The following is a 72,089-nucleotide window of genomic DNA, read 5'->3' as shown; positions in this document are numbered from 1 at the left end:
CAGTCCTCTGTCATGTGTGTCATGTGTTCCCGCCTCTTGTTTCCTTATTTGGTCATGTTCCTGTCCTTGTTAAGTGTGATTATTAGTTAAGTTCTGTCCAGCTGTGTTTAGTAATTATCAGTAATTATCATGTGTATTTAATTCCTGCCTGTTAAGTTAGTTTTCGTCTGGTCTACTCGTTATTCCTGTCTGTGTCAACCTTGCCCTGCCCTGATGTTGTCATTAAAAGACTATTATTTTGAAGTTTATCCTCGTCTCCGTGTTCCTCGTTCCTCCCTGCTGTGTGCACCGTGACAGAAGACCAGACCTAACAAAGCGGCGCCCCCCTTTTTCACCGTTTTGTTTTCCGTTTTTTTTTTTTTTTTTTAAGTCTTTTGATTTGGTTCCTGTTTGTCTGTCTGTCCCGCGGCATGGAAGTCGTTGCTCGTTATCCCGCCGTAGCCCACAGCAAGTGGGCGTGGGAGTTCGGCGGGATCGCCGCGAGTCCATTAGTTGGAGCCCCTCCAGTCTGCCGCCGCCCGCGGCTCTCTTCAGCCCGCCTTTCGCGGGAAAAGCAACGCCGCCGTCCGCGGCTCCCTCTAGCCCGCTGTTCGCGAGGATTTCATTGCCGCCGTCCGCCGGCTGTGGCTGACTCTAGCCCGCCGGTCGCTGCTCACCCTAGCCCGCCTGGAGTGCATGTGGCAGGCCCGCCGGCCGCTGTTCTGACAATTTGTGCTACCCGCTTGGATTGTGCTACATCCCATTAAAAAGATAGGTAGCACAAGTCGATAGCGAAAAATGCTACCTATCAGATTGTGCTACCAGCATCTTATTCATGTGGTTTGAGGCTTTTTTTCGATGTCCATACCTACCCCTACCCTAAACCTACCTGTCCACACCTACCCTTACTCTAAACTTACCCTTAAAACAATGCACATATATTATTGGTAGCACAATCTGATAGGTAGCATGTTTTGTCGGCAAATGTGGCCATGGCCACGAAGACCGTCTGCCATGGCTGCCTGAGCTCCCATGCTCCGCCATGGCCTCCGTGTGTCTGTTCCGCTCTGGAGGTCCCTGTCCTGTGTTCCTGTCCATGTCTGTCCTGAGGGGCCTCCAGAGTGCCCACCCCCTCCCCCCCAATCAGTCCTCTGTCGTGTGTGTCATGTGTTCCTGCCTCTTGTTTCCTTATTTGGTCATGTTCCTGTCCTTGTTGAGTGTGATTTATTAGTTAAGTCTTGTCCAGCTGTGTTTAGTAATTGTCATGTGTATTTAGTTCCTGCCTGTTTACTTTCGTCTGGTCTACTCGTTATTCCCCGGTGTTCCTGTCTGTCAACCTTGCCTTGCCCTGCCCTGATGTCGCCATTAAAAGACTATTATTTTGAAGTTTATCCTCATCTCCGTGTTCCTCGTTCCTCCCTGCTGTGTGCTGTGTGCATCTGCATTTTTAGATCAATAATAAAAAAAAAAAAAACTTCATTCTGTGTGATTTATTAGCTTGTTTACCTGTGGGGACCTCAATTTAGGTCCCCACCGTGACACGAGTCCCCATGAGTCTGTGTGTATTCAGGTTTAAGTCCCCACCTGAATAGAAAAACATGTACACGCACGTTATTTGTCATTTATCTGAATGATCTACATACATTTGTATCGGAGTCAGCGTCGTCTAATATAACTGATAGATTTCAAGTGTGAAAGTGTAAATACAAACATTTAATTACAACACTTAGAACACTAAATGTCTTATTTATTAGACTGTATATTTTAGTAAAACATTTTTATTAGCCAAACTGTAATGGATGATACACCTAAAAGAGATCTAAATATTAGCCGAACTTCTGTCTGTAACATTCTCAGTAACCAAAAGTCAATAACCATAGATAAAATGCTTTACAGATCTTGTAGTGTGTTTATGAAAACAATGTTTTAACACTTCTAACTTTTTTTTAATTTTATTTTATTTTTGAGCATTTTCTGGTGCCAAGTTTTTGTTTTCTTGATGTTTACATTAAAGGGAAGTTTTACTTAAACTGTGCCGGTTTCACTTTATTTTGATGGTCCCTTTAACACATTCTGTTGACTAAGTAACACTGCACCTACATATCTACTAACTCTCATTAGAGTGTTAGTAGAGTATTAGTAGACTGATAGGGTTAGAATAAGTTGACGTACTTGAAAAGTTACTTACAGTCAGTAGAGTGTCTGTTGGGAGACCATCACAAAAACGAGTTAGCAGATATGAAGCAGACAGTCTACTAATACTCTAATGAGAGTTTGTTGACATGTAGTTGCAACATTACTTAGTGTCAACAGAATGTTCAAAAGGGCCAATCAAAATAAAGTGTTACCACTGTGTCTTATTGTCCCTCTAGGTGGAAGTGTACTCAAAGCTGAAAATGTTTAGCTCACTCATGTCATTTGGGTGTTTCTATTCCTTTTCATGCCTCCAAAATGTTTCGTTTGTTTTCTATAATGTTGTCAGAAAAAAAGAGGAAATATGCACTTTGTTAATCAAACTGTGCAACACTGTCAATCACACAATACTGTGTGTAGCTTGCTTTGTTTTCTGAAAAAGAAACACAAGGTGATTTTTGGTCAGAGGCATCTACCTTGTGTGTTTTCATCCACCTACTCATAAAGGAAATAATAAAAAAAAAAGCCGCATCACATTTCACAGTTACTTCACCTGGTCTACAGTAATGATCATAACTTGTTAAATAGTTGTACGGTATATAAAAACCTTTTGAATTTTTTTATTTGTGTATTATGCAAAAGGAATTTTATTTGCAGACATTATTATTGTCTTTACACATTGGTTTGCTAATCTGGGGTGCGTTTCCCAAAAGCAACTATGGTCGCAAGTTTTGTTGTTACCAATGGAGTTCAAAGGAACTTGCGACCATAGTTAGCTAACAATGCTTTTGAATCAAATTCCTGTTCAGCACAATGTAGAGGCCAATTGTTTCCCGATTAACATTGAAGCTGGCCCACATTTGTCTAGATCTGGAAAAAAAAAAAAAAAAAAAAAAAAACATGACCAATTTGTACGTATTGCATGAGGTGGCTTATTCTTTGTACAATTTCTGTGAGGGGTAGGTTTAGGGGTGGTCCTTCATACTAATTCCTACAAGTTTGCCACCTCATAAAATATGTATGATTTTTTCACAAAATGTACATGTAATGTCGTCTTATGAGTTCATATGAATTAGCCACCTCGTAAAATATGTACAACTTATATCTGATATCTTTTTTTGTGTGGATATTGGTTTTATCTTAGGGTTGTGGTGTAAAGTCATAATCAAAATAGCCTGTGTTGTGTCATGTTTGGGGAATTTTGATTTATCTAAGTGAATTAATTCTTGTTAAATCCATTCACCAAAAAAATTCGGTCACTCATTCACTGACCCTTAAGGTTATGCCATTATGCCAGTAGGTAGTCGTGGCCTAATGGTTAGGGGAGTCGGGCTTGTAACCTGAAGGTTGCTGGTTCGATTCTTGTGCCGGCATGAATTGAAGGTGGGGATTGTGAATGAACAGCACTCTCTCCACCTTCGATACCATGACTAAGGTGCCCTTGAGCAAGGCACCGAACCCCTAATTGCTCCCCGGGCGCTTGAGCAAGGCTGCCCACTGCTCCGGGTGTGTGTTCACTGTGTGTGTGTGTGTGTGCACTTGTTCACTACTCACTTGTGCACTTGGATGGGTTAAATGCAGAGCACCATTTTGAGTATGGGTCACCATACTTGACAATACATCACGATTTAACTTAAGTGGCATCATATGGTGAGTCATTTGTTTACAAGACTGAAGAAGATAATCTCCAGAAAGAGCATTTATGCATAACACTGCTGCGTGCAGCCAACTTAAGACACATAAATATTTTTGCATATTTCGCTTCTGAAACATTGACAGTGACTTTTCTAAAAGTAAACAACATATATTATCATATAATATATGGAGAAAGCAATTTTATGGATTGAGGACATGCATTTTAGCCAGAAACAATAATTTCAAGTTTAGAATGTCTTAATTGTGGGTTATTGGGATGTTTTTATCAGCTGTTTGGGCTCATTTTGACAACATCCATTCACTGCAGAGGATCCATTGGTGAGCAAGTGATGTATTTCTCTAAATATGTTCCAATGAAGAAACAAACCCATCTACATTTGATGGCCTGATGACTTGAGTGTGAGTACATTTTCAGAAAATTTTCATTTTAGGTGAACTATTCCTTCAACATAATTTTCACATAACTTTGCAATGTAGCAATGGTTGATAATTCAAGTCTTAGATTCTCAGATGGTCAGTTTGTTTTAAAAATGGTCTCATGCATTTTGTATTCTCAATTCTCTATAACCTATCGCGTGTCATTTTTAAAAGCAGAAGAGGGACAAGCAAAAGTAAATCTTTACTGGTGAATGATTCTCAGGACAACTCAAACCATGTGAAATAAAACCTGTTACAGGGAAATGAGAAATGATTTCTGCTTTCTGTCAGAACTGGAAAGAACTTTCTTAACAGAACTGGAAATGTCATATACAGTGTTCCTAAAAGTTGTCATTGGATTATTTAAAAATAAAAAAGCAAGAGGCATTTATTTTATATACATACATACATACATACTTACATACTGTACATCTATACATACATAAATTTGCACCAAATTATAAAATAATCCATTTATTGTTCAAAATGAAGACAAAAATGGTTGTCAAACTTGTGTTTGTATATGCTAATATGATGAACTACACCTGTGGTTACTCTGCTAGGTGAACTCGTCTTCATACATCCGCTATAAAATCACCTTGACAACAGTTAAAAGGCATTGCAAAAAGGTGAAGAAAGCCTCATAGCATCATTTGTTTGCAGATGCCACTTGGTTTGATATTTTTAATCTAATACAGTTACATCACACTGTGAATTCAATTCACACTTTAAAGTGTAAATCGAAAAGAAGAGAAAAGAAACCCTTTTCTTGGGGTTTATGGTGAATTTATGATGGAAAGTAAGTTATTAACATTTATTATAATGATGGTTGCTTGAATTATTTTTAACGATTACATCAGTTTAGTGATTTACAGACAACTGTCTACAGCAAACATACATATTCACATTTATTCCATTTTTTATTATTTAAAAATATCTTGGAGCAAAGGGCTCCCTTATGAGAAGAGAGTCTTGCATTCTGAAACTGTGCTTCTAGTACGTATTCCAAGAGAAACCATTCTCTAACTGACTCATGTCAAGGTAAATAAAGTGTTGAGATTAAATAAGGAAATATTTTGTGGAAGGTCCCTTCAATAGAATGAGTCACAGTCGTAGGTGAAACCAGTCTAGACACACCAACACAAAAAAATACTACAGCAGCACACTGATTTATACACTTGCACATAAGCATTGAGCTTGATAAGGAATAGGCTGTTGGGTTAGCTTTCTCATTCACACACACACACACGCACGCACACACACACGCATGCACACACGCACACGCACACACACACACACACACATGCACACAAACACTCAGTATGTACAGTATAAATAGAAGGGAGTATGTTACTCATTGATTTTTAATTCATTGACAGTAGGAGGTCATATATGCCTACTATTCTTCATTGTGGGTGTACAGTATAAATAGAAGTGAGTATACTCATTGACCTTTAAGGAGGTCGTATGTATTGTTCTTCATTGTGGGTGGTAAAGAATCCCACCATCATATCTGGTAAGTTGCATTCTCCCCTCTGCTCATACAGGAAATGTGTTTGCATGCTTTTGCTCTTGTGGGCTTCTCAGTTTGTACTCTGAGATACTCTACAAATCATAACTTGAAACATGGAACATTCTTATGCCTGGTGATCTATTAGAAAAATCAGAAAATAATAGGAAAAGAATCCTAAATCATAACATCTTTATTTCTGAGTAGAAAAAAAAAGGATTGTTTGGATATATCATTCTATTTCTAAAGGAATGAAGTAAAATATTACAAATGTTACTGTAAAGGCCCTATGACGATATCTACAACTAAACATTTGGTCCCACTTTATATTAGGTGGCCTTAATTACAGTGTACTTACATTTAAATTAATAATTTGATACAATGCACTTATTGTGTACATACATGTTTTTACATTGTACTTATATTTTAAAAAATACCTATATGTACTTACATCTGTAATTAATTTCTGTAATTACATTTATAATTACACTGTTGACCCATCCCTTACACCTTAACCCACCCTTAAACCTACCCAAACCACCAAACATGTCCCTAACCATACCCATATCCCACCTCAATAGCAGAAAAGTGTTTTGCAATACAATATGAACACAATAAGTACATTGTACTTATTTTTTTTGATGTAAGTACATAGTAGTTAAGGCCACCTAATATAAAGTGTAACCAAACATTTTTATAATTTTATGATAATATGGAAGTTTACACCACCACTATAACTATAACAACCCAAAGGAACAATTATTCTCATTACTCATTTATCTTTTTTTTTTTTTTAAACAGCAGTTCAGATTTTTGTATTTACTATGGTGTTTATCAAACAACACCAACTCATAACAGCACTGGGCAGGTGACCAAAAACACCAAAAACAAACCAAAAAAAAAAAAAAAATCTTATTGGTTTCTTCGCAATGCAATATAAAATATATTAGAACCCCACTCTTAAAAAAAAAAGAAAAAAAAGCTGCACTAATGGCATGCAAATGAAGAGTTCAGATGCAAAAGCCTTGACCTTTAACCCTTTGATACACAACATGGGTCTAAAGTGAGTTTACTTTTTCTATATCTTTGCAAGAAATTAATTTCATCATTCAGAATTCCAGGAATTCCTCAATTAACTTCGTTTTGATCATCATAAATTCTTATTTTATTTTTTCTGTCTTACCTTTTGAACAAAAATCGTTTTTTGTGTCACTACCCTTCTAATGCACAACATGGGTCTAAAATGACCCGTTTTCCTTTCCTATGTTATTTCAGATATGGATGAGTGTTTCTTTGCTGAATCTCTGGAAGAAATGTTTTTCTATCATTTATTAATCCAGATAGTCTTTAAATATGTTGATTTTGACTTCCACAAATCATTTTGTTTATTTTTCCTTCCTTATTTTGTAAACAAACACGGTTTTTGGATTTCTACATCAGTTTTACACACATGGGTCTAAAATGACCCATATTCATTTCCTATGTTATTTCAATCATGCCTGAGTGATTCCTTGACCTTGACCTTGAAATCTATTACTAATGAGACAGAGGCACATGTCCAATACTATATTAACTAGCTTGTTGTTGACATATTTTATTTTAGCGAACTAATGTTAGCTAGGTCAACAAAATAAAAGTCAAAATAATACGTTATTATATACAAGTATATTTCATTGCTGTCAGGCAGAAACCTGATATCTCCACATTTTTTTGTTGTTGTCATAAATCAGTGCTATTGGCCACCCTTTATGTCTGTCAGTGTTCCTGAAAAGTAATGGTTTTGGACATACAAGTTTTCTGTCTGACAGCGACATTATATAATCAGTATATACATGATCGACTGCTTGTTGTGCACTCTTTATCCAGAGTGTTAGTTTGGCTGATCCCAGTCATTCTAGATTAACGGCTGAAATTTTTGTAGCGATGCTGCATGATAAGGAAGATCAGGCAATTCTTAGTCCTGATTCAGAGTCTGAAATATATGATGCTGATGACCTATACTATGTGCCACAGGGTCAATCTGGAGCTGTGGGTGTAAATCCAGCTCTCCTAGATGAAGAAGACTCATTTGAAGTGACTGTCATACGTGCAAGCCATTCCGGCGGATGACGTAGGACATGTGCGTTGTATACGCGTAACAAGGACACCTTAAAATAAGGTTACCCAAGCCTTAAGTCATTCAGTAGTAAAAGTTCAGCTTTAAAAATGTTGCCAAAGACAATTTTCAAAAACCACTGCTTATGTTTAATAAAATAGCATATTACATAGACATAGGATCATTCATTGTAAGCTGTTGTCAGTTGTTGTGTGGTTTATTACACCTTCCACAAGTTACAACATCATTCTCCACAATTATTTATTATTTTATTATAGTAGGGTAGAACATTTTTAAATTTGAGAACACTGGCAATTTTTACTGGACCTTTGAGATACCAGCAACCAGTTGCATTATCAACCCGTTTCCAAACGCCTGGACTCTTGCTCCTCATAGAGAGTATTTCTAAATACAGAACCCATTTTTTCACTGCAATTCACAGTGTTCTTTTAAAATTGTCTAATAAATGATTCATTGAATCACCGGAACCGGATTGCGGCATATTCTGAAGGTTCTGGTTCATGTCGTGCTGTTCTTCTCGGCCCTCTTGGCATAGACTGGTGATTCAAAGAAGCATAAACCAGAGCATTCTCTTCTTCTCCTCTTTCTGTGCCAACAGTGTTGTGTCTACCATCTGAAACTCTTCCAGCTGATGATGATCCTCTGACAGGTGGAGTTTCACAGCCACGATATAAAGCAGAGGTCAGCTGATTAGAGGGGGAATGGGTGTTGTGATGAGGAAGAGGAGGCAAATCACTTCTTTGTGTTTCCATGTACTATGGAAGTGGAAAAAAACAACCTTTAAGACCAAATCATTATTTTCAACAGATACAATAAACAGTTTCATTGAGCAAAATTAAAATATAAGATACCTGATTTTTAACTGTCATATCTTTTCTTGTTGATTTTGTCCCTACAGGATCATCCAAGGAAAAGAGAAATAAAAGCAAAATTTTATTGTAATTATATCTAGTTGTATTGTAACTTTATCTATGTCTAGAACAGTAAAGTTTTGTTTAAACTCCCAAACCACTCACCTTGGCATCTGATGATAAACAATGTTACAGTAATAACTATCACCACCAGCCCTGCTATTCCACTGCAGATGTACACATATGGCCAGAGCCACTGTAGATCATCCGTTGGACCTGAATTCACATCACCTAATATTGAAGGAATTGAATAAAATTATATTTAAGAGTTGTTGTCATTATCAACTTATGGTTCTTATCAACAAATGAAGATGCATTTGTCCAAGCAAAACGTTACCAGTAATGGTCATGTCCTTACTTGTGTCGCTTTGATTGTGTGAAACTTTATCCTCCCAATTATCTATTAAAATATAATAAAATGTCCAAGTAATGTCATTATTTACATTTAACAAAATATGTGAATGTTTAGAGTCCATCTGTGAATCTAAAGATAATGTCTCTTACCTGTCACAGTGACATTAATAGCATGACCTATAGTCGTGTCTCCTTCTTTACATCTGTAGAAACCTGTATCCTCCATTGAGATATTCAGGAAAATAAAGAAAGCCATCCATTCATGTTCTGTGATGCTCTTCCACTCAGTTCTTATGTGATTTGTGTAATTTAAAGCTTTGCAGTCATTTCCGTAGATTTTGCACCATGAGACTCTTGGGTTCCTGTGACATCCAGGTAGAGTTATAGTACAGTTTATCTTCAACACGCTCATAACAGGAGCTAGAAACACTGTGTTTCGTGGCACTCTGATCACTGGATAACAATTCATCTCAGACCCTAAAGGAATGAAGGAAAATAAGGGGGAAAATGTAGATAGACCAAGAAAAGCCTAGATATTTTAAGTATGTTTGGTATCGGCATTGACAATAAGTGTAATTTTCACATCATGAGTTTCAATCCTGAAAAGGTAAAGCGAAATCTTCTTATTTTCAATAAAAAGTTTTGAAAGTAATAAGAATCTTTACTGATGTAAACAGTACTACACCAAATAAAAACACACACACACACACATACACACACACACACACACACACACACACACACACACACACACACACACATATATATATATATATATATATATATATATAATCAGATCCACTATTCTCTAACCAGGCATCCCCAACCTGTAAGCATAAGTAAGTGAATGAACTTCTTTTTTTTTAAGTATTGAAAGGAGACTGTTTTATTCATTACATCTACTTGTTGATACTGGCAAAAAGGCTAAGCCAATAGATTTCCAGCTATATTACATCATCTAAGATGAGTTAATGATTTAGATGTATCTAACAAGGTATCTAACATCTAAACTAACTAAAATTATAAAATGTAAGTCCAAGCAAATATTTACTTGCTATGCATAATATACCATGACATCAGGTCAGAAAACAATTTGTCAAGTGAAAGGTTAAATTGTAACTCACAAAACCATACACATACCACAACTGTTGCCATACACATACCACAATGTTCCCTAGAAATCACAATTAACAAAATATTACTGACTGACTTTAGTCAGTAATAGGGCATCATAAAGCAGATCTTAATACTTACCATTTGTGGCGCCGCTGACACTAAGCGATAGCAGTAGGAGAGAAACAGCAAGATTACAGATGATCTGGAAGACACAGTTGCCCATGATCTAATGTTTTTATCAAACTATGTGTGTTTAAAAACTAATGTCCAAAATGAGAGCTGTGCACATTGTTTGTCACGAGTATGTCTGCGAATGCGTGTATTGGAAAGACCAAGAGTGAAGTGGAAGTGTGCCGTAAGCTGTAAATTCCACTATGACGTCTCTCACCATTTTTGTTTGCTTTCTCTTTTCTTGTACCTTTTTTTTATCTTCACCTTCTTTGATCATAGGTTCTTTTCACCTGTGTTGTTTCTCAGCATTTCTTTATATTTCTTAGTCGTCTTTGTGTCCGTTTTTGATGGTTGTTCTTTTTGGTTTGCTTTCTTTTGTCATTGACAGTGTCAAACCTCATCTAGTAGTGGTTTCAGGTTTTCTGAACCTTGTCCAGGTTGGTTGAACTTTCATGCAAATGTTGAAGAGAAAAAGAATGAAGAAAGCGAAAGACGATGAACTCAGTGACACCTCCTTGTGGACAATGACTGAACACCAGTGCAAACTGTCTTTTCTCTCCAAAGAGGTCTACACAATTAGCCTATTTGTTATAATTTCTATTTATTTCAGTGGCAGTTGCTTGACTGATGCAGGAATGAGAGCTTGTTTTTTTACCAGTCCAAGTTTGTTATTAACCGTTTTTCAGGTCTGCTTGAAGAGATATGAGTGGCATTTACACCTGCCATTAACATGTGTTTTGTGTCTGTATAGTATTTGTATGTTACTAGCAGGAATGCATTTGCACCATCATTCCAACGTGTCTCCAGTGACACTGGAAAGAGATATGATTGTACATAAGCCCAAAGTATAGTTTGTTTTTCACCAGTACACTAGGGTACACAAACAGTACATGTGATGTAAATTTTACTATTATAAAAACAATTAATTATGCATAATTACATGCAAGTAACCCTAATCCTAACCCTAACCATATAGTAAGTATTAATATTACTCAGTACTTAAAGGTATAATTACACTGTAACAAGGACACCTTAAAATAAAGTGTAACCTAAATTTTGCCATCAGCATAGTACACACATACTGCACATGAAGCTGAAATTTTCTTTGTAAGTGCAGGTCACAAATGGCCATTGATTTTTTTTTTTCTCAACTAATTGGTTATTTAATAATAATAATAATAATTAATAATAATAATTTGTTACATTTATATAGCGCTTTTCTGGGTACTCAAAGCACTTTACATGGAAGGGGGGAGTCTCCTCATCCACCACCAATGTGCAGCATCCATATTGCACCAGAACACCCAACACACACCAGCTTACTGGTGGAGAGGAGACAAAGTGATGCAGCCAATCAGTGTATGGGGATGATTAGGAGGCCATGATGGTCAGAGGCCAATGGGTGAATTTTGCCAGGATGCCGGGGTTACACCCCTACTCTTTTTCGGAGGACATCCTGGGATTTTTAATGACCACAGAGAGTCAGGACCTCGTTTTAACGTCTCATCCGAAAGACGGTAACAAGGTGACTACAGTGGCCCGAGCACCAACAAAAGTGGCCTGCATTGACAAGCACTTGTATGATGGGATTAAGAGAAAAACCTGCTACCCTATAGTTTAAAGTCAGCATGCAATGGAGATTGTGTTCATCTTTTCTTCCCTATTGTGACACAGCTTCTTGAATGAGAAGAAAGAAATGTCAATTTTGATTTTATGTTGCCTTTAACGGGTACCAAGACATTTTGATCAGTCATAACTTCTGGAGAGAAATAGCTGCACAAAGATAAAACTTTGTAGTGCGGAAATGTCTGAATGCCTGTATTTGTGCACACTATCAAGTGGAGTATACTTCGATACTGCACTCTTACTGCAGTGCTTTCGATACTGCACTCCTCAAGGACAGTGATTCCATGAGCACTATGCAAATCCTGCTTAAAACTGAGAAGTCATTTTAAATGCATGCAAATAAATACCTAGAACTAGATTTAAGCTTTTTTTCCACAAAAGGTTAATCCGGACCTGGGTCCTGCACTCTGCAACTGTTATAGATTATGCGATAGGTTACTGCTATAGATCTGCTTTGATTTTGACATTGGCAACAAAGTTATGTGTTTTCTGTAGTTAATTTACAAAGGATAACCACGAGACTCCGAGACGCTGTGTAAGGATGATGACACTGATGAGTCATGGTTCTAACAAATTCATTTACAAATTCATCAAAGTCATGCTTGCATGGAACATGCAAATCTGTTGATTCTTTTATGTCTTCACAGTTTACTCAGTGATACATTCATGTCAAGCTTATTTAAAAGAAATGCAAATAATATGTATCTTCACCACTCGCTTTATTTTCAGTAGGGAAGTCAAGTCTCTCCCATTTGGTAGGTTTTGTATTTTGGGCTCCACAATCAGGTACTGGGACTGCATCGCCCAGAAGTTCCTCATTCACTCAGAATCACTGTCTAAGGTTAAACAAGCAGACTGAATAAATACATGAGTTTATACATTTATAAAACTATAACATGCATAAACTTTATTCAACATTGAGAACATTTATCTGACTCTGTATTGCCTGAATAATATTCATATCTGCCTTTATATTTTGCATTTCCCAGGACTATTAACTTTTTAATAGACGTTATATATAACACTTTGGCTTTTCCTTAAATTTTTTTTATAAATGATATAAACTCATATAGACATACTTAACAGAGGTTAGTGTTCTATACAGTAAGTACAAACTCCCCCATTGTCTAAACACACACACACACACACACACACACATGTTCGTTTTTGTGAAAAGTGGGGACATGCCATAGGCGTAATGGTTTTTATAATGTACTTACTGTATGTGCTATTGTCCTACACCAACCCTACACCTAAACCTACCCCTTACAGGAGACTGTGCATGTCAACTTTCCCCCCCAAAAAAACTCAGTCTTATTTTAGTCGTGATTTATAAGCGTTTTGAAAAGTGGGAAGTGGGGACATGGGTCAATGTCCTGAGATGTCACCTTCACCTTGTAATACCTATGTCATACATACCTTTGTCATTATACAAATCTATGTTCTGACTATGTTCTATGTTCTAAAACACACACACACACACACACACATATATCTATATCTATCTATCTATCTATCTATCTATCTATATATATATATATATATATATATATATATATATATATATATATGTAATTTAAAAATAAATGATTTGTACACTCAAATAAAAATGGGTACAAAATCTGTCAGTGGAGCAGTGCCTTTTTTAAGGTAAACCTTTGTACCTTATTTAACCATAGGGTGTATAATAGTAACTAAAGTGTACATACTAATTTATATTAATTCATATTAATTATTTCTGAAAGGGTATTGCTGCTGAGACAGATTTTGAACCTTCTTTTGGATAGTGTAAGTAACTTGAATGGAACTTATCAAAATAAAATGTAAAGCAAGAAAAAATCAGCTATGATCAAATGTATTTATCATTATTTATTTTAATATGAAATATTGCCTAAAACAGCAACAACAAAAGATGTCCTAATTCAAATCATCATTGCAAATTGTGTATTATGCAAAGTAAGGCCTTTGAGATGACATTCAGGTGCAAACAAAGTCCAAAACAACAAGTCAAAGGGATAATCCAAGACAGACTAAGTCAGGATGAGGCCAACAGGCTAGGCTCAGAACACGGATGAATCAGGGAATGAGCAGGACTAGACTAGACTTAGGAAACTTTGGAATGACTCTGTAATATAGCTATCGCTAACCCAGGGATAAACGCAAACCATACTCGGCCCTGAAATGTGGTTAGCGCCTCGTATTTATAGTGTGTGTGACTGGCTACAGGTGAGAGTGTAATCAGTGAAATGGAACATGATATATGTAGTCCGGGGTGACATGTAATGGTCTGTGTAATGGAGAGTCAATGTAATGGAAGGGCAATCGGACGGCATGCCACGGACCGGATTCATAGCAAATATAATGATATCAATCTCCTGTTAAAATACAGCATCAGGAAATATCCTAAATTATTATTGTATAAATGTTTAAGATACTCAAATAAAAAAATTGATGTGTTATTTGAAAAAATAGGCTTACTATAAAATATGGTGAGATATTATTTAACTTAACTTCCTCACCTTTCTTTTCAGTTGCAGAGGAAGTTGAACTTCTCGTCACAGTCTCTGTTCTCCCATTTGTCAGTTTTTGTGTTACAGGCTCCAGCTCCACAATGATAGGGCTGAGCTGGGCACTCTATCATTGAGATTCAATTCCCTATACCGTATGCTGGTTACTGACCCAGAAAAATTGACCTACCAGGTAACGCAGGCCTGTCCACACACTTGCCTTGTCCAAATACTCACACTTGCGGTCTTTGCACTTGAGCACTTGACTACTTATATGACGTATTTCCTGTATTTGGCCCAAGTGTTCAAGTGAGAATGAAGCCCACAAGTGTGTGGCGCACTGAGTGATGTAAAAATGCAAGCGTTTACATATAGCTTTATTTTAATTTGAAATACTTTGCATTTTAAAATCAACTTCTAAATGTCTGTTCAGTAGTCCCTATAAAATGACACTATTTAATTTGTAGTGCTTCTAATAAAGTGATAAAAAGCAGTTGCAAATGTTGTACAAAATAAATATCACCACTACTCATCTTTGCATTAATAAAATGTGCAACACTTTGTTTTTATACTAAATTAAATGTAATATCTAATTATTATATTAATATTTAACTTACATTGGAAAGGTTTCCGTGACCCCTCACAAGATCTTTGCAAAAAGTCTCATGATTTATTTCCAGAACATGATGCATGACAGGATATGCTAAGCCTCGAATAGCGCTCCGGAGTGGTATTTGAGATGGTATGGATTTAGTGTGCATTAAGAGCACTTTGCTTTGGCTTTTTTAAGGCCTGGGACAGCCTTGCGCACTTATTTCCTGTCATGAGCACACACTCTCAAGTGGCCAAGACCGCATGTGTGGGTATTTGGACAAAATTTTTGTCAATTTTTGTCATCTGTAATTGTCTGTCAGTAGTGATGCTGGCCAGCTCAGTGTGGTGAGTCCTGCAGTACTGCAGTGCTTCCTCCCATGTCGTCTTCTCTTTAACCAAAATCGAAGACAGCCTTGTAGCAGAAAAAAGTATAGAACTTAAAGTCAAACCAATTGTCAAAACCAAAAGGAAACACAGTACTGAAATCCATAAAGATTATTGGGCTGACCAGGTTTCCACTTTGAGTAAGTAAACAAATTTCCATCAGACCACAGAAACTGATTAATATTGGATTTGTTCCTGTACAGGCCGATCCACTTGTCTAAACTGTTTCCTCCTGACAGCTGTATGAGCCTGACTTGTTCTTCTTATGTATATTATATTATTATATATCTGGGCCCACCCCCAGATGAACTCTTGTAAACTCATGTGGAAACATGAAATATTACACAAAGGATCAAGTGTTCCATTCAAACTGTCACAGGAAATTAAGTCAGGGAGTCTACTTTTATAACAGGGGTAATGAAAACTGTCAGGACAAGTAAATTAAGGGCCCAAGCGCAAGAGCTCTTTTGATTGCCTATAATTGAGGTAGGCAATTGGATGGCACTACTGTAGATTACTCCATTACTTTACTTGCATTAGTGGATCTGTCATCAGTATAGGAAGAATTATGAATGGAAAGCAAGGACATATTCTTCTCCATAAGAAATAACACTATTCACCTGATTCTGGACCAGTTTGAATGGTAGTAGAATATGGTGGAGGCATTGAAGACCTGATCAAACTCCATATACTCTTGCCATGTCCACTTTTCTGCACCATTCAGACTGATCCTGTAGTGTTATTATTATTAATTAAAACTATTAAAATAAGAACAAATTTTTTTTATTTTATTTACATGACAATAAAAATGTATTAAAAGTAAAGCCCAACAGAAATGTTAATAATAATGATAATAATAAATTGCAAAAGAACATAAAATTACTAAAACTAAATTTAAAATGAAAACTAAAAACATAAGCTAATTATTATAATATTACTGATATACTGTACTGTTATAGATTGTAGTATATAAATAATACTAAAATAACACTTCTGTAGTCATTGTTGCTCTTCAGGCAGAGCATGAAGTATGAAATGAACAGGCAAGAAATGAAACTACAATAACAATAAAACAAGTTTATTTCAGATAATTCTTAACATCATAAACAGTCAAAATGAGTTTGCAAACACAATGTATCACAAAATGATACGTTGTAAAAAGGTGGGTCTAGAAAAAAAAAAAAAAAGTCATTGACAGCTTATTGATGAAATTTAAGAACATGGTGATTCCCAGTTGCTATAATTACCTCTAATATTGTATATGAAATGTAGTTTAAAACAGCATTAATAGCCATTTAAAGACATTCTAAAAGCCTAAAATTGCAGATAGCATATTGGACAGAGCAAAGATCGAATGGTATGTGCATTTAAGAAAGTAGTTGGACTCTTTGCTGAGAAGATTTTTTACACAGTTAAACAAACATTATCAATTCCTGAAGATGAAGTATGTGTATTCCATGATAACCAGATATTCCTCTTCAGTTCAAAAACAGCATAAGGAAATATTCCTAAAAATATTATGTAAATATTTCAGATATGCACAACATTTAGCATGTTGCTTATTTATTAAAGCTCATTGACTTAACTTTTGCAAAAACTACTTTACGTCACTTACTTTTCTTTTCAGTTGCAGAGGAAGTTGAGCTTCTCGTCACAGTCTCTGTTCTCCCATTTGTGAGTTTTAGTGTTACGGGCTCCACAAAGATGAGGCTGAGTTGGGCACTCTGGCAATGAAGTCTGATTCCCCAGAGGCTTGTTGCTGACCCAGAACCATTCCCCAGCCAAGTAACGCAGTCCTGTCCACACACACTCGGTCTGAGATTCTCTTGTCTCATTTTTTATCAGCTGTAATTGTCTCTCAGTGGTGATGCTGGCCAGATCAGTGTGGTGAGTCCTGCAGTACAGCATCGCTTCCGCCCATGTCATCTTCTCCTTGACAAGAATGAAGACAGTCTTGTAGCAGAAAAAAGTGACTAACGTATTACAGCTATAGTCTCCCCACGTGGCATAGGAAAATACACAGTTTTGATTTCCATAAATATTATTGGGTTGACCAAGTCCCCAGTTTGAGAAAGAAAATGAATTTCCATCAGACCACAAAAACTGATTAATGTTGGATTTGTTCCTGTACAGGCCGATCCACTTATATAAAGTGTTTCCTACTGCCAGCTCTGTTAGCGTGTTTTGTTCTTCTTGACTTGTGATGGTTGACAGATCTCTGTAATATTTCCTGCAGTAACTCTGAGCATCAGTCCAGTTCTTGTAGATACTTAAATAGAAATGCTCTCTTATCAGAGCTTTAGTCAGTCCACAGATGAAAATCAGGAGAATGATGGACACTTTCATCTTTACAGTGAAGTGCTGAATCAGTGCTTGTATAAGGCTTGTGTTGTGACCCTCGAAGATGATGATGTGTAATGTGTCCGCATTATTTATAAATCATTTGAAAGATATGTAAATGAATATAAAGAGATGTCTGGACCCACCCCCTGATAAACTAGATTATGCAAACTCTTGTATAAACTCATGTAAAAGCTTGCAGGACCTGCATGTAATGGAATTTTTAAAAAAAGGATCAAGTGTTCCACTGAAATTTTAATAGGGAAATTACTGAATTCAGTTTGATAACAGGATGTAATGATAACTATTTTATTTACTGCTAACTAATGATAACTATTCTATTTTTATGCTTTAAGGAAGTTGAATAATCATACAGAAATGTTGCCTGAACACAGTGTAATCAAACATTTAATAAATTCCTTAATAACTATATTCCATCATAGTCAGATATTCCTTTTCAGTTTAACAAGTGCACAAAATGCATTATATTACAATTTCATATACATAAAGAAAAACAAAAACAAGCAAATAAACAAACTACATTTTAATTTTATAACCATCAACCCCTAAATTATTTATTGCATTTTATTTGCTTATTTGTTAAATCTAGGGCTGTCAAAATTAATGCTTTAATTGTGCGATTATTATTATTATTTATTTATTTATTTTTCAGTTTAACGTTAAAAATATTGGTAACACTTTACATTAACTTTCCCTTTATGAAGAGTTTATAGAGGTGTTCATACATGACTAATAACTCATTTATGAGAAATAACTCACATTTACAAATAACTCATTGATAAGCAGTTATAAATACATAAATGCAATACCTGCCAAATAGTAAGCAAAAATAGACTATTATAGAGAGACTGAAGGGTGTTGTATTTATATTTTTTGTCATTTGACTTGTGTCACTTTTCTCATGATTTTTCTTACCAGAAGCTACTCTTTATCTTACCCATGATTTTCTGGAAAAGTTCATTATGCCTATCCACACAAACGATTAAACTCATATATTTTGTATATCAAGATGAAATTATCAAACTTATAAATCATAAAAATGCGTAGACAGCTATAGTCTATCCACATGAGACAGGAGAATACAAAGTTTTGATTTCCATAAAGATTATTGGGTTGACCAAGTCCCCAGTTTGAGAAACAAAATAATTTCCATCAGACCACAAAAATGTATTTATATTGGATTTGTTCCTGTACAGGCCGATCCACTTATATAAAGTGTTTCCTACTGCCAGCTCTGTTAGCATGATTTGTTCTTCTTGACTTGTGATGGTTGACAGATCTTTGTAATATTTCCTGCAGTAACTCTGAGCATCAGTCCAGTTCTTGTAGATACTTAAATAGAAATGCTCTCTTATCAGAGCTTTAGTCAGTCCACAGATGAAAATCAGGAGAATGATGGACACTTTCATCTTTACAGTGAAGTGCTGAATCAGTGCTTGTATAAGTTTGTGTTGTGACCTTCGAAGATGATGATGTGTAATGTGTCCGCATTATGTATAACTCATTTGAAAGATATGTAAATGAATATAAGGAGATGTCTGGACCCACCCCCTGATAAACTAGATTATGCAAACTCTTGTATAAACTCATGTAAAAGCTTGCAGGACCTGCATGTAATGGAATTTTTTAAAAAAGGATCAAGTGTTCCACTGAAATTTTAATAGGGAAATTACTGAATTCAGTTTGATAACAGGATGTAATGATAACTATTTTATTAACTGCTAACTAATGATAACTATTCTATTTTTATGCTTTAAGGAAGTTGAATAACCGTACCGAAATGTTTTTTAATAATATTTTCCTTCATATTCCATCATAATCAGATTTGGTAACACTTTATTTTGATTGGCCCTTTTGAACATTCTGTTGACACTAAGTAATGTTGCAACTACATGTCAACAAACTCTCATTAGAGTATTAGTAGACTGTCTGCTTCATATCTGCTAACTCTTTATTGTGTTGGTCTCTCAACAGACAATCTACTGACTATAAGTAACTTTGCAACTACATGTCAACTTATTCCAACCCTAACCCTACCAGTCAACTAATACTCTACTAACAATCTAATGAGAGTTGGTAGAAATGTAGGTGCAATGTTACTTATAGTCAACAGAATGTGTTAAAGGGACCATCAAAATAAAGTGAAACCGAAAATTTTCCTTCTCAGTTTAACACTTGCACAAAATGCATTATATTTCAGATACATAAACAAAAACAAACAAATGAACTACATTTTAATTTCATAACCATCAACTCATCAATTATTTATGGCATTTTATTTGCTTATTAGTTAAATCTATGGCTGTCAACATTAATGCGTTAATTTTGTGATTTAAAAAAATTATAATAATAATAATTATTATTATATTTCTGTTTAACACGTTAAAAATGTTGGTAACACTTTACATTATGGTTCCTGTCACAACTAGGTTGTAAACCACAAGTTTAATGAAGAAGATGATAGTTCAAAGAGTCTTTAATTAATCCACAGAATGGCAAACCAATAAACACAACCATACACTGACAAGATCGGACAAACACTGGGGAGAAACACACAGTTTAAATAAGACTGGGGACTAACGAATTAATTAACATAAACAGGTGAGAGGGATAACTAATCAGACACAAGGGAAAACTAGGTCAAAGGAACTCAGGCAGGAGAACAAAATCAAAAAGGAAACACAAAAGTCCATGACTGTGACAGATCCCTTTATAAAGGGTTTATAGAGGTGTTTGTGGTGTTTTGAGTTTTACCATTCCAGCAAACTTTGTAAATTTTTCCAAGAAATAAGTTGTAATTATTTTATTTTTATTTTTCATGTCTCTCTATACATAACACTCTTAATAACCTTATAAGAGTATATGGAAGCTATGTGTTTTTGTTTTAAAATAATGTATTGAGTTTTATGTTGTGTGATGTCACTTCCTCTGGTTGAATTGCCCAATCGCGTCCCGCTCTTGTCAGAACAGCTTTGGACTTGAGCAAGACAGGTACTTTGCAAATGTGCTCCGTGACATGGTGTTAAAATATATCAGATTGAGTTAAAATTTTGATTGATATCAGTGGATGACATGTTTTGATGCTGGATTGAGTCAAATAGTGTGTTCGTTTAGCGTTATTTTTCAGTATTTTTAGAGTTTTGTGTTAATGAGCTGTTAATGCGTTGGTTCATGTTACCGCCAGCGGCATTTTTAATGGCGGGGTATTTTTCTGGTAACTTTGGTTCTTAAATAAAACTAAAAAAAAGGTTGATTATGTTTTTAAAACATCATGCAGTTAAATTTGTCAAAAGTATATTGTCATTTTATGTCTTAAATTGTATTTTTGTAGCCATGTACTATCTTTGAGTCATTTATCAGCTGCAGTTACAGTGCTAATGGGGACAGGGGTTCACTTTTCTTTCTTCTCGCAACTCTCACAGACCAAAGAACTGAGAGTGTGTGTTTGTGTGGCGTTGATCCCTGTCCTGTCTTTAATAAACTGCAGGTATGTAATTGCAACAAAATAATTACCACGATCATATTTCATTTTAATGTTAGATTGAAATATTTTTCTGTATTTTCAAAGTATGAAATGATATGTGTGTAGAAAGATAATATATTGAACATTGTTATATTGAGGATCCATTTACTAGGTATGATGACAATTTTCAAACACCCCTAAGCTCAAAATGGATCACATGACTAGACAGAGCTAAAAATTCCCTTTATGACAACACCTGGATTGTGAAAATCAGTTGAGGATTGTGAAAGTTATGATATTTAAAATAACGGGGAATACCGTATTGACCCGAATATAAGACGATGTTTTTTTTCTTGGAAATACATATGAAAAAACGCGGTCGTCTTATATTCGGGGTCTAGACTTTGACATGTCAGTAATACACCCACAACAATAGGTGGCGCTAAAAACACATAAAACGAGTGTGCCATGAAATATGTAATGTATGTGTGTTGTAAAGATCGCAAGTGAAAAAAGAAAAGCTTACAGCGGCACGAGTCCTGACTGTCATGTTAGCCTGATGGGAACAAACTTCCTCTGTAAGTGATTTTAAAACATAAGACAGTACCCAGATTTGAAGACTACAATAAGATTTCACTTCTACTGTTAATACAAATTTTGGTAGGTTACTACCAATGAGATGGATAGCCTAAATGTTATATAGCCTAATTCAGATGGGCTACCTGTTATTTCAATGGTATATCAAAAAGTGTATATTTTTCAATGTCATTGTTGGTACATTTCACCAATATTTACCATACTTTCAAAACAAAAATTAAAATAGGAAAAATATGCAATTTGAAAATAATTTAAGAAAAAATGTTTTACAGAGAGAGGGGAAAAAAACAAGATTTGGTTTTCAAAAAGCCTTTTTCCAAAAGGTACATCTGGAAAAAGGGGGGTCGTCTTATAATCAGGGTCGTCTTATATTCGGGACAATACGGTATATTAAAATGTTATACATTAATTACAATAGAAGTCATGTGACCGAAAATGCTTATTATTCACACATTTTTGCTTGTAACTTCCTCATTTTATCAGATATTTGCATGAAATTTGAATAGAAGGTAGCGTTTTGTTAGTTCTCTCAAATGAAATCATGAAAATGTACTGTTTTAGCTGGAATGGGCATCAGACCCATGGTACCGCACTGAAAACAATTATAATTAATAAGCGTTCATTCATATTCATAAACATTTATTTTCAGAATACAAGAGAAAACAACAATATGCATCACTATTAATTGTTAATTCATATTCATACAAGTACACAACAAATATTCATTGTCATTCACAAAATGGCGCCGCAGATGGCAGCCATGGTTTGTCGGTGCTTGGTACTTGTTCTTTTTTTGTTTGTTTGTCCTGTCTTAAGCAACTTTTTCCCGATCAGCTTTACTAGAAACGAACTCCTGGACATCAGAAACGGCACACCAAATAACTTTCTGCCTACATTTGAGCATTCAGACCTTTTACTGGACATTTTAATCGGAGGAGCTGCGTTCATATACAAGCGCTCCAGGCGAGGGAAGCGCGCGGCGCTCGTGAAACTCCGACAGCGGGGTTTAGGACTCCGCTGCCGAGCATTCATCTGGCGAATCTCCGCTCCTGGCAAATAAATCAGACGAACTACAACTCCTCACCCGCACAAACAAGGACTTTTTAAACTCCGCTGCGCTTTGCTTCACGGAAACCTGGCTGAACGGAGCCATCCCGGACAGCGCGCTTCATCTAACGGGCTTCCAGCTGTTCAGAGCAGACCGCGTCACCGAGTCCTCGGGGAAAACGAGAGGCGGTGGATTATGTTTTTATATCAACGAAGGCTGGTGTACAGGCGTGACAGTTTTAAAGAAGATGTGCTGCCCAAATTTGGAAGCTCTCTTTATTAACTGCAAGCCTTTTTATTCACCGCGGGAGTTTTCCTCGTTTATTCTGTGAGCGCTGCGCTAGAACTGCTGGCCGATCAAATCACACACACAGAGCAGCGTTATCCGGACTCTTTCATCATCATTCTCGGTGATTTTAATAAAGCTAATCTCACCCGTGAACTGCCTAAATATAGACAGCACATCACATGCCCCACCAGAGACAGAAATATACTGGACCACTGCTACACTGTCTTAAAGGATGCATATCACTCTGTTCCCGTGCAGCGCTGGGACTCTCTGATCACTGTTTGGTTCATCTCCTACCAGCCTACAGGCAGAAACTCAAATCTGCTAAGCCTGTAGTAAAACTGTAAAGAGATGGACTTCTGAAGCAGAGCAGGTTTTACAGGCCTGCTTGAACTTACTGATTGGAGTGTTTTTGAGGCTGCAGCTACTGATCTGGACGAGCTTACTGACACCGTGACGTCCTACATCAGTTTCTGTGAGGACATGTGTGTACCCACCAGGACTTATTTAACATTTAACAATGACAAACCTTGGTTCAGTGCAAAACTCAAACAGCTTCGCCAGGCCAAAGAGGACGCCTACAGGAGTGGGGACAAAGCCTTGTACAAACAGGCCAAATACACACTGAATAGGGAGATAAGAGTGGCAAAATTAAACTACTCTGGAAAGCTAAAAAAACAGCTTTCAAGCAATGACTCTACATCAGTGTGGAAAGGCCTGAAAGCCATCACCAGCTACAAGACCCCATCCCCCAGCACTGAGGCCAATCAACAACTGGCTGAAGACCTGAACGAGTTCTACTGCAGGTTTGAAAAGACTGGTCTGACACCCCACACCCGCTCCGACCGTCTCACAGCACAGCCATTCACACCCTCATCCTCCCTCCCTCCTACTGTTTCTCAGCCTGTACTCAAGATCTGTGAAGATGATGTATGCAAAGTCTTCAGAAAGCAGAAGATAAGGAAAGCCAAAGGCCCAGACGGTGTCTCTCCAGCCTGCCTCAAAGCCTGTGCTGTCCAGCTATCATCCATCTTCACATTGATCTTCAACAGATCACTAGAGCTGTGTGAAGTCCCTCCTGCTTCAAATGTTCCACCATCATCCCTGTACCCAAGAAACCAAAAATCACAGGACTTAATGACTACAGACCTGTTGCCTTAACGTCTGTGGTCATGAAGTCATTTGAGAGACTGGTGTTGGCCCACCTGAAGGACATTACTGGACCCTTGCTGGACCCCCTACAGTTTGCTTACCGAGCAAACAGATCTGTGGATGATGCAGTTAATATGGGACTGCACTACATCCTGCAACATCTGGACAAACCAGGGACTTATGCAAGGATCTTGTTTGTGGACTTCAGCTCCGCTTTCAACACCATCATCCCAGACACCCTTCAGAACAAACTGACTCAGCTCTCTGTACCCACCTCCATCTGTCAGTGGATTACCAGCTTCCTGACAGACAGGCAGCAGCTAGTGAGGCTGGGAAAACACACATCCAGCACCCGCACCATCAGCACTGGAGCTCCTCAGGGCTGCGTTCTCTCCCCACTGCTCTTCTCCCTCTACACAAATGACTGCACCTCTAAAGACCCCTCTGTCAAGCTCCTGAAGTTTGCAGACGACACCACAGTCATCGGCCTCATCCACGACGGCGACGAGTCTGCTTACAGACAAGAGGTTGAGCAGCTGGCTGTCTGGTGCAGTCACAACAACCTGGAGCTGAACACGCTCAAAACTGTGGAGATGATAGTGGACTTCAGGAGAAACCCCCCTCCTCTCCCCCCACTCACCATCATGAACAGCACTGTGGCTGCAGTGGAGTCATTCAGGTTCCTGGGCACCACCATCTCTCAGGACCTGAAGTGGGACAATCACATTGACTCCATCGTGAAAAAGGCCCAGCAGAGGTTGTACTTCCTTCGTCAGCTGAAAAAGTTCAACCTGCCACAGGAGCTGCTGAAACAGTTTTATTCAGCTGTTATTGAGTCGGTTCTGTGCTCCTCCATAACTGTCTGGTTTGGGTCAGCCAGCAAATCAGATTTAAGAAGACTTCAGCGGACTGTTAGGACAGCAGAAAAGATCATTGGTGTGCACCTGCCCAGCCTTCAGAAACGGGCAGGTAACATCATCAAAGACCCCTCTCACCCGGACACAACTTGTTTGCACTTCTCCCTTCAGGCAGACGCTACAGATCTCTGTGCACTAGAACATCTAGGCATAAAAACAGTTTTTTCCCCCATGCCATCTCCAGCTTAAATAGCTAACACGTGGATCATTACCTGTGTTCTGTAATTCATTCTGTAATTAATTCTCCATCTTTAATTATTGCCTCCCTCTCAAGTATTATGTAAATACACATACATATGTTTATCTATACAGCTGTATAGAGAGTAAGTAATGCACAAATCTGTACATAAATCTACTGTTCCAGATTCATACTTATTATTATTATTATTATTATTATTAGGATTATTATCCATTGTTAAGTCTTACTATTTAAATGTTTTTTTCTGTTCTCATGTCACATGTGTATTTATGTATGTATGTATGTATGTATCAGGAGCACCTTAAAACCACAACAAATTCCTCGTGTGTTTGCGCACACCTGGCGAATAAAGCTAATTCTGATTCTGATTCTGAAAAGTACAACTAACAGACATTCAGTTGTTTTTTTTTTTGTGCCATTTAAGTTATGTTGTGCAATTTGGACAATGAGTGACCACCCAACCTTAAACCATTTACGCTAAAAATGCAAATATACATTCATATTTATAGTCATCCATTTAAATGATTTTTTTAAACTTTTTTTTTTCATGCTAACAATGAATGATCGGTACGACAAATATACATGCAATCTGTGTAATTATGCTGACTGAGTTGATAACTGGTTATTGACAGGCTATTGTACAACCAAGTCATCCAAGATGACGTCTGCTGCCATCGCATAGACGGACACATCAGTGTCATGGGCATCAAATTCATACACCTCCCCGCTCATGGCCCAATAGCCAACAGTGTATTTCTTTTTTTTAGCATGGAAAGTTTCAATTTTCCCATTGAAAATGACCCTGTTGCCACCCAAATCCCACGCATGACATACAAATGCCCCCACCCCTCTGCCACCCAACAACTCTTTGATCAAGTTCATCTTTTCTTCTGAGAGTTCTGGAAATGCTTCCTTGATCTTGTCTGCACCTAATTCTTCAATCTTTTTCTCCAACACTTTCCGTTCTTGTTTGCTTCTCTTTCTTTCTTTTGCGGCTTGACGTTTGTGCAATTCCTCCTGCAGCTCTCCTTGCTTCTTCCTCCTCTTTCTTCTTTGTATTACACCCAGCCTCACTGCCTTCCTGATGACCAGCTCTTGTTTTTCCTTGTCTAAACTGTCCCAAGTAGTCCACAGTGTTGCTTTTCCGTGCTCGCATTTTACAGGACAAGTAGCAGATGGTGGCATTTGGAGCTTTCTTCTTCAACGCACTAAACATCCCCATCAGCTCTTCAGCATCCATGATCTCGCTGAGGTTGTCTCTTGTTTTAGTTTCTCCGTCACTGTCCATGTATCAGCAAAGTATTGTTGATACTGCCGTTCAAGGACTAAAATGACCGCTCTCAGACTGCTTTCCATCATTTGAGTGAACATGACTGTGTCTTTTGGTGGTTGTTGCAATTTCTCAAGGATTTTGTCTGAAGCATTCAGCTGATTTCCAAAGAGGTCTGTTGTGCGAGTGAGGAATTCAGCAGGTGAGTGTAGTTGATCTTTCAGTTTCTTTCACGGTCTCTTTGATGATTTCAATCCCTTTAATGTAATCAGTTTGGTCATCTGCACCAGTGTAGAATTTGGTCATCCAGGGTCCAGTCAGTAACTTCCCAAGCAAACCCAGAACTTGCATTTCAACCTGTCCAGCTGTAGAGTTGAAGTCTTCCAGTATGCTAGCACGCAGGCTTCCACAGGATGTTCCTCCACTGAGATATGACTTTAGTGCAGCATGATGACTTGAGAATATCCCACATATATGGAAAAGAATGTGCAGTCGATTACCTCTGTAGCGTGGAATGAGGCCGAGAGGGAGATTTTTGTCATTCAGAAAGGTCTTAAAGCCACGAGGGTCACCCTTGCCATCCATATACCTCATCTTATTCATCTGAACCACAATGTTGGCCCCAATGCACACTTTCCCCTTGATTTTCCCAGTAATCCCCATGGATTTCTCGATCTCCTTCAGAGCACTCTTTGTTTTTGAAGCGATTGTTTCCAGAGGATGAAGGTTGCAATTCAGCTCATTCAAAGCCTTGTTCCAAGATGCACAGACTAAACGAATGGCCGCATGATTGGCAGCACAGCGGTCAGTGAGCGTGTTTGATATATTCCCTATCATTTTTTGAAGAATGATTTCATAGTCTGCCTCAAAAAAATGACAGTAGACATTTGCAAGGTTACTGATGGAGTCACAAATATGGATCTGGTAATCCTCAGCAGTGCCTCCTGGAAGTTCATCTACAGCTACAACATAACAGTTCTCTTTGGTGGTGAAATGTATGCTGTTTAAGTGGATTCCCCTTCTCTGTGGTTGCATCAAAACCCAGGGTACAGTGTGAGTTCACTAAAAGTGCTTTGGCAGCCTGGAGGTCACTTGTTGCCCCCAGTTCTCTGGTCATGGCTTCCACAGTAGCCCTTTTTGGCACATCACTTAAAGTAATTTTGAAGCGCAGCCCAAACTTTTTAATCAAATTGTGGATGTTGGCAGTGGGCACCTGATTGGATATCGCATCAAACACCATCAATCGCATTTCATTTGAGTATGACTTCGCATCTGTTTTTGTAAGCTTTTTTTCACTTTCCAAATCCTGGATTTTTTTTCTCCCAAAAGAAGATTTTCGACCTGAAGATCATGAATCTCACTGTCCATTGAATTAATTCTTTCTTCTAATTCGCAGCATCTTTGTTCCACATCATCAACAGCATTTGATTTGTCCTCTCGCCTCATGTGTGTAAGGGATTTCTTCAGGCGCATATGACTTCTTGCTTTCACTTTGTATTGCTTTTTTAATTTAGCGATGGTTTCAGCCTCATATGATTTCAACAGATTTTTCAAGTCGGATATTTGCTTTTCTTTTCTTTTCAGTTTCTGATTAAGTATCCTTATTGTTCCCTTATTTTTCTGCCGTGCTCTGAGTGCCTTAATTGCCAGGTACTTGCTTCTCTGCATCTGCAGATGTTTCTGCCTCATGTTTTTTAGAGACTCCTTATATCTGGTACAAGAAGGACAATTGGTCCTAGCAACCTGTCTTGTCTTCAAAGGACTACGTTTGAACTTGTTCAGCAGAAGGAGACTTTGCTGGAAACTGTGGTGGTAGTGGAGATTCCACAAAATTTTCGCTACATACTTCTTCAAACTGACTAAATTCTCGCTCATTAGTTAGCTTTCTGTATTTTGTTAAAGTTTTTCAACAAGCAGCTTCACTTTAGTTTTGCCTGATCTTCAGTCATTTCTGGTATGTATCTAATAATTTCTCTTGCAGTTGCAATTCTGCTGGATTCTCCAGCTGTGATGTAAAGATAGAGAATATGTCCAATTTGTATAAAATGAGGAGATGGTACATCACAGTACTTGTCCAGGAGGTGCTGTCTGGCTAGACCTGGCTGTGTGTTGGGCCCCTTTCTCCTTCTTTTCATAATTAGCTGTAAAGACATAACATCAAATATTAGGCTAACAAGCCCCTCAACTGTACATACATTGATTAACACTGGATTTCTCTAACATAAGCAGCACCAGAAGCCTAATAAACTTGGAGAATCATCTTACATGTTTGTAAGTATACATAATCTACATGATTCAAAGAAATTGGACATAAAATGTTCAAATCAACATAGCTTATGTGTTGCAGGATACTTTGGATAAAAGAGTAAACTAAATTAACAGACAACAAGCAAGCATAACTTTTTGGTCACATTCATAGATCCAATGCCACTTTTAAATTATGTGAACAGATTTGCTGTATTCAGCTAGAGGTTACATGAAAAAGGGCATAAAAGATCTAAATAATACTATGCTTGCTCACTTTGTCATATCCGCTTTGCAATTGCCGACCGGTTGAAAGCCATGCAAATCTTCCGAAAGTCGCGGTGACCTGAAAACACCTCAGGGCTGAAATCCTGAAGTGTCCAACGCTGCAGGGGTTTGCACCAGTGTTGCCAACTAATTTTCAGAGAAAGTTGCTAAGGGAAGGTCAATTTGTTGCTAGAAGTTGCTAAATGATGTTACACGATGACCTCATTGCGTAATCACGGCGCAAAATTGTCACAACATCAAATCTCAACAAAAATATATATTTTATACGTTCATTTAGATTTGTTTGTAAAATAATATGCATAATATAATATTAAAATATAAATAACTGTATTTTAAAAAAACATTGAATTATTGAACACTTACACATTTTTGAATGATTACAATTTAAGGTTTTTTTTCAATAGCTAGTAAACTAGTAATATAACACATTCTCAACAATTATGCTTTAAGCAGTGTATTAGTAGTTAGTGTGCTACACTCCAAGAAAAGGCTGTAAAAATAGGGCACAATCTACTATGTTAATATGAAAGAATTTTACGTATTGGTTTTTTACCTGCATTTTAAATTACGCATTGTGTTTTCGGGTTACAGGGTTACAATGGATAATGGATAACGTCCTGGAAAATTACTAGTAGCTTATATTTTCCATTTTTCTTACAGCATACTAACTGATCAACAATCGCAAGTACAAGCTATAACAAAGTGTAGCCTATCATAAATGAACAATTATTCAGTTATTATTATTATTATTATTATATTGAAGAAATGTAAATAGCGGCTAATTCAATTCACGTGATGTGTGTACTGCTAGGCATCTTTGGTTTTCTTTTTGTGCAATTTGGATGGAAAATGTGTCTCTCTGTTGTCTGAGTCACTTATCAAAAGTTGCTAAAAGTTGCCAAATAATTTTTAAAAAATTGCTAAATTTGTTGCTAGGTGCTTTTAGAAGAAAATGTTGCTAGGGTAGTCTGAAAAGTTGCTAAATTTAGCAACAAAAGTGCTAAGTTAGCAACACTGGTTTGCACTCGACTGAGTTACCATTGTATTCAGGAAAACCATACTCCCACCAGGCGGCCAGGAGTAGATATTGCATGACACACACATTAACATCAGTGTTGCCAATTTGGGGATTTTGTCACCAAATTTAGCTACTTTCTCATTGTTGCTGCGACTTTTATTGATGTTTTGCGACAAGGAGCTATTTTAGCTATATTTAAATAAAAATAGCGATTTTTTTTTTTTTTTTTTTTTTTTTTTTTGAGATTTTTCATTTTTTTTCTTGGCCACACCCTGCCGTAGTCCCGTGACCTCTCACGTTTGCTCTCAATCACACCAATGAGTGTGCGCACGCCTGCCATGACGCTCACCACTATTTCATTATAAGCGTCAAGATGGCAGAGAAAAAATATGAGCAGCACTTTAGAAATTGCTGGTTGCAAGAACCTGCATTTAAAGACTGGCTTCAGCCTATTATTGGAAATTCATCAAAAGCTTTTTGCAAATACTGCAAAGTCATACAAAATGCTAAGAAGTCAGATCTCATTAAACATTCACTGACCTCCAAACACATGGCGTGTGCAAAGCCTTTTTCTGATCAAAGGCAGGTGCGTATGGGCTCATTTGCATTACCTAGAAATCTCTCTGTTGCGGAAACGGAATGTTCTTTAGCACTTTACGTTGCTGAACATGGATCAATCAGCAGTGTTGACCACTTATCAGATTTATGCAAAGCTTGTTTTAAAGATGCTGCCACCATCAAATTACACAGGACCAAATGCACTGCCATAATAAAAAATGTGATTGCCCCCCACTTTGTCAGTGAACTTGTCGCAGACATTGGCGACGGATCCTTCAGTCTTTTAATAGACGAATCAAATGACATTTCTGTATCAAAAATTCTGGGCATTGTGATCCGCTACTTCAGTCTGTCTCAAAACTGCGTTATCAGCCGTTACTTGGCAGCAGTGGAGCTAGAAAACTTCACAGCAGATGGAATCGTTAACTCGTTGAAGTCTTGCCTGTCTTCTCTGGGCCTAGATATAAAGATGATGTCAGGACTAGGAACTGATAATGCATCAGTAATGACCGGAATAAATAATGGCGTGTATGCAAAACTGAAGCAAGAAATTCCTCAACTGGTGTTGGTGCGTTGCGTTTGTCATAGTTTAGTTCTAGCTGTTTCTCGCGCTTACGAGAAGACATTGCCGAAGTTTCTGGATTTCTTAGTCAGAGAGACATAATTGGTTTGCTCACAGTGCTTCAAGGCAAATTACATACAAAGCTGTGTATGCTGCAATTAATGACGGTGAAGAGCCACTCAAAATTGTAAAGGCGTGTGCAACAAGATGGATATCCGTGGAACCTGCTGTGCGGAGAATACTAGAACAGTGGCTGGAATTAAAAACTCTCTTTGGAGTAGTACGGGAAACGGAACGCTGTTTTATGGCAGAGGAGCTCTACCGTCTCTACTGTGACCCCCAGAGCAGGCCATTTATGCTATACGTCAGGAATACGCTATCAGAAGTACAAGCAGTGAACAAAACTTTTCAGGCTAAAACAGCTGACCCGACTCTGCTGAACGATGGACTTGAACGTCTTGTTAGTTCACTTGGCCCGAAGTGTGACATCTCCCGACACAAATGTGGACTTTTTAACAGAGGACATTACACCATACCTGGATTTTCAACCACGACTTGGATACGAGGTAGAAAGAGCCATGAGAGAAGAGACGGTGCCAGAAGCAGCGGAAACTGCAATCAGAGATTGAGAAAATTTACCGTTCTCCTTCTTGAAGAAATAAAACACCGCTTACCAGAGAATTTTGCGATATTAAAGAAAGTCAACACACTATCAGCTCGTCATGCTCTGACTCCCTCAAAACCTTCAATTGTTGAGCTGGCTGAGGCATTTGTGACCTCTGCAGAAGAAATTGGGAAAATTGAGAGACAATGGCAAAACCTTCCCTATGTACACTGGCAAAATGTGGACAATACAGAGAAACTGTGGACTGAAGTGCACTTGTACAGAGACGCAGCAGGTGACAATCCGTTTAAAGAGCTGTGTAACCTAGCTCTGACAGTGCTGGCACTCCCACACAGTAATGCAGACGTGGAGAGAGTCTTCAGTCAGTTAAACATTGTTAAAAACAAACTCCGGAATCGTCTGTCTCTCGGAACTGTGAACTCCATCCTTCACATAAGATATGGACTTTTGGTTTGCGGCAAATCTTGTTGGGATTACAGACTTCCACGTGATGTAATTCAGAAGGTTGGGACAATGACATCATATGAGAAGGAGAAGGATGATCCCAATGAAGATGTTCTTTGCCTGTTTTAAGATGAGGTTAGCACACATTTACTTTATACTATATATAGATATGCTATTTATTTATTTTTTTAATATACACAAATCAAAGAATTTTAAGAAAAAGAATCATGGTTTCCACACACAAAAGGGAAATATAAATAAAAAAAAAAAAATATATATATATATATATATATACAGTATATAAGCAGCACAACTATTTTCAACAGGTTAACATTTCTATCTCCCTGTTTCTCTTTCTTTCGGCTCTGTGCGTTTTCTCAGTGGGATGGTTGTGAAGGTTCAGGATAAGTTTCGTCACCCAGACTGTTTCGTGTGTGCAGACTGTGAGGAAAACCAAAGGCAGAAATGATACTACTTCATAGATGATGAGCAGTACTGTGAAATGTGTGCTCGCATGCTGTATTTTGCACTTACTTTGTAGTAACAGAGTGTTGACTGAAATAAGTTTGTATGAATAAAGTTTTTGTTTTTGGAGAATCATCTCTTTATCTGTTGTATTTGAGCAGGACAGGGATACACTTTGGTGACACATGAAACAAAACCTCAACATTACGTGTCTTTTGTGTCTATCATTTCCATCATGTTCTATGTGCTTGCAGATCACAAGCATTTCCTAATTTCACTTCAATTTTTTATTACACTTAATATTTTATGTTGTTATATTGTCATCATTTGTAAAGTGTATATACACCATATATTTATATATATATATACTTTCCCTTACCAAATTTACCTGTATTTACTTTTCATATTTGGCGACTTTTTGTGAAAAATTGAGACTTTTGAGGGTGGTTCTAGAGATTTTCTGAGGGAGGGGTTTGGCAACACTGATTAACAGTACCACGCAGTTTGGAACACATTGTTGAGACAGAATGTTTGCCGCGAGTGGTTGCTATGTCATCATACCTACATTTACCTTATTGAATTTGTCTAAGGTTGTGTTATATATTATGTCTGATGCATGTTGAAAGAAAACAAGTGAAACAAGACGCTGTATGTAGAAAGTGTTTATTGTTAAATATGGTCAGAGCAGCTTTGGATTTGAGCGAGACAGACCAAAGAACTGAGAGTGTGTGTTTGTGTGGCATTGATCCCTGTCCTGTCTTTAATAAACTGCAGACGTGGTCCACCGAAGCCAGTGGTGTCGTGGAGTTCTTTGTAGCGAGAGGCGAAGTCCACTACAGTGTTCATACATGACTAACAACTCATTTACAAATGCATTATAAATCACTGATAAGCAGTTATAAATGCATGAATAAAAAGGTGATTTTAATTAAATACCTTCCAAACAGTGAGCAATTTTTAACTCACAAGTTATAAATACTTAATATATTCATACATTTTTTTTCCCACTCAAAACCAGATTAATAATTTATTTCATGATGCAGCAAAAATAGACTATTGTAGAGAGACATAAGGGTGTTGTATTTATGTTTTTCTCATTTACATCTCATGACTTGTCACTTTTCTTATGATTTTTCTTACTACAAGCTACTACTGTATCTTACCCATTATTTTCCACAAAAGTTCATGATGCCTTTCCACAGCAATGATTAAACTGATAGATTTTGTTTATCAAGATGAAATGATCAAACTCATAAATCATAAAAACACAACCATGACTTCATGAGATGTTAATCATGATAATTGCAATTCCAATATTAGATACTTGTGAACCTTAATGTAAAGTGAACACATGTGAACTGTTTGTTAATGAGGTACAAACATTGATAACCTCTAAAAGTGAACCTTAATGTAAAGTGAATGCCTGTGAACTATTTATTAATGAGTTATATACATTAATAATGTCTAAAGGCAAACCTCATGTAAAGTGAACACGTGAACCATTTATTAATGAGTTATATACGTTAATAATGTCTAAAAGTGAATGTTGATGTAAAGTGAACACCTGTAAACCATTTATTAATGAGCTATAAAAGTTAAACTGTGAAAGTGAACCTTAATGTAAAGTGAACACCTGTGGACCATTTATTAATGAGTTACAAACATTAGTAACCTGTGAAAGTGTGCCTTAATGAAAAATGAACACCTGTGAGAGTTTTTCTCTGATGAAATGTATTTTACTGTTGATTCACTATATCAGTAAACACAACTACTTGAAACAAAATTACTGAGCATAACTGCACATGAAGAGTGGCTAAAATAAGTAAACTCACATTAAACAATTCAGAAAAACAATCAAGAACCAAATTATAAGTAAGCATCATATCTATACAACAAATGTACACAAAAAAAAAAATGATTAATTGAATTTACTTAAAAAATTTTAAGGTAAGTGGTTGCAATCAATTTATTTTAGCTACATTTAAATAAACAAATTTAGTTGACTATACCTTCAACAAAATATATATAAATGTAGCTAAAATAAATTGATTACAACCGCTTACCTTAATTTTTTTAGTTAATTCAATTAATAATTTTTTTTCAGTGCATTTGATAAATGCAATCAATAAAGGCACCTAAATACTTGTATTTTATCAAATTTAACCATTTAAAAAAACAACCTGGTCTCATAAAAATATGTACCTCTGCGCACTTTTTGTGCGACACCGTTTTATGTACCTTGCTGCACGTTTCGCCGCAGTTTCAAATAGAAATGTCCACTGAGTGGTGCTAAAACACAGGTTCAATACGTGAACCTGGGCACGTTTTTATTATGTAGATATTCAGGGCCGCTGCTGGCCAAATGGGTGCCCTAAGCAGAATTGTATTGTTGTGCCCCTTCCGTCAAATATTATGGAAGTAATAATAGTAGTAATAATAACAATAAACACATATAGGGGTTAAAATAGAACTTTAATAAAATATAAAAGTTAATAAATAAATAAATAAATAGTAATTAAATTATATTATTTACAAATTACAAATACAACTGTAGCTTTAAACAGTTACCTATGGCTGGCTATGGTTTTATTAATACAGTTGTTTGATTGATTTTATAGTCTCAAGCATTCAGAAATCACGCAAAAGAAAATTAAGCAGTTTTACTATGATAAAACCATGGTTCATTATTGTGATGTCAACATGTTTTTGTTGAAGAAATTATAGAGGCTGTAGCATTTCTATCGCAAAAAGGTGGCCAAAAATGAAAGATTAAGTGGATATTACCCTAAATGTTTGGTCATTATTAAACAAGGATTTGATCGTCCTGTAAGTGTAACAGCAGCAATTAGCAGGCCTTTGGCGCCCTTTACAGGCATTTGTAATGTAATGTACATGAATGGTTTATTTTGTATTACATTATGTATTTTAACAGTGTTATTCAATGAAACCATATAATTATTAATTAACCAATTGCCTCATTGTTTTTATATAATGCATTTTTAAGTAATTTTAAAGGCTGTTGTTGGCTTAGGTTTGTTTTTATAACCACAAAAATTTTTTTTATCCTAATTGTAAACTATTATTTGAAGTAACAAAACCATGGTTAATTTGTGGTTACCATGGCTACAAGAACCATGATTTTTGGTTTTATTCGTAGTAAAACCATGGCTATTTTTTGTAAGGGAACATGGAAACTCAAGAGAGAATATTAGATGCGTTGTTTGTGGTTAAATTATTGCCGCAATTAAAACATGTCATTAATGTCAACAGCCAAAAAAAGTTTCACAAGATTAGGAAAGTACCTGAAAGTAATGCATGGGCTTCATCTTTTGTTATTTTTCTTTTCTTGACGCTGAATTGCTGATTTCTTTTCCCGGGTATAGTTGTCCATCAGTTATGATCATTTGCAGTCAGCTGCAAACGTGAGAGCGTCGCAAGCGCGGAAGCTGGAATGGCGTGTCACGTGTGCTTAGCCTGCTGCCTACTGTGTTCACCATAAAATGCATTTTTTTTATAATGATATACATAAATAAAAATCTAAACATGAACATATATACATATGTATATGTTAATTTTAATATGAATATAGAACGAAAGTGTTTTTTTTTTTTTTGAGTACCTGCATGATGCCCCCCTGGGAGTTGGTGCCCTACGCAAACTGCGTACTCTGCGTATAGGGAGCGGCGGTACTGTAGATATTGGTACGTATTGCTGTTTTTTTATTACGTTGCTTCAGATATGTATTGCGGCGGTTCAGAATTCAAATATCCAGGGACTGTCGCTAAAGGTTAATGCTCTATCGTGTTGAAAATACGCCCTACACCAAATCCAGCCCTAAACCTACCCGATAGTGTTAACAAATGCAAAACTGATATAAAAACATATCAGCTGATGCAACTGTGCCATTTGAACTTCCTTTTACGCAGATTTTAACTGCTTTGTCAAACCGTAGTTACACGGGATTCGAACCGGTGCTTCTCGTCTCCTAAGTCCGTCTCCGTACTCTGTGAGCTACCAAACAAACTTATCATCTATGAAAACCCATAGATATGAAGCTGGATGTGTGCGAGGCTAATGTTCAAAAGCATCAGTTTTCAAATCTCCCAGCATATTAATATTGTTTTGAAGTCATAGCATGATATTCTTCAAGTAATTGTGCGAAAATTACGCTTTATTAATCGCAACTCTGTAAATTTGTGTCAAAGTGTTCATTTATTTTGGAAACTGCAGTGATATGTACTTATTGGTACGTATTTCATGTCACGCTAAAAAGTGCACCCAGGTACGTAAATGCCACGAGACCAGGTAGTAAAAAAAATCAATGACCAAAAGCACGGTTACAGAACATTATCATATTAATAAGCAATCAGTAATTATTTTTGATATCATGATTAAGCCCACTGTAACTTGAGTATTTGACCATCCACACTTGCAGTACATAACATAAATCCAACACCCTTCAATCTCTCTATAATAGTCTATTTTTGCTGCATCATGAAATAAATCAGAAAACTGGTTTTGAGTGGAAAACAAAGTATGAATAAATATATTTATTAAGAATTAGTCATTTATTAACACCATTATACAGCATCCATTTTTACCTGGAATCCTTTGGCTAGCATTACAGTAGTAGACTATATGAACTTGCTAACAAGCATAAGATGCAAAAGAAAGCTTATTGCGCTACTGGCATGCTGTGAACACACACTGAAAAAAATAAATTTACAAGTTAAATTTACTTAATTTTTATTTTGCAAGTTTTTGCACGCATATTTTTTAAGTAAAATTTAAATGCGGAATTAAGTAAAATCTACTTAACAAAGTTATCTAAAATTAGTAAATGAATAAGTAAATTTAACGTGGCCAGGTAGAGTTTGATGAGTAATTTCTAAACTATTTGAAGTTTACCCTACAATACTCAAGTACATTTCACTCAGTCACGGTTTGTAAACTTTACTCAAACAACATAGCACTGAAAAAAATGCCAATAACGCATGTGGTTAAGTTACAAGCACGTATGTAAGCAAGTAGACTGCTCGTTATTCATTTTAAGGTAATATGTGGACTCAATATAGTTATTAACTGAATGAACACAGAGACCTGAATACTTCGCACATGATACACAATGACGGTGACAATCAGTGAATAGTGTATGAATGAGTATGAATGGGTCAATTTGAGTAAAAAATGAACTCCAGATGTGACAAAACAGCAAGTTACTTAACCTAACAACAAAAGCAACCACAAAAGTGTAAAAAAAAAAAAATTACCTTATTAATTATTCATGCCCAAGTGCATGATGAGAACAACGGGATCATGACGTTGATATTTACTTAAACAATATTTGTAAAAATAACAAACAATTCCACGTAAAATATACTTATAAGTTCAAACTTTAAATTCTACAAGCTTAAATTGAGTACTAATATTGAATTTTCTCTTTGATTTAAATTCTTGCCTGAACTAAATTATTTAATGTAGAAATTACATTTGTTTTTCTGTAGTATTACTTCACCACAAAATCATTTTTATCAGTGCAGGCATCCGACACATGCACACGGAAAGCCGCTTCAGACAGCATGCCAGTAGCGAAATTAGGTATTTTTCGCAAATAAAAACACACAAAATTGTCAAAATGCGCAACTTTTGTTTACTAAATAAAATTAAACTATTATTTGTATATTCAATTTTAAGTTTATGCAAATACAATTTATGATTTATGTGAAGACTATTTCAGACTAAGTACTAGACTAAGTTCTAGACTAGACTAAGTTCACTGAAATTAAAAGTTATATTATTAAAAAAAAAAAATTTTTCAATTACACTGTTATTTTGAATTACTATAATTAATGGCTGAAATTGAGGGGAAAATGAATTTAATATAGACTTCGGTAGCAGAATTGTTTTGTAATATAATTTGATTAGCTCTTCATTTAAGCTTTTATTTTGAATTTTAGCTTTAGGAAATCGAATCAGAGATTCGCTGGATCTGATTAATTGGTATTAATCAAAACATATCATTTACAGTGGGTACGGAAAGTATTCAGACCCCCTTCAATTTTTCACTCTTTGTTATATTGCAGCCATTTGCTAAAATCATTTAAGTTAATTTTTTTCCCTCATTAATGTACACACAGCACCCCATATTGACAGAAAAACACAGAATTGTTGACATTTTTGCAGATTTATTAAAAAAGATTAAATACTGAAATATCACATGGTCCTAAGTATTCAGACCCTTTGCTGTGACACTCATATATTTAACTCAGGTGCTGTCCATTTCTTCTGATCATCCTTGAGATGGTTCTACACCTTCATTTGAGTCCAGCTGTGTTTGATTATACTGATTGGACTTGATTAGGAAAGCCACACACCTGTCTATATAAGACCTTACAGCTCACAATGCATGTCAGAGCAAATGAGAATCATGAGGTTAAAGGAACTGCCTGAAGAGCTCAGAGATAGAATTGTGGCAAGGCACAGATCTGGCCAAGGTTACAAAAAATTTCTGCTGCACTTAAGGTTCCTAAGAGCACAGTGGCCTCCATAATCCTTAAATGGAAGACGTTTGGGACGACCAGAACCCTTCCTAGAGCTGAGCTATCGGGGGAGAAGAGCCTTGGTGAGAGAGGTAAAGAAGAACCCAAAGATCACTGTGGCTGAGCTCCAGAGATGCAGTCGGGAGATGGGAGAAAGTTGTAGAAAGTCAACCATCACTGCAGCCCTCCACCAGTTGGGGCTTTATGGCAGAGTGGCCCGACGGAAGCCTCTCCTCAGTGCAAGACACATGAAAGCCCGCATGGAGTTTGCTAAAAAACACCTGAATAAGATTATCTGGTCTGATGAGACCAAGATAGAACTTTTTGGCCTTAATTCTAAGCGGTATGTGTGGAGAAAACCAGGCACTGCTCATCACCTGTCCAATACCAACATGATCTCACAGAATTCCGTGTAATGTTCACGGACTTAATTAACCTCCGAATCTGTGGTGGCATCACGGAATCGCCGAAAATTCCGTGATGGGCTCACAGAAAAAATTCCGTGATGGGCTCACAGAAGTGATACCAATGTAAGTCAGTGACAGGCATCAGCCGTGCTCCACGCACGGAAACCCTTAGCATCAATATGCCGACGCGATACTGGGAAATTTATCGTCATCATTATTGTTCAGAACTGGGTAGGTTTAGGGTAGGGGTGGGGTCAGGTACTCCAGTGAAAGTATAACTGCATCGGAGTCACTCTTTTTACGTGGTCCGATGCAGCGCTGGTGTTGAACCAGTGAATCTGTGCATGGACCACGGCTGATGCCTTCTGTGAGCCCATCACGGAATTTTCGGCGATTCCGTGATGCCACCACAGATTCGGGGTTAATTAAGTCCGTGAACATTACACGGAATTCTGTGAGATCAGGTTGCCATTACAGTGAAGCATGGTGGTGGCAGCATCATGCTGTGGGGGTGTTTTTCAGCTGCAGGGACAGGACGACTGGTTGCAATCGAGGGAAAGATGAATGCGGCCAAGTACAGGGATATCCTGGATGAAAACCTTCTCCAGAGTGCTCAGGACCTCAGACTGGGCCGAAGGTTTACCTTCCAACAAGACAATGACCCTAAGCACACAGCTAAAATAACGAAGTAGTGGCTTCACAACAACTGACTTAAACCCAATTTAGCATCTCTGGAGAGACCTAAAAATGGCTGTCCACCAACGTTTACCATCCAACCTGACAGAACTGGAGAGGATCTGCAAGGAGGAATGGCAGAGGATCCCCAAATCCAGGTGTGAAAAACTTGTTGCATCTTTCCCCAAAAGACTCATGGCTGTATTCGATCAAAAGGGCGCTTCTACTAAATACTGAGCAAAGGGTCTGAATACTTAGGACCATGTGATATTTCAGTTTTTCTTTTTGGCATTTATCAAATACACTGAAAAAAAATTATTAATTGAATTAACTAAAAAAAATTAAGGTAAGCTGTGTGTACATTAATGAGGAAAAAAATGAACTTAAATGATTTTAGCAAATGGCTGCAATATAACAAAGAGTGAAAAATTTAAGGGGGTCTGAATACTTTTCGTACCCACTGTATACTTTCTTAACGACTCGAGCCAGCGAGCATTAAACCAGTATATTTTAGCAATCTCGTGACCACGATAATAATACAGAATTGGTTGGGAAATTTTGAGCAACAGGTAACACGATCTTTGGCAAATAATTTAAGATTTGAAAATCACGGCACCAGACCATTCATTAAAAATTAATCGAGAGTTAATTTACTATTCTAGGATACAATACTAACAAAACACATACACACGTTCTGGCAAGATGAAAGCAGTTTGAAGAAAGTTTAAGGCTATTCTCTTTCCTGAGAATAAAGACGACCTGAAGATGTCACAAACAGAAGACTCGACTATCGTTCTCTTTTAAAGATTCATTCAAGTCAGCTCAGCAAATAGAGATGGTTTGTTTGTTTGCTTGCTTTGAGTTGAGTTGAAGGCTGTTCTTCTTGAGGGAATCCCAGAGCTCTTTTTGCGGCTGCTGTGTCGTTGTCGCGTGACGTCACTCGGGGAATCCTCTCTACGATTGGATGGCTTCCTGGCAGCGTGAATGGCAAAGCTTTGAAGTTCTTACGCTGCAGGCTTTGCAAGTTTCTTTGGTCAGACGTGGACAGAGTGTCCTTAGAGATGTCCTTTGAGATGATCAGCTAGATGTTAAGTCTGTAGGCGAGTGAGGCGAGACCAAAGTTTCCAAGCAGCCAAGTTTTTCCAGCTCAGTTTTTTTTTTCCTTCCGCAGCTTTTCCAAAGCTGGGTGTCTGTTTTATCGGAATGATGTGAGTCCATCCCATTTACTGCTTGGTCCAATCACACTGTCTCTGTAGGGCGGAGTCCCGCCCAGCACGACTCCTTTTCGTGCATACATTATCTTAATGTTTCATCCATCATGTGAGGAACATTTCTTAATAACTTCTTATAAAAGTATTCATCATTCATACGAGACTGAAAATAGACATATAATTCATTTCAACTTCCGGCATTTGAGATAAGCTTTAACCCAATACTACACACGGCTATCTATTCAAAAGACTGTTATAAGGCAAAGATCAAACTAAAACACACCATGCATACATAAAACACCAAGCATATATATAGATATATATAAGACATCAAACATGTCACTTGTTGATACACTTTCTGTAATAGCAATGGAAGTGAATGATTGTCTTTAAAGATCCTCTGTGTAACTAGAGTTTTTTTTTTGTTGTAAGAGAAAAGAGGCGCGCATTCTCTTGGAATGCAGTGAAGAAAAGGGAGTTGTTATGGGGTCATGGGGATGTCCGTGGTGTAGGTTTGTTGAGGTCTGGTCAACGTATATCTGTCTTTTCTTGTTGATACCATCATTGACTTATGGTCAAAAGCAGTCAGGGAATTCAGGGAGGGTCTGTGCTGGAGCATCTCCAGATCCCACGTGCTTTGTACTGTCTGTTTATTCGACTTTATTTATGGTAAACCGGTCAGGAACAACATCGAAGATTCTGTTCTTCAAAGGGTGGCCAGATGTTCTCCTCCCAGCTTCATGGGTCTCATGAGATGATAAGGAGAACAGGCAGGAAGCTAGTCAGATACTTGGGCGTTGTGTTGGTCATTTGTTACATTTTTTACGACTCGGCATGGAGGGAAAACTCCTTGGAATGTTCTGAGTTAAGATTATGTGTGTGTTCTTTTCGACCAGGTTCTGCAGTTTCAATGATACTGGTCTTTATTAATAATAGGCTGCTATAGTAAAAAGATGCCATTCAACACATACTTAAAATATACCATCTTAATGTTGTTTCAACATTAATTTGGAAATTCAATGTGTAATTATAACAGTATAAATAAACTATATTAATATCCAATTAATCGTGATTAATTACAGAAAATGTGTGTGATTAATTAGTTAAATTTTTTAATTGTTCAACAGCAATAGCTAAAACCCATTAATTTTCTTTTCATTTGCAGAGGAAGTTGAGCTTCTCGTCACAGTCTGTTCTCCCATTTGTGACTTTTAGTGTTACGGGCTCCACAAAGATAAGGCTGAGTTGGGCACTCTGGCAATGAATCTGAATCCCCAGAGGCTTTTTACTGACCCAGAACCATTCCCCAGCCAGGTAACGCAGGCCTGTCCACACACTTTCTGTCTGAGATTCTCGTCTCATTTTTTTATCAGCTGTAATTGTCTCTCAGTGGTGATGCTGGCCAGATCAGTGTGGTGAGTCCTGCAGTACAGCATCGCTTCCGCTCATGTCTTTTTCTCTTTAACAAGAATGAAGACAGTCTTGTAGCAGAAAAAAAGTATATAAATTATAACACTCCTAGTCAAACCAGTTGTGCCTTAAGGACACACAGTACTGAAATCCATAAAGATTATTGGGCTGGCCGGGTTCCCACTTAGAGTAAGAAAACTAATTTCTATCAGACCACAGGAAATGATTAATGTTGGATTTGTTCCTATACAGGCCGATCCACTTGTTTGTCCAAACTGTTTGTTCCTGACAGCTGTATGAGCATGTCCCCCCCAATAATTAGAAATTGCCAAATGACCCCCCCAATATTTGAAATTCTTGCACTGATCTGCTGTCCTCCATTACGCAGCGCTCTTGTTAGGATGACAAAAAAGCTTTAAAAGTAATATTTTCAGTCTGCTCTGCCTCAGCGGGCTAACAGCACTCGTCAATGTCAAAATAATTAAACTGGCCAATCAAATCAAAGTAGATGGGGTTTAGCGTTCACAGATGCTGAGCGCACTGCGAAGATTGAAAACACTGAAAGAGAGCAAGGTAAGATGGAAGCTGCAAATCATTTAATGTTTAGTCAACTGTTTTATGGTAGAAATGTTAAATGGTCGACCGTTATATTCAGTGAAGCAAACTACTCGACTTTTTTTCTCAAATATGCCCATTTTGAGAGAGAGAAAGATGAAATGTGCGTGTTAATTATCTGCATCTGTTTGTCTGTCCCTACAAACAATGAAACTGTGAATTTCAAAACTTCAAAAAACACGTCGTTGCTGAGATATATAATGTTGCGATTCAGTATGGAAACTATTTTATTACAATAAAAGTCACGGGGTAGTGTTGACAAGTTTCTGTGTGCGAGTATTAATGTTTGTGCATGCGTCAATTAAAGCATATATATATATATATATATCAAAGATGTATACAGTGGGGCAAAAAAGTATTTAGTCAGCCACCAATTGTGCAAGTTCTCCCACTTAAAAAGATGAGAGAGGCCTGTAATTTTCATCATAGGTATACCTCAACTATGAGAGACAAAATGAGAAAAAAAAAATCCAGAAAATCACATTGTAGGATTTGAGCTGGAGCTGGTTGCTGAAACCATGCCCGCCAAGCTCGACAGTGGTGACAGCAGCGGCAATCCACCTGTCACTCAAGTGGCCATGCCCTTAATTATGCAGGTGTAATTTAAACGGATGAGTTATAAAAAAATAAAATCACCCTCCTCACAATTGTCATGAAGGGCAAAATTAGCTATATAGACCAAAATAATTTTTTTTGAACCAGGCTGTAAATGTTTTTTTTCTGCTGTAAAGTTGGGCATTTTAACATGGGGAGTCTATGGGATTGACTCTCTTTTGCAGCCAGCCTCTAGCGGCCAGTCGATGAATTGCAGTTTAAGTCACTTCCGTGTTGGTTTCAAGAGAGAGTGTGGGAGGTTGCCGCTTGGATGAGACAGACCACTGGAGCTGTTGCTGATGGAGAGTTTATTGGCATGGAAATGCCGATACTGGATGGAGCAGAGAGAGTACAACAATGAGATTCTGAGAAACCTTCGGTGATTTTTCCCACCTCTCCTCAGCGTGCTCAACGCGGTCTCAGTAAACATCACAATGACAACATATCAAAATAAAACAATGTAAACATGTCACAAACGACAATGCAAAAATTGTTACAAATATTATTAAATTGTTACAAATATTTATCCTTTCATATGATTTAATCTTCCTTAACTAACTTTAGACCAACCATGAATTTGAATGAGAAACAAACTGATACACATGAATAAAAAACAAATGAAAAGAGATCTATACCTGGATGGAGCAGAGAGAGAGAGAGTACAACAATGAGATTCTGAGAAGCTTTCGGTGATTTTTCCACCTGGAAAGATTAAACACCAGTTAACTGATTAGTTTCCAACGCACATACATACACTCAGCCCGCTGTACTCGTTAAAAAATACACCCATCCACACATAAAATGCTTCTTAGTACATTTGTAACACTCTTAACAACAATTTCTTTGCATATGAAGTACTTTATAAAACTTCTGATAACTTTTATTACTTATTTTGAAGGAGCACCGCTAACTGCTCAATGCGGTCTGAGCAGTGCGGGCTAACTGGAAATGACGTCACGACGACAAATTAATATAAAACTCTTTTCCCCAAATAACACAAATAATGTACAAAATGCGTTATCCCGGCCTTTCATCCTGTAGCTTTCGAGGGGGGCATGTTTGTCAACTAAAGCAGAAAACTATTATAAAAGAATTCCCAGGCTATTTCAAGGTCAGGAATTAAATTAAGTTGTTCCCACTCCTTGTTATTCAAATCATGTAGGAACCCTTGTTCTGAGAAATGTGAGTGGGACTGTCAACAATCTGAAAAAGATTTAATGCATTGCAGTTGTTTTTAAATTTATCAGTTGGTGAATGCAACCACTGGGCACTTATGGCGATTGTAAAATGATCTTGAAGAGCCATAATACTAGATAAACGGACCAGGTATACGATGTAAAAACAGGACTGGAGGATAGAAGACAGTCTGGCACACAGTAAAGCCAGACACCATATGTCACAATATTTAAAGCACAGAGTATGCAAATATAAAAAATTGCCTTTTGTAGTTACAGGAGTAATTTGTGTATGCAAATTAAATAAGATAACATGCTGGGTTGTTTTCAACCAACAGTTGGATTCAATTTTTATGTTAAGTTAAGTCATGACGTATTGTCAAGTATGGTGACCCATACTCAAAATTGGTGCTCTGCACTTAACCCATCTAAGTGCACACACACAGTGAACACACACCCGGAGCAGAGGGCAGCCATTGCTCCAGCGCCCGGGGAGCAATTAGGGGATCGGTGCCTTGCTCAAGGGCACCTTAGTCATGGTATCGAAGGTGGAGAGAGTGCTGTTCATTCACAATCCCCACCTTCAATTCCTGCCGGCACGGGATTCGAACCGGCAGCCTTCAGGTTACAAGCCCGACTCCCTAACCATTAGGCCACAACTACCCCCATGGAACTTCTTAACCCAACCTTCTGGGCAGTAACCCAACCGCTGGGTCTAAACAACCCAATCGCTGGGTTCGTCCATATTGCCCAGCATTGTTTAGAGTGACAACTAAACATCAAAACTACCCAGTCAACACGTGAGATCATGCGATGATCACAGTGACATCACACAATCCTCATACTGTGATCCACACCATGTGAGTAGTATGTGAGCTCATTGTGAGTTCATATGATCCTCATACTGATATATACCTGGAGGTAAATATCCAAATATCCAAAAAAAGATGAAATAGGCCTACTCTTAGACACTCATAAAGATAAAAAGCCTTTAATTCATCGAACTATATGACTCGTTTTTTAACAACAACAACAACAACAACAACAACTTCTATCTGCAGAACTGTAGCTGTTTTACATTAAAAGCATCAATGTCACTTCCCATTTACCAAAACTCAAAGTGACTGACATTCATTCTCTTATTAACATAACAAGCGACTTTACCCAGACATCAGATTATTAGTCATGCAACACTACATCATTAAAAATGTAAAGTGTAGATCTACAAAAGTGTAGTTTACAGTACTTTAGGCTACACAGCCTTCTTTAGCAATTATCAAAGACAGTAATCAGTGGGAGTGGCTAAGGTTCTCCTCTCAAACAAACAAACTTATTTTGTGAAAGAATTATGTGTTTCATATAATGTTTTAGTAATACATAAGTTCTTTTTAACCTGTTAGGATTTGGAAACAAAAATTAAGGCATTGAAAAGCTCGTAGAAAATCAAAAAAGATAATTTTGGCTCTTCAGAAAAAAAATGAAAACACTTCTGATAGTGAACACTCCTCCAGAGAACTTGAATCAGACTACTCATCAGACGACTCAGGAAATATGCTGAATGTTGTGGAGCAGCATCTAATTGAAGACTTACAAGAACAGTATGATTCAAAATCACATTTACATTTACATTTACATTTAGTCATTTTGCAGACGCTTTTATCCAAAGCGACTTACAATTTGGGGAACACATGAAGCGATTCATCTTGAAGAGGCAATTCGACAAAGGAAGTGCTTGTAACACCAAGTCTCAGGCATTGTTTAAATGAGTACAAGCTAGCAAGGGAAGGAATAAGTAAGGAGAAAGATTTTTTTTTTTTTTTTTTTTATGTGTAGGTTGAAGTCAAGTAGTGTCGAAAGAGATGAGTTTTCAGCTGTTGCTTGAAGATTGACAGGGATCCAGTACTCCGAATATGGGTGGGAAGATCATTCCACCAGCCAGGAATGGTGAACGAGAATGTTCTGGAGAGTGATTTTGATCCTCTTTGTGATGGTACCACGAGGCGTCGCTCACTAGCAGATCTCAGACTTCTGGAGGGATGTAGATTCTTAATAGTGAGTGCATGTAGGCGGGTGCTGAGCCTGTGGTTGTTCTATGAGCAAGCATCAGTGTCTTGAACTTGATGCAAGCTGCGATTGGTAGCCAATGCAATGAGATAAAGAGAGGTGTAACATGGGCTCTTTTGGGTTCCTTGAAGACCAGTCGTGCCGCCGCATTCTGAATCATTTGTAGAGGTTTGACTGTGTTTGATGGAAGTCCAGCCAGAAGAGCATTGCAGTAGTCCAGCCTAGAAATGACAAGGGCCTGGACAAGAAGTTGTGCAGCATGCTCCGTCAGAAAGGGCCTGATCTTTCTGATGTTGTGTAGTGCAAACCTGCAAGATCGAGCAGTCTTTGCAATGTGGTCTTTGAAGGTCAGCTGGTCATCAAAGATTACACCAAGATTTCTGATCGAAGTTGATGGGGTAATTGTTGATGAACCTAACTGGATCGTGATGTCATGCTGTAGAGTTGGAGCGGCAGGAAAGACAAGAAGCTCAGTCTTTGCCAGGTTGAGCTGGAGGTGATGTTCTTTCATCCATGCCGAGATGTCTGCCAGGCAACCTGAGATCCTTGCAGCTACCGTTGGATCATCTGGTTGAAAAGAGAGATAGAGCTGTGTGTCATCAGCATAGCAGTGGTAGGAGAATCCATGTGCCTGTATGATGGGACCCAGTGATGTAGTGTATGTGGAGAAGAGGAGGGTCCAAGAACCGATCCCTGAGGAACCCCAGTGACCAGTGTATGTGCTTTGGATACCTCCCTTCCCCAGGCCACCCTGAAAGACCTACCAGTGAGATAGGATTCAAACCAGCGAAGTGGAATTCCAGCGATGCCCAGTGATGAGAGAGTGAAGAGGAGTATCTGATGATTGACAGTGTCAAACGCGGCAGATAGATCCAGCAGAATGAGGACTGATGATTTGGAATGGGCTTTTGCAATTCGCAGGGCTTCAGTGACCGAGAGAAGTGCAGTCTCAGTTGAATGGCCACTCCTGAAACCTGACTGTTTAGCGTCAAGTTTGTTGTTCTGTGAAAGAAACAATGAGACCTGGTTGAAGACAACATGTTCAAGTGTTTTCGCTATGAATGGAAGGAGAGAGACAGGTCTATAGTTTTCTATAAGAGAAGTGTTTAATGTAGGTTTTTTGAGCAGTGGGGTTACCCGAGCCTGCTTGAACGCAGTGGGGAAGATGCCTGTGAGGAGGGATGTGTTGATGATGTGTGTGAGTGTCGGTAAGAGCGTGGGAGAGATTGCTTGCAGAAGGTGCGAGGGGATTGGGTCAAGAGGACATGTTGTAGGATGGTTGGAGAGGAGAAGTTTGGATACTTCAGCCTCCGTCAGGGGACAGAAGGAGAAAATGGGAGGTTTAGCAGTGGATGTGGTTGGTTGGGGTCCTGTGTGCGTGGAGGTGAGAACTGATCACTGATCGATCTAGTTTTGTCTGTAAAAAGTAGCAAAGTCATCAGCTGTAATAGAAGTGGTGGGAGGTGGTGGAGGGGACAGAGGAGAATTAAATGTTCTGAAGAGATTACGCATGTCTGGAGCGCTGTTGATCTTGTTATGGAAATGTGAGGATTTGGCAGTGTGGACATCAGCAGAGAAAGATGGGAGCAGAGACTGATACCTACTCAGGTCCGACGGGTTGTTTGATTTGTGCCATTTTCTCTCTGCCGCTCTGAGTTTAGTCCGATGTTCACGAAGAACATCAGATAACCAGGGGTTAGAAGGGGCAGTCCGTGCTGACCTAGAGGAGAGAGGACAAATGTCGTCTAGACAAGAAGTTAAGGTAGAGCATAAAGTTTCAGTAGCTGCGTTTACATCAAGAGATGAGAAATGGGTAGGTGAGGGAAGAGAGGAGGATACTACAGAGGAAAGATGGGAAGGAGAAAGGGAGCGCAGGTTTCGTCTAAAAGTAACCGTAGGGGGTTGGTGGCACACGGGTAGCAAAATGTAGTGTAAATGTAATGAAGAAATGGTCCGAGATATGTAGCGGTTGTACCAGAATGTTATCTGCAGTACAATTGCGTGTGTAAATTAAATCAAGTTGGTTGCCTGATTTGTGCGTGCTAGTAGTGGTAAGGCGATTGAGATCAAATGAAGCTAGGAGTGAGTGGAAGTCTGTAGCATAAGGCTTGTCTAGGTGAATGTTGAAATCACCAAAGACTAAGAGTGGAATGCCATCCTCCACAAAAGAGGACAACAACCCGTCCAGCTCCTCTAGGAAGGTGGCTAGAATTTGTCCAGGGGGACGGTAGATTACCACAATCTGGAGTTTTATCGGAGCTGATACAGTAATGGCATGACATTCAAATGAGTTGTAATTGCAAAGGGTAGAGTGGGTTGAGTATTTCCAATTGTGTGAAACGAGCAGGCCAGTACCCCCACCCGACCAACTTGACGCCAAGTATGAGAGAAAGAGAAATTAGTAGAGAGCAGCTGGGGTTGCTGAGTCTTCTGGACGAATCCAGGTCTCAGTCAAGCCCAAGATGCTGAGAGTGGATTTTAAAGAAAAGGCAGAAATGAAGTCAGCTTTGTTGACGGCTGACTGACAATTCCAGAGACCCACAGAGAAAGCCAGGGGTGTAGTGGAAGATGTAGAGATAGGGCGTAGGTTAGCAGTATTACGTTGCCGTCTGCGAGTGATGTTAGAGCGTGGCTGAGAGAGAACCGGAATGTTTTGGAGACACATGATAGAGGTAGAAGGAAAGAGGATAGAGTGAGGAAGGAAAAAAAGATACTTAAGTGTGTAGCTCGGTGTCGTTGCTCGGTTCAAGTCGCACAGGAAAAAGTCGCAGGTCTTTACACTCCTCGGTCTTCACACGAGGAGGCTGAACGCTTCCGCAGACGCTTCCGCGTTAGCGCACACACCTCAAACAAATACACAGTCTAGAGTGAAAAAAAGCTGTGGTCGCTTTTAATTAGCACAACCACCAACCAATCGCAGGCCAATGGCTCAAATCGAAACTAACACTTCGCACTTAAGTGCAGGAAAGGAGTTTAAGCTAAAGGGCAGTTATTATAATGACCAGTAAGTGCAATCAAAAATATAAACCACAACGAAAAAGCAGAATAGAAATAGGTAGGAAACGAACTATTCTTTCCTAGCAGCAAGGAATTAATTTAAACAACAGAGCTAAGAATGAGTATTAAAACACTTACGCACTGCCGTCTGTCTCTTCTGGTGACTAATCGCCTTCTCCCGATCACAACGGAATACCATAACCAATATGCAAGATCAAGTGCTATGGGGTGAAATTGATAGACTAAATGATTCCATGGATGTTACCAGTGAGAGTGACACAGAGCTAGCTTTGTCTCTGGAGAAAAAGCTGTCTGAGTGGGCAATGAAGTTCAACATCTCCTTGACATCTCTCACTCATTTGCTTAAGATTTTGAGGGAACATGATATTGATGATCCAGCACACGGAAGAACACTGCTGAAAACACCTCGTTCTGGCAGTTTGACAATAACTGAAAAATCAGGTACATTTTAACTTGTCCATGCACTCTTTTGGCAATGTTAATCAGAAATTTCACTGAAATGTAAAATCTTGTTTTTGATAGGTGGCAAATACACATATTTTGGAATAAAGGAAGGTATTAAGCCAACTCCGTCTGAGCAAGACACTTACGACCACTTTGAGATTTCTTTGAATATTGATGGGTTACCCATTTTCAAGTCCAAAAACCTCACAATATGGCCACTTCAGTGTGCTGTCATCAACATTGATGAAGTGAAGAGCAGTCCTTTTGTTGTTGCTCTGTATTCTGGAGCAAAGAAACCAGATGATTTGGAGTTTTTGAGGGATTTTATGGAGGAGCTGCAAGAACTGATGGACACAGGTTTTAAAGGGAAGAGAATTATCCTCAAAAACATCATATGTGATGCACCAGCACGAGCCCTCATCAAAGGAATAGTTCAGTTTAATGGCCGCTATGGCTGTGACTTCTGTGATGTAAAAGGAGTTCACGAGAGCAAAATGCATTTTTTGTATAAAGGAAATCTCAGAACCAATGAGTCATTTAGACAGAAGACAAATCCTGAACATCACAAAATTACGACGCCGTTTTAGTGCCACAGGAATTGATTTGAATATTGTTGTGTCCGAGCGGCCGCATCATCTTACTGGGATGTCAATTTTAACGACTCGCGGAAACAGCTTAATATCAAGAATATGATATTTATTAACAGACTGAACAGGAACAACTGTTTATCTTAACATCAGCTCTAGCTCTCTTATTTAACCCTTTTTTAATACACTACAAATATAGCTATGTGGGATTATTAGCAGAAATCATACCATGTGTCATACTCATGAGGACAGTATGCTTGAAATAATATTTAATGCATTCCATTGCATTCATTATTTGTAGTCGTCAGCCACACAATAGCAATAGCTTAAGCTTTTAGTGCTTTTAATATAAAACAAAGTCTCAGCTTTCAAAATCAGTTTTATAACGAAACACAAATTATGTGTCTTACAATAATGTGATTTTCAAGCTCTTTAATGTGGTGTGACAGATCGCTGTATTTATGTGAATAAATTCATTAAATTATTGTGAAAATTCCACCTGCTCCTCAAAAACATCCCAAACTTTCATTCCTCACATGTAGCCTGTTTAATTAAACAGCAATAAAACGTTCTAAAGGTTGAAGTGGACTCAAATTTGTTAACATATGTTATATTGTTGTCTTTTCTGCTGTAAACGTTACTATTCACAAACTGTTTTATTCATGCTCTACTGCAATGACATAATATTTAACGTCTTCCATTCATTATATGACACCAGTAATCACAACAATTTTGTGCTTTATTGCTTTTACACACAGCTCAGCTTTCAAATTATGCCAGTTTTATAACGAAATACAAATTATAAATGTTTTTGCTCTTTATTTCAAGTTTATAGCAAGATATAAATTGAAGGAACATCATAAGGCATAAAAAAAAAAGTTTAGCCTAATTTATAATGAAAATGTCTCGTCGTTTGTTATTGTAATCTGAAAGATGATTGACTCACATGCCGCTTGACAAGCACATTATTGCAATATAGCCTACATATTGTTTGTATTTCGCTATAAAACTGACAGATTTTGAAAACTGAGATTTGGAATATCTCCCGGTGCTCCCAATCCGGGCCATTTGCATGAACAAAAGGCTAGAATAGCCTATCTCAAAATATTATAACTATATAATCTTTATTCTCAAAACATTTCGACTTTAATCTCGTAATATTTCGACTTTATTCTCGTAATGTTTCGACTTTATTCTCGTAGTGTTTCGACTTTATTCTCGTAATATTTCGACTTTATTCTCGTAATGTTTCGACTTTATTCTCGTAATATTTCGACTTTATTCTCGTAGTGTTTCGACTTTATTCTCGTAATATTTCGACTTTATTCTCGTAATGTTTCGACTTTATTCTCGTAATATTTCGACTTTATTCTCGTAGTGTTTCGACTTTATTCTCGTAGTGTTTCGACTTTATTCTCGTAGTGTTTCGACTTTATTCTCGTAATATTTCGACTTTATTCTCGTAATGTTTCGACTTTATTCTCGTAATATTTCGACTTTATTCTCGTAGTGTTTCGACTTTATTCTCGTAATGTTTCGACTTTATTCTCGTAACATTTCGACTTTATTCTCGTAGTTTCGACTTTATTCTCGAAATATTACGACTTTAATCTCGTAATCTTCAATTTTTTTTATTTATTAAGGTGGCACTAAAACGCCGTCGTACAAAATAGATAGCATTCTTTTGAATCTGGACATTGATATGATCAGGCAGTTCCCAATAGATCCCATGCATTGTGTGGATATAGGAGTGACTAAGCGAATGTTGATGCTGTGGAAAGAAGGACCTTTGGCCCATAGATTATCAGCTGTATAGCTTAGCATCATTACTTATTTTCATCAAGCTATCCGACAGAACATACCTCCTGAATTCAATAGGAAACCCAGAGGGTTAGATGAACTGAAGCACTGGAAAGCAACTGAATTCTGAACATTTCTGCTTTATACTGGACCAGTGATTTTGAAATATGTTCTCGATAAGGAGAAGTATATTCACTTCCTTTCTCTTAGTATTGGAATGCACATCTTGTACAGTGAAAACCTAATGGAGCATCGTGATTATGCAGATGAGCTGTTAACATATTTTGTTGAAAAAGGTAGCAGCCTGTATTGCAGGAGTTTCATCTCATATAATGTGCATTGCTTGCTACAGTACATCTCACTGATGTTGGAAATTACAACAGATCATTACACTATTGTTCAGCATACAAGTTTGAGAACAATATGGGTCAAATCAAGAGGTTTATCCTGGGTTCAGGTGATCCACTGATTCAAGTAGCTAACAGATTAGCAGTGAGGCAAGCAATATCAAGTTCTAAGAAATCAAATGTTAACTCTGGTACGCCAAAGACAAAAGAATGCTACAGAATGACCAATGATAGCTACTGCCTTATACATGAAGTTCAAGAAAATCAGAATCAGAATTTTTGCAGAATGGAACCTTTGTACAATAAGCCATGTGACTCCAGAATCATTTCTGAATCACACTAAAATGTTACATGCTGACACAGCTCAACTGAGACATAAAGCAATCATGATACCTTTGTCATTGATTGATAAAGACGAATCCAATGCAGTAGTGCTTATACTGCTCATGCATTCAGTTTGATTTGTACTTAATTCATTAATGGGTGGGTTTTTGCCTTGTTTTATTGCATGTTACTCTGATTTTGATCCAAAGACTATGATTAATGTGTGTGTGTGCGTCTTTCAATATCAAATTTGTTTATTCCGTGATGAACAGACATCTGTCGTACCAATCAGTTGTATTTTTGATGACAATGGAACATTGAAGTGTTGATGGACATCATCACTCTCAAACATTAAAAACAATTCTCCACCAAACCCTAACTGGAAGGTTTATGATATTGTGAAAATCATTGAACCATCTATTGGTAAGAATAAATTATGTGCAATAATTATGTGTCTTTGAAAATTGAAAATCATGAAAATGTATAAAGTGCTTAACAAATTTATTAGACCACCATTTGTGCCACAGCTGCCCTAAACTAACATTACTCTACAAAGACAAAAATATTTATTAGTTTTTATTCAGATGCCAAATTACAGTTATGTACTTGCAGTCCATAATAGAAAAATAAGTTTTAATAGTTAAATGTTACGCTTGATTAATTTGTGACTTCTGAGAATAGTTGAATGTGTGGCTGAAATTTGGGTATAAGAACACAAATTCAAGTTGTTTCAGTTTGTTATGTGTCTAATATAAGACGATCACATTTTTAGTTTTAAATAAGTATTTTACAGATTTCTAAAATATTTGTCTTTTCTCTTTATTATGATAGGTGGTCTTATAAATTTGCTAATCATAATATATTTATTTATTCTATGATGAAAAGAAGCTCTGTGATGAAAGTGACATCCATTCAGAGACATCTTCCTGTGAAGGTCTGTATATATTGAAAGGATTGGTATGCAGAAAACTATTTAGGCATAACTCTGTGATCATTCTTTATTTTTATGTACTAAACAGATGATATGAACTTGAAGCAGTCAGGAAATGAAGTGAAGCAATCTGGTCTGAAAACAAGAAATGTTCCACTGCCCAAACCTCCTATATACCATGGTTAGTCTGTTTTAACTTTTATGAAGAACTTTGAACTCTCTAAAGCACTTTTATATTTTTTTCAATCCATTTTTGATTATTTTATTTCTTCTTTTGAACATTAGTCAATATTCCACTCATTCAGAAAGTTCAGTGTGAGAGTGTTTTAACTTTTTAACTAAACTTTTATTTAATAAAATGAATTTTTCTTCTGCATGATCTGTCTTTAAAGATAGTCTTCAGAGAAGTGCAAAAAAAGATGAGGATGATCCCAAAAGCTCTGCTTTCTCAGGTGATTTAAACATATACACACATATACAAACGATAAATCCATGTATTACGGTTTGTATAATGTGTTACTATGCAGAGGTTTTTACACTTTATATTGCCAAAACCCCCCATGTATGATGAACCTTTAGCTAAGGACCCCTTTCCTGTTATAAAAAAAATAACTTTTAAATTCATACTTAAGAGTAACGGTGTACATGTAAACGTGAAGATAAACATTTTTAGTTCAAATGTATTAGTTTTATAGAAGCTTTACAAAGAATACTGCCTTACAAATCCCATACTAAAGATACAAAACAAATATAAACACTTCAGGAAAAATGTATCTATCAAGAACTGAAAAATGTGACTGTAGCAATGTTTGAATATATTAATATTTCTGCTTTGTCTGTTTTGTATGAATTTTTTGAAGACCCTTACAACCCTCTGGAGGCCTGTTGTGGGTCCCCTGACCCCAGTTCGAAAACCCATGCATTCATGTATTGATGTATATTAAGCCACTTACTTCTACGTCTTCCTCTCAGAATTTCATGATCTTCAACAACATCACATGACTTCTAAAGAAATTCCTGAGGTGCAAACCAAGATACCGGTTGTGTATACATTGAAGGTTTGTTATGGCAAAAGATTAGGTGATCATACTTATTTTCATGTGATAAACAGATGATGTGCATTTAAAGAAGTCAAGAAATGCAATGAAGCGAGTTGGTCTGAAGACAAAGAATGTTCAGCTGGCCTAAACTCACATATACCATGGTAAGCTTGTGTTTTAACTTCTCTAAGGAACTTAGCAGAATCAGCTTTATAATTTTCTTTGCAGTTTTTGAATGTCTTATGTCTTTTCTTGAAAATAGTCAAGAGTCCCCTTATTCAGAAAGTTCCGTGTGTCAAAACATCTGGTGAGTATGAAAAACTTTTTCTTTTTTTTTCTTTTTTTTTTTTTTACTTAAATTGAATCTGGTTAAGCTAATTTGATCATTCAAATTCACATTGTTCAGGTGACTGTCTGGATGATAACACTGAAAGCCCTGATAAGAGTTATTTCAACTCAAGCCAACCAAACCCAGTATTCTTAGGTGAGACAATAGATATTCCCTTCAACACAAAGTAACTTATAAGATAATTTTATGTCATCTGCATGATCTGTCTCACAGATATTCTTCAGGGAAATGTGGCAATGCATGAGGATGATCATCCCAGAAGCTCTGCTTCTTCAGGTGAGTTATAACTGTTTTTCATAAGGGATTTAGTGTGTGTGTGTGTTTTTTAACTTTGTGGTTTTTTTTGTTTGTTTTTTTGACATTGTACCAAATCTCCCCACAATTAAAGTATAAGTCTGAACCACCTACATGTGCATTGTGGATAAAACGATTAGGGAAAAAATCAGTTTAATTGATTTATAAAAAGCAATTATATAAACAATACAATTGATTTATATAAATGCAATTTAACTGACATTATGTATGTAATTTTTATAACAGGGAAGGAACCAAAGGAAACAAAATGCAAAGTCACCATGGAGAAATTGTTTGGTATGTGGTATATCAATTAGACATTATTTAATTCTACAGAAATAAAACATCCTTGGCTAAATAAGAATCTAATTATTAAAATTTTCAGATCTGAATACTGAGATTCTCCAACAAATTCAAATGTTGGAACAGAGACAAGCTGTCATCATGAACGACTTGGCAAAAGTTAAGTCTGTTCTCATGAAGTGGGCAGATGAAGAACTTTTTAAACAACAACAGTGCTCCAGCGTTGAAACGTTTGAAGCCTTCTGTCAGAGGTTTGAAGAAGACAAAAATTATTGAGAGCTTTATGTTAGTACTACTATATAAATCTTACATTTATTTTTACAACAAAGCCACAGTTGAATTGATAATTTATTGCAGCAGATATCATGTAAATGAAATGTTGAAGCGTGGTATATTTTAATCATAACAATATTATGCATGTTTTTGTCAGGTACACTATCTCATCCATACTCACGGCAGCTCCAATATAGGTGAGATGGTGAGACAGAGTTTAAAAAGCATTGTGAGAGACGACGTTCTCTGTCTGTATAACCGAACGGGGAAAGATGGGAAGAAGGTGTTGCCACCTGTGCTCCTGACATGTTTGAAAAGTAAGTCTATAAGTTGTGGTTTGTGCATCTGAACGCTGCTATAGAAAATGTAATATTAACACCTTGCTCTTTGTGTTTTTAGGATGTGTCAGGTCTTTTCAAACACACAATGAAATAGAGGTGAAGAAGCAAAAAGTCATCACAATAACTACACCAGAAGCTGAATGTATTCGCCAAGTTGAAATTTTTGTGTCCAGTGCCAACACCAGGCTGAAAATAAAATAAAATAAAGAAAAATCACTTTTTGTGTGATTGTCTTTGTTGATGGAAATAAAGAATGTGCTTGTAAATGTTTAAGATGACTGATACATTTTAGATAATGGTGAACTAATACAATTATTGCACAGTGGTCTCATATGATGAGCACACAGTGCAGTAACCTCACATTGAGCACAGTATGAGCACACAGTGAGAGCGCAGTGTGGTTACACTTTTAGCTGACTGTGACACACACATTGTGACCACACCATGAGAATATTGTGAGCTCATAGTGACATCATTGTGAGATCAAATTGTTGACTGGGTAAATATTAATTATATCAATGAGACATTTTCTTTTTTGACATTCAGTACTCAAGTTCATTGGTTCCAGTTCAAAGTCTTCTGGCCATTCTTCTGTTGAAATGAAATAAGTAAACAAACATGCGAGCAGTGTACTGTACATCATCTATGATCTAAAGGTGCATCTCAATAAATTATAATGTCGTGGAAAATTCATTTATTTCAGTAATTCAACTCAAATTGTGAAACTCGTGTATTAAATAAATTCAGTGCACACAGACTGAAGTAGTTTAAGTCTTTGGTTCTTTTAATTGTGATGATTTTGGATCACAATTAACAAAAACCCACCAATTCACTATCTCAACAAATTAGAATATGGTGACATGCCAATCGGTTAATCAACTCAAAACACCTGCAAAGGTTTCCTGAGCCTTCAAAATGGTCTCTCAGTTTGGTTCACTAGGCTACACAATCATGGAGAAGACTGCTGATATGACAGTTGTCCAGAAGACAATCATTGACACCCTTCACAAGGAGGGTAAGCCACAAAGAAGCTGGCTGTTCACAGAGTGCTGTATCCAAGCATGTTAACAGAAAGTTTAGTGGAAGGAAAAAGTGTGGAAGAAAAAGATGCACAACCAACCGAGAGAACTGCAGCCTTATGAGGATTGTCAAGAAAAATCGATTCAAGAATTTGGGTGAACTTTACAAGGAATGGACTGAGGCTGGGGTCAAGGCATCAAGAGCCACCACACACAGACGTGTCAAGAAATTTGGCTACAGTTGTCGTATTCCTCTTGTTAAGCCACTCCTGAACCACAGACAATGTCAGAGGCGTCTTACCTGGGCTAAGGAGAAGAAGAACTGGACTGTTGCCCAGTGGTCCAAAGTCCTCTTTTCAGATGAGAGCAAGTTTTGTATTTCATTTGGAAACCAAGGTCCTAGAGTCTGGAGGAAGGGTGGAGAAGCTCATAGCCCAAGTCTCTTGAAGTCCAGTGTTAAGTTTCCACAGTCTGTGATGATTTGGGGAACAATGTCATCTGCTGGTGTTGGTTCATTGTGTTTTTTGAAAACTAAAGTCACTGCACCCGTTTACTAAGAAATTTTGGAGCACTTCATGCTTCCTTCTGCTGACCAGCTTTTTAAAGATGCTGATTTCATTTTCCAGCAGGATTTGGCACCTGCCCACACTGCCAAAAGCACCAAAAGTTGGTTAAATGATCATGGTGTTGGTGTGCTTGACTGGCCAGCTAACTCACCAGACCTGAGCCCCATAGAGAATCTATGGGGTATTGTCAAGAAGAAAATGAGAATCAAGAGACCAAAAAATGCAGATGAACTGAAGGCCACTGTCAAAGAAACCTGGGCTTCCATACCACCTCAGCAGTGCCACAAACTGATCACCTCCATGCTACGCCGAATTGAGGCAGTAATTAAAGCAAAAGGAGCCCCGACCAAGTATTGAGTACATATACAGTAAATGAACATCCTTTCCAGAAGGCCAACAATTCACTAAAAATGTTTTTTTTTTATTGGTCTCATGAAGTAAGGTGGTGGTTGAGGAGAGACCCCCCACATGATTGTAAAGCACTTTGGGTGTATAGCAATACTCAATAAAAGCACTATATAAATGCTTCATTCATTCATTCAAGTATTCTAATTTGTTGAGATAATGAATTGGTGGGTTTTTGTTAAATGCGAGCCAAAATCATCACAATTAAAATAACCAAAGACTTACTTCAGTCTGTGTGCACTGAATTTATTTAATACACTGAAATTTTTTTTAAGGTAAGTAAAACAATTTATTTCAGCTACATTTAATAAAAAAAAATATGTTCAAAGTTAGTCAACTAAATTTGTTTATTTAAATGTAGCTAAAATAAATTGATTGCAACCACTTACCTTAAAAAAATTGAGCAAATTCAATGAATCGTTTTTTTCAGCGTACTCGAGTTTCACAATTTGAGTTGAATTACTGAAATAAATGAACTTTTCCATGACATTCTAATTTATTGAGATGCACCTGTATATACCATCTATATTGGGTAGTTGACAAATAAAAATGGGACTGTTCTATAGTGTGACATAGCAAAAAATGTAGGGGAAAAAACGTAACATACAAATAACATGAGAAAAAATTATAGCATGAGAGAGATTTATCTTCAATGTTTTTTTTTTTTTTTTTACATTTTTCCGTCACATCGTAGGACACATTGATACGTCGTCAACTACCCATTTTTAGACATTCATTGTGAAGAATGATTTTTTTTCTTTTCTTTTTTTACTTAAATTTCTTTTACTAATAGTTTAAAATGCTTGATTTGTTAATTAATTGCATGTTAATTTCATATGTATCCTCACTTACATTCCTGTTCAGTTGCAGAGGAAGTTGAACTTACAGTTACAGTCTCTGTTCTCCCATTTGTCAGTATTTGTGTTACGGGCTCCACAACAACAGGGCTGATTTGGGCACTCTGGCAATGAGACTTGATCCCCCATAGGCTCGTTGTTGATCCAGAAGCATTCCCCAGCCAGGTAGCGCCGGCCTGTCCACACACTTTTTGTCTGGGATTCCCTTGTCTCAATTTGTGTCAGCTGTAATTGTCTCTCAGTGGTGATGCTGGCCAGATCAGTGTGGTGAGTCCTGCAGTACTGCTGAGCTTCCTCCCATGTCTTCTTTTCTTTCACCAGGATGAATTTGGCTTCACTACAGAAGAAAGTTAACAGCAAAGTACGGTAAAAATCAAACTACTTGCTTTAAATCATGACACAGTTCTGAATTCCACCTCTATTATCAGGCTGTTCTGCACCCCAGTCATTGAAGGAAACTGAATTTCCATCAGACCACAGCCAGTTGTTAGTGCTTGTCATCTCCCTGTGGAGGTCGATCCATTTGAACCCTGCTTGCTGTAAAAGCAAATCCTGTTCTTCTTGACGTGTAATGGTTGACAAATCTTCGTAATATTTCCTGCAGTAACTCTGAGCATCAGTCCAGGTCATTGGGGTGTTCACATAGAAATGCTGTCTAACCAGAGCTTTAGTCAGTCCACAGATGACAATCAGGAGAATGATGGATGCTTTCATCTTTCCAGTGAAGTTTTGGATCAGTAGTACTGGAATGAAACTTAGATCTTGAGTGCAGTGAGTTCCGCAAGTGGATCACATATGGAAATATCACACGCAAACAAATTTCAGGCCTTGAAGTACACACCCAGGCAAACTAGTCTTCATTAATGAACATTTAGACAAGTTTTTATGTATGCACAGTAAATTTGTCTGTATAGTGTGTGTGTTTTCTTCTGTTTTGAGTCACAGATCAATGGTAAATAAACTTTTGTACATCAACAAATCTTTACATCTTAGTCAGGCTAGAAACAACAACAAGGAGACTAAAAAGCAGAGGCCAGTAAAATATTACGATAACTAGTATTCTGGAAGCTGAACGCTAAATAAACAATAATATGTGCAATAACAAGAGAACAAAAATGCAGCCATGCCTAATCACTCACAAACACAAACAAATAAATAAAACACAAATAAACAAACATTATTCTTACATATACTTTTGATGGTCTCAGTCACATCGACCGCATTTGTACTCTGTCTCATGACTCTGGATTTTACCAGTCAAGACCACAACTTGGGGATGTCACTAAACAGTGTATTGGAAGTAAAATGCCCTGCTTCTGTAACAGAGTTTAAAATATAATTTATACTAACGATATTCATTGTGTTGAATTACATGAAATTAGAAGGTTGAACTAAACCAAATGGTGTTTTGGTGCCCCCTAGTGGTTAATACATTGCAGACATAATCGTTATTTTGTCCATGTGGCCTACAGTTCAGCAGAAGAATGTCTGATGCTGCAGTCTCTCTCCAGTTCAGTGTGTTTAAAAATATGATACAAGTGTGTTTAATGAGTTATTTCGGATGTAAAAGGGTGTGATTACATCAAAAAATGTACAATGCTTTGGATGGTTTTACATCTCCGACGAAACTTTGTTTTGAGTAGCTACTTTGAGTATAATCGGCGTGTCTCATATAGTTATGGAGGACCAGGAGTGACACTTAAAAATAAAATAAAGAATCAATTTATCAATTTAATTATTCAGACATAAAAATGTATATAAATAAATAACTTTTTAAATTGACAAATTAATACATGTTTATTTAATTCATGTTTTTAAATGTAGTTTAATAAAACAATAAATTAAATAAATTTTTAAATGTATAAATAAATATACAATTAATTTTAAATCAATTTTTAAATCATTAAAAAGTAAATCATAAAAGTTTTTAAATTCCTTGTTTTATTGTTGTGATTATTTTTTATGATTATTTTAATTCCCTTTATGTAAAGCACTTTGAATTACCATTGTGTATGAAATCGAATATTGAAATATTGAATCTCTATCTTACTTTCACTCTCTGTTGTTTAAAGTAGTGCTGTCAATTGATTAAAAAATGTAATCGCGTTAATCACTGTCATGGACTGTGATTAATCATGATTAATTGCAAATTTAAAATACTAGGATTTACCTGTAAATGTGTTGAAAAAGAAGTGCATGACAAACTAGTTTAAGGAAACAGTCTTTCACACTTCCGCTAGGTATGATACATAATCCTTATTATTCTTTTATCATTATTCTTTTGTTTTTATTCAGCCATTATCAGCCTTTATACTGGCAATAAAACGTTTACCAAGCCACATTGCTCCAATCCCAGTATACATTTACCCAACTATTATCAAAAGTATTTCTAAATAAATACAACAAAACATTTCTTGCGACCTTACGTGAAATATTATGACAAAATGCATTATGAAGAAGATTTGGACCTGTTCTGCAGCTGCATTAGAGCTAACATGCTACATAAAACAATTTATGAGATTAATAGTACACTTTTACTCAGAACTCACTTCAAACCACCATTGAGTGTTTGTAATAACTTCCTTTTGCGATCACATGTGGAATTTGGTCGTTTACTGTTGTTAAAATATGCTATTTATCGCCTTTTATATCACTGCACAAAATAGCATTTCAGATGCTCACATTCCCCTCAAGAAAATCACATACAGAACATATCTATCGTAATCGTGTGTTTATTATCTTATATAATCTATAATGGCTGTTGTCATGTTTATTTCTGCTGTGTAAAAGCCTTAACACGTATGCTCTGGCTGAAACTTTTGATGTTTGTGATGTTACAACCGCCTCTCTTTTCTTAAGTTACCAGGGATACATTCCAAGTGTAATACACATTAGTAAAAGGATCCATTTTCATTTTTATTTGTCTATATACACTTTGGGCAGCCGTGGTACATTAAAAAAGTAGCCCAAAAAACCGCAACCCACGGCTCTGTAATTTTTTCCCACGACTGTATTTCCAAAATAGCCCACTTGTGCCGTTACCCTGGCAACACTGGTTCGCTGTACCCTCATCACACAATGATAGATAACCTTCCGCACTGCGATGATGGGAAGAAGTTGGGGTCAAACCTTATCAAACTATGAATTTTTTTATTAATAGCATGTGTTAATGCGTTAACGTTGACACCCCTAGTTTAAAGTGATACAATATAACTTAATTCCCACCATATTTCTGGTATTATCTATCAAACTAATCTAATTTGATCGTTCACTTTTTAAAACCTCGAGGACAGCATTCGTTAGCCGGTTAGCTTGTCATTCGTCTATTGTCACTTGTCACTTGTCACGCCTATTATTGTTTTCTTTTTTCTCGCTCCGTTTCATTTCTCTCTCGCTCCGTTTTTCACAAGTTCATCAAACAACAGTGGTAAGTGAATCATTCATCAATCACGGTGAGTAATGGCTTCTTCGCCTGCTATTGTTGTTTGCACCGCTTGTCACATGTATAGTTTATCTCTCTGTCGGCGATGAGGGATTCACATGTGATAAATGCAGGGAAAAAGTTAGGCTGACAGAGAAGATTTTAGAAATAGAGACACGCATCCAAACTTTAGTTGAGGATAGTAACAATGTGAGGGCTTTGGATACTGCTTTGGATGCGACTAGCTCAGGGAGTCCTGTACATTGTTCGGTTCTGGTTTCAGCACCTCGGCAGCAGGGCAACTGGGTGACTGTGAGGCGGTATAGTCGCAGGTCAAAACGCCGCTCTTCCGTTCTGAACAAAACAGCAAACAGGTTCTCCCCACTCAGTGACACACCCACTGAGAAACCTGATGAAAGTGCTCTAGTTATTAGCAATTCTATTGTACGGAATGTGAAAATAGAGACACCAGCCACCATAGTCCAATGTTTACCGGGAGCCAGATCGCATGACATCTTGGCAAATTTAAAAGTGCTGGCTAATGCTAAACGTAAATTCAGTACGAATGTTATTCACATCGGCGCTAATGATGTTCGACTTCGCCAGTTGGAGATCACTAAAAATAACGTTAAAGAGGTGTGTGAACTTGCAAATACAATGTCAGACACTGTAACATGCTCTGGTCCCCTCCCTGCTTTTTTTTTTCGTTCCCCAGGTGATGAGATTCATAGCAGACTGTTGTCACTCAATGGCTGGATGTCTAAGTGGTGCCCGCAGAATAACAGGTTTTATAGACAATTGGACGAGTTTTTGGGGCAGACCTGACCTGTTGAAAAGAGATGGTCTTCATCCCTCCTGGGGTGGTGCCACTCTTCTCTCTAGAAATATGGTACATAGTCTTAGAGTTCGTACTTGACTAACTGGGGCCCAGGTCAGGAAGCAGACAGACTGGCTAAACCGACCTTCTGCTAGCCGCCTCATGTCACAGAAGTCAGTTAATTTTCAGCACATAGAGACTCTTTCACCAAGATATCACACTATAGAGACTGTGTCTGTTCCCCGAACTAGAAAATACAAAAAAACGTCCAAACCAATTTAACAATAACAATTTAATTGATGTTACAGAGAAACAAATGATAAAACTTGGCTTACTGAATATCAGGTCCTTTTCTACGAAAGCACTTTTTGTAAATTATATGATCACTGATCATAACCTAGATGTGCTCTGTTTGACAGAAACCTGGCTAAAACCAGATGAATACATTATTTTAAACAAGTCTACCCACCAAGATTACTGATATAAAATTGAGCCGCGTCCAAAAGGCAAAAGGGGAGGTGTTGCTACAATTTATAGCAATATTCTCAGTATTTCTCAGAGGGCAGGCTTTAAGTGTAACTCGTTTAAGTGAAAGTAATGGCGCTTCATATAACATTATCTAGAGAAACAAAACTACTAAAAGAGGTGCTTCCAGAAGTCATAGATCCTCTTTTGGCTATTATTAATTTGTCATTGTCATTAGGATATGTCCCCAAAACCTTCAAATTAGCTGTTATTAAGCCTCTCATTAAAAAAAAAAAAAACCCACAACTTGACCCCAAAGATCTAGTTAATTACAGACCGATCTCGAATCTCCCTTTTCTGTCAAAGATACTAGAAAAGGTAATATCCTCACAATTATATTCCTTCTTAGAGAAAAATGGTATCTGTGAGGATTTCCAGTCAGGATTTAGAACGTTTCATAGTACTGAGACTGCTCTCATTAGAGTTACAAATGACCTGCTCTTATCATCTGATCGTGGTTGTATCTCTCTATTAGTGCTACTGGATCTTAGCACTGCATTCGACACTATCGACCACAACATTCTTTTGAATACACTAGAAAACATTGTTGGCATTAGTGGAAGTGCATTAGCATGGTTCAAATACTACTTATTTATTCAATAATACTACATACTTCAAATACTACGTATTTATCTGACCGCCATCAGTTCGTAGCAGTGAATGAAGAGGTATCATATCGATCACAAGTGCAGTATGGAGTACCTCAAGGCTCAGTACTAGGGCCGTTACTTTTCACGCTTTACATGTTACCCTTAGGAAATATCATCAGGTGTTACGTCCAAGGACGTATTCATTTTTGTGTCTGTTAATTAAGAGTGTTATGTGCGTTCGTATTTCTCTTTCTCTCTCTCTCTCTATGTGTGTGTGTGTGTGTCTGACTGATTAGGTAAGGACCACCACCTGTGCTCGTTTACCTGTGAGCGCTGTCCGCGCAGGCGCGCACTGATTGAGTCTAATACAAAGCAGCAGAGAGAGTGCTGAGGAGGGAAGAGACATCGCGGCGTGTGAGGTTGTTCCGCTCTCCAAGCCCAGACGAGTGAGAGCTGGTCGCGCTCTTTGTTGTATGGTCACAATGGTTGTTTTAGTGTTTTGTTTTCATTTATGATTACTTAAGTATTTATGGGTAAAGTAGGGTGGAGGATACCCATAAACTTTTCTCCTGTTTAAGGGTTAGTTAGGGAGTGAGGGAAGTTATGTTGTTTTGTTTTTGCTTTGTTTTGTATAGGTTAGTTAATATTATCTCCTTTTTAGGTAGAGGTCTTTTTGTTTTCTTTTGAATTGGGCCCTCCTCCCGAGGTAATACTTTTGCTTTGGATTTATTTGTTATTTGTGTTCCTTTTACCTCATTAATATTTTCTCTTCTGAACCTTCCACTAAAGAGGAAATAAAAGGCAGACATGCCATTTTGAAAATGTACAACGTGTTTGGTTGTTTGTGACTCTGGGACTGGAGAGCTGGAAACCCTCAAGGTCTCTTCACTTTTTTTTATTTGTTCGTCGTTCCCTATTTACCCCTAGACTAAAGGGGAAGACGTAACAAGGAAACATGGTGTTAGCTTTCACTGTTATGCTGATGATACTCAGCTCTATATTTATTTGCGGCCCGGCGTAACACACCAAATTGAGAAACTAACGGAATGCATAGTCGATATAAAAAAAATGGATGACGAGTAATTTCTTACTGCTAAATTCTGAAAAAACAGCGGTGTTAATTATCGGACCTAAAACCCCCACATGTAATAACTTAGAACACTGTCTAACACTCGATGGCTGCTCTGTAAATTCTTCGCCATCAGTTAGGAATCTAGGTGTGCTATTGGATAGCAATCTTCCCTTTGACAGCCACGTTTCTAGCATTTGTAAAAATGCATTTTTTCCATCTTAAAAATATATCTAAATTGAGACCTATGCTCTCAAAGTCAAATGCAGAAATGTTAATTCATGCATTTATGACTTCATGGTTAGATTATTGTAATGCTTTATTGGGTGGGTGTCCTGCACGCTTAATAAACAAACTCCAGATTGTCCAAAATTAGAACCAGGAAGTATGACCACATTAGCCCGGTTCTGTCAACATTGCACTGGCTCCCTATTAAACATCGTATAGATTTTAAAATCTTGTTAATTACTTATAAAGCCCTGAATGGTTTAGCTCCTCAGTACTTGAGCGAGCTCTTATCGCATTATAGTCCTCCACGTCCACTGCGTTCTTAAAACTCTGGCCATTTGATAATACCTAGAATATCAAAATCAACTGAGGGCGGCAGATCCTTTTCCTATTTAGCGCCCAAACTCTGGAACAATCTACTTAACACTGTTAGGCAGACACACTCTGTCCGTTTAAATCTAGATTTAAGACCCATCTCTTTAAACTGGCGTACACATAACACACTAATACGCTTCTAATATTCAGATCCATTAAAGGATTGTTAGGCTGCATCAATTAGGTCAACCAGAACCGGGAACACTTCCCATAACACCCGATGTACTTGTTACATCATAAGAAGAATGGCATCTACGCTAATATTAGTCTGTTTCTTTCTTATTCCGAGATCACCGTAGCCATCCGATCCAGTCCGTATCCAGATCAGATGGCTACTGCAGTCACCCGGATCCAGTCCGTATCCAGATGAAATGGTGGATCAGCACCTAGAGGTGACCTCTACAGCCCTGAACGTCAACGGAGGTCAGGACACCTAGATGAGCCCCAGAGACAGATCCCCAGTGAAGACTTTGTCACCTAGACGACCATTGGGACAAGTCCTTTACACAATCTGACTTTGCTGCAGTTGGAATTGAACTGCTGGTTTGTCTGGCCAGAGGAGAACTGGCCCCCGACTGAGCCTGTTTTTTTTCTCCATTCTGTCACCGATGGAGTTTTGGTTCCTTGCCGCTGTCGCCTCTGGCTTGCTTAGTTGGGTACACTTAATTTCCAGCGATATCATCGACTTGATTGCACAGATACTATTTAAACTGAACTGAGCTGGATGACATCACTGAATTCAATAATAAAATGCCTTTAACTGAAAATGTATTGTTTAATCTTGTCATTTTACACTATTGACACACTATTTTCCTATTTTGATATTGGAAAGTTGCTTTGACACAATCTGTATTGTTAAAAGCGCTATATAAATAAAGGCTGAAATAGAGTCAATTTTATTGACTCTATTTGCCAAGCTTTGTCGTTTTGCCAAATGCTTTTCTTTATCCATTTGTCAATCCAGCTAAGAAAAAATGCCATTGGACAGTACACATGTTGGAGCAACCAATCAACTTTCGCCTCAATTTGAAAAGCCAAATCCTCTCTCACTTGTATTGTAACACGCACTGTTATTGGACAGTGAAAAAACTATACGTCATAACAGCGGAGTTTGAAGATGGGTTCGAGCGACGCAACAGTGCATGTTACATAATTGAGAGATGGTTTGGCTCACTCGGTGTGGTGTATTAAAACATTTTGATGTATTTCTCAGACATTTGTATTTTTCATCATTGTTGCTGCGGTGAATAAAAGAACTGATAGCCAGAGTGTTGGTGTGCGTCATGCATTTGAAATTGGTTAATAAGTTAATATTTAGTGACTTTCATTTTAGACAATTTTAAACACAAGTTTTTGCTCTATTTTGCCAACGAAAATAGTTCCAAACAAATCCATAGCAGAAATGCTATGTTTCCGAGCAACACACAGTGTTTCATGACTGTGATTTGCAGCCACTTGCTGGCAGTTTTAGTTTCATATTTAAAAGTATTGTTTTATTTTTCCATGGTATATTCAAACATTTATATTAAAACATTAATTTCATAACACTATTTATGCCATTGTAGTTGTAGAAATGACTTTTTTTCTTATTTTATCAAGGAGGGAAGTTTTTCTACAGTAGGTCATTGATATTGTTACACAAGTGTCATTTTAATCATATTTTAAACATTTTATTCAATTTTAAGAGGTACAATTTTTAAAGAGTGACAAAGGAATATCTGACTACACCAGGTATAAATATAAATAATTATTATGATAATCATCAATTGATTTTAACTAGCCTATTTGAGAAAATTAAGTTCATACAATTAGTTCATACTGATAATACAAATTATCAGCAGAATTCCATCAGTAAATCAGTGACATACTTGGGCCACAGGATGGAGCCAAATTGTAAGGCAAAAAAGAAGACAGATTTTATGTCTTTGAAAGTTTAATCTGCACCGGCCTGGGTGTATATAATCTGGGTGTGTATATAACCTGGGTTGCAAATAATCCAAAATACATAGGAAACCAACACTGAGTGATTACAGATGTATTTTCTTTGCTGCATATCAGTATCTAAACTATATTAACTTGTAATTCACCAGCCTAGCAGAATACGCTAACACTGACAACACCAAAACCACTGAAAAAAAAAAAAAAAAAAGGAGAATCTGGGTCTTAAATTACACTGAACAAAATTATAAACGCAACACTTTTGTTTTTGCCCCCATTTTTCATGAGCTGAACTCAAAGATCTAAGACTTTTTCTATGTACACAAAAGGCCTATTTCTCTCAAATATTGTTCACAAATCTGTCTAAATCTGTTAGTGAACACTTCTCCTTTGCTGAGATACTCCATCCAGGTGTGGCATATCAAGATGCTGATTAGACAGCATGACTATTGCACAGGTGTGTCTTAGGCTGGCCACAATAAAAGGCCACTCTAAAATGTGCAGTTTTAATGTATTGGGGGGGTCCAGGGGGGTCCGAAAACCAGTCAGTATCTGGTGTGACCATCATTTCAACACATCGTGAAAAACACAACTCCTTCACATAGAGTTGATCAGGTTGTTGATTGCGACCTGTGGAATGTTGGTCCACTCCTCTTCAATGGCTGTGCGAAGTTGCTGGATATTGGCAGGAACTGGAACACGCTGTCGTATGCGCCGATCCAGAGCATCCCAAACATGCTCAATGGGTGACATGTCCGGTGAGTATGCCGGCCATGCAAGAACTGGGATGTTTCAGCTTCCAGGAATTGTATACAGATCCTTGCAACATGGGGCCGTGCATTATCATGCTGCAACATGAGGTGATGGTCGTGGATGAATGGCACAACAATGGGCCTCAGGATCTTGTCACGGTATCTCTGTGCATTCAAAATGCCATCAATAAAATGCACCTGTGTTCATTGTCCATAACATACGCCTGTCCATACCATAACCCCACCGCCACCATGGGCCACTCGATTCACAACGTTGACATCAGCAAACCGCTCACCCACACGACGCCATACACGCTGTCACATATAGTAAGGAAAAGAGTATAGTGTAGTCAGAGAGGGGGGCCTTAATCCAACAACATAAGGCATTTAGTTTCTGAACCTGGTGCTGCTCCTTTCAAATTTCTAATATAGAAAGGGAGGGGGCACTACATATATGTATACAGAAGCCTCTTGGGATAATTTCTCGAGTGAGAGCATGATGTTTACCTCTCTTCCTCCGAGGAGGTTGAAGTGGCCAATTGTGTTCCAGCTCCTCATTCAGGGAACGTCACTTCTCGTACTCCTCAGAATTTTGGAGTCAGAGTGGCGCTCCTGGGCCAAAAGCTTCTAGTAGAAGGCGAATCTGCGGACCGTCATTCTCACTGGATAGTCTTCGGCTAGAACGTTCTGATGCCTATGGCCCAGGGATTTTGAGGGCTGGCCGGCTCTGGGGAAGAACGGTGTACACCGCATCACACGGTGCCCGTCTCTCCTCAATGCCCTCAGGAGATCGGTCTGCCAACCCTGCCAGTGTTCCAGGGCGTGGCGGTCTCCAGCGAGCGCTCCTCTCAGTCTCTTCCGCCCAGAAACGTAGCGGAGCTGAGAGGCTCGCCACCCCTCCGCTTTAGGGCACCGAGCTAGCTGCTCTAAGTGCACCAGAGGCCAGTCTTGAGAGACTGGTTACCTTAGTAGGTCACCTGGCAGTGTGGGAGCCCCTGCCAAGTGTGTCTCGTTGGGTCCTGCCTAGCAGGCTCTGGTTCTTCCAGTTTAGTCTTCCTGGGAGATGACACGGGTCTGAGGACCGTTGTTTCAATAGAAGACTTCAGTAAGAGAGTCCGGATGTTTATGGCTTAGGACTTCGGGGGGCAGGCCCCTCTGGGGAAGAGCAGTGTACACTAAATCACACGGTGCCCGTCTCTCCTCAATGCCCTCAGGAGATCGGTCTGCCAACCCTGCCAGTGTTCCAGGGCGTGGCGGTCTCCAGCGAGCGCTCCTCTCAGTCTCTTCCGCCCAGAAACGTAGCGGAGCTGAGAGGCTCGCCACCCCTCCGCTTTAGGGCACCGAGCTAGCTGCTCTAAGTGCACCAGAGGCCAGTCTTGAGAGACTGGTTACCTTAGTAGGTCACCTGGCAGTGTGGGAGCCCCTGCCAAGTGTGTCTCGTTGGGTCCTGCCTAGCAGGCTCTGGTTCTTCCAGTTTAGTCTTCCTGGGAGATGACACGGGTCTGAGGACCGTTGTTTCAATAGAAGACTTCAGTAAGAGAGTCCGGATGTTTATGGCTTAGGACTTCGGGGGGCAGGCCCCTCTGGGGAAGAGCAGTGTACACTAAATCACACGGTGCCCGTCTCTCCTCAGTGCCCTCAGGAGATCAGTCTGCCAACCCTGCCAGTGATCCAGGGCACAGCGGTCTCCTGCGAGCACTTCTCTCAGTTACCACCCAGAAACGTAGCGCTACTAAGAGGCTCGCCACATCCACGGAGGTCCCTAGAGCAGCTAGATTGGCCATCCCCTGCCGCTCCTCCGCTTCAGGGCAAT

At 37.8% G+C, this 72,089-nt stretch overlaps 4 protein-coding genes and 1 long non-coding RNA gene across 8 annotated transcripts in view; 3 read left to right on the top strand and 2 right to left on the bottom strand.

Moving 5' to 3' along the window:
* LOC131542574 (uncharacterized) overlaps positions 1-2,347 on the bottom strand; it is an 18,993-nt gene extending 16,646 nt beyond the window's left edge. The window contains exons 1-2 of the mRNA XM_058779420.1: positions 2,168-2,347; positions 1,486-1,563 (exon numbers count right to left, since the gene is read on the bottom strand). The gene's annotated coding sequence lies outside the window, so the exon portion shown is untranslated. The remainder of the gene's footprint in view (positions 1-1,485; positions 1,564-2,167) is intronic.
* A 2,950-nt stretch (positions 2,348-5,297) lies between these two features.
* LOC131542599 (uncharacterized) lies at positions 5,298-8,835 on the top strand. 2 transcript variants are annotated; one of them, XR_009271741.1, is made up of 4 exons: positions 5,298-5,701; positions 7,709-7,853; positions 8,410-8,492; positions 8,710-8,835. It is a non-coding gene; the product is annotated as an uncharacterized LOC131542599 (long non-coding RNA). The 2 variants fall into 2 exon arrangements; XR_009271738.1 differs by lacking the exon at positions 5,298-5,701 and having other exon boundaries at positions 5,873-7,853.
* LOC131542558 (B- and T-lymphocyte attenuator-like) lies at positions 7,894-10,836 on the bottom strand. 3 transcript variants are annotated; one of them, XM_058779372.1, is made up of 7 exons: positions 10,581-10,836; positions 10,331-10,394; positions 9,227-9,553; positions 9,060-9,122; positions 8,828-8,953; positions 8,663-8,703; positions 7,894-8,566 (listed from the first exon to the last, which is right to left on the bottom strand). In XM_058779372.1, the coding sequence occupies exons 1-7, from the start codon at positions 10,638-10,640 to the stop codon at positions 8,270-8,272; spliced, it is 978 nt and encodes a 325-aa protein (XP_058635355.1). In that variant the 5' UTR covers positions 10,641-10,836; the 3' UTR covers positions 7,894-8,269. The 3 variants fall into 3 exon arrangements, with proteins under 3 accessions (XP_058635355.1, XP_058635372.1, XP_058635363.1); XM_058779380.1 differs by having other exon boundaries at positions 7,897-8,566; positions 9,081-9,122; positions 10,581-10,830; XM_058779389.1 differs by lacking the exon at positions 10,331-10,394 and having other exon boundaries at positions 7,896-8,566; positions 10,581-10,830.
* A 20,709-nt stretch (positions 10,837-31,545) lies between these two features.
* LOC131543715 (uncharacterized) lies at positions 31,546-33,934 on the top strand. Its single transcript, XM_058781422.1, has 2 exons — positions 31,546-32,643; positions 32,890-33,934. The coding sequence occupies exon 1, from the start codon at positions 31,744-31,746 to the stop codon at positions 32,635-32,637; it is 894 nt and encodes a 297-aa protein (XP_058637405.1). The 5' UTR covers positions 31,546-31,743; the 3' UTR covers positions 32,638-32,643; positions 32,890-33,934.
* Positions 33,935-50,385: 16,451 nt separating this feature from the next.
* LOC131543711 (uncharacterized) lies at positions 50,386-51,929 on the top strand. The gene is made up of 2 exons (XM_058781408.1): positions 50,386-51,122; positions 51,204-51,929. The coding sequence occupies exons 1-2, from the start codon at positions 50,867-50,869 to the stop codon at positions 51,710-51,712; spliced, it is 765 nt and encodes a 254-aa protein (XP_058637391.1). The 5' UTR covers positions 50,386-50,866; the 3' UTR covers positions 51,713-51,929.
* Positions 51,930-72,089: the final 20,160 nt, after the last annotated feature.

This window comes from Onychostoma macrolepis, chromosome 01 (genome assembly GCF_012432095.1).
Source record: "Onychostoma macrolepis isolate SWU-2019 chromosome 01, ASM1243209v1, whole genome shotgun sequence".
NCBI classification, from domain to species: Eukaryota; Metazoa; Chordata; class Actinopteri; order Cypriniformes; family Cyprinidae; genus Onychostoma; species Onychostoma macrolepis.
This window is presented reverse-complemented; position numbering and strand designations above follow the sequence as displayed.

What these genes read in the sequence shown, in the direction of transcription:
- LOC131542558 (XM_058779372.1), bottom strand. Translation starts at nt 10,640, where the DNA reads ATGATCAAAGAAGGTGAAGATAAAAAAAAGGTACAAGAAAAGAGAAAG. An exon ending in AGAGAAAGCAAACAAAAATG is followed by an intron (nt 10,395 to 10,580) that starts GTGAGAGACGTC and finishes TGTGTCTTCCAG; the next exon opens with ATCATCTGTAATCTTGCTGT. An exon ending in ATATGACAGTTAAAAATCAG is followed by an intron (nt 8,567 to 8,662) that starts GTATCTTATATT and finishes CCACTTCCATAG; the next exon opens with TACATGGAAACACAAAGAAG.
- LOC131543715 (XM_058781422.1), top strand. Translation starts at nt 31,744, where the DNA reads ATGGCAGAGGAGCTCTACCGTCTCTACTGTGACCCCCAGAGCAGGCCA.
- LOC131543711 (XM_058781408.1), top strand. Translation starts at nt 50,867, where the DNA reads ATGCAAGATCAAGTGCTATGGGGTGAAATTGATAGACTAAATGATTCC. An exon ending in GACAATAACTGAAAAATCAG is followed by an intron (nt 51,123 to 51,203) that starts GTACATTTTAAC and finishes TGTTTTTGATAG; the next exon opens with GTGGCAAATACACATATTTT.